We start from the raw sequence: 72,089 nt of genomic DNA, 5'->3' as shown, positions 1-72,089 counted from the left end.
TCTGTGAAAAATTAGGGAAGTGCAAGACAGATATATTCCAAATAAGAAGTAATTTTCAAAGGGAAGGGCACTTCTGTCGCTGACAAGTGAAGTCAGAGCCAAATTAAAAGCAAAAGTGAGGGCATATAAGGAAGCCAGAGCTAGTGGGAAGATAGAGGATTGGGGAGCTTTCAAAAACTTGCAGAAGGAAACTAAGAAGGTCATTCAGAGGGAAAAGATGAATTATGAGAAGAAATTGGCAACTAATGTCAAAGAAGACACTAAAAGATTTTTTAAGTACATAAAGGGTAAAAGAGAGTTGAGGGTAGATAAAGGACGAATAGAAAATGGCGCTGAAGATAGTATAATGAGAGTTGTAGAGATGGCAGAGGAATTGAATGCCTATTTTGCATCCGTCTTTACGGTGGAAGACGTCTGCAGTATACCAGACATTCAAGAGTGTCAGGGAAGTGAAGTTTGTGCAGTGAAAATTATGACTGAGAAGGTGCTCAGGAAGCTTAATGTTCTGAGGGCGAATAAATCTCCTGGACCTGATGGAATGCATCCTAGGCTTCTGAAGGAAGTAGATGGCGAGATTGCGAGACATTAACGATGATCTTTTAAGAATTGATAGATTCTGACATTGTACCGGATGACTGGAAAATTGCAAATGTTACTCAGCCTATAGACAGAAACTATAGACCTTTTAGGCTGACATCAGTGTTTGGGAAATTGTTGGAATCGATTGTTAGGGATGAGATTATGGAATACCTGGAGGCACATGACAAGATAGGTCAAAGCCAGCATGGTTTCCTGAAAGGAAAATCCTGCCTGACAAACCTACTGCAATTCTTTGAGGAAATTACAAGCAAGGTAGACAAAGGAGATGTAGTGGATGTGGCGTACTTGGATTTTCAGAAGGCCTTTGACAAGGTGGTGCACATGAGGCTGCTTAGCAAGATAAGAGTCGGTGCAATTACAGGGAAGTTACTAGCATGGGTGGAGCATTGCCTGCTCGGCAGAAAACAGAGAGTGGGAATAAAAGGATCATATTCTGGTTGGCTGCCGGTTACCAGAGGAGTTCCACGGGCGTCAGTGTTGAAACGGCTGCTTTTTACAAAGTATGTGGATGATTTGCACTACAGTATTAATGGATTTGTGGCTAAATTTGTCGATGATACAAAGATGGGTAGAGGAGCGGGCAGTGTTGAGGAAACAGAGCCTGCACAGAGACTTAGATTGTTTAGGGAAATGGGCAAATAAGTGAGAAATGAAATACATTGTTGGAAAGTGGAAGAAGTAAACGGGCAGACAATTACTTAGATGGGGAGAGAATTCGAAATGCAGAGGTGCAAAGGGACTTAGGAGTCCTTGTGCAAGATACCTTAAACGTGACCTGCAGTGTGAGTCGGACCCAGGAATGAAAGGGTTACCAAATGAGGAACGTCTGGCAGCTCTTGGGCTGTATTCCCTGGAGTTCAGGAGAATGAGGGGGGATCTCATAGAAACATTCCGAATGTTAAAAGGCCTGAACAGATTAGAAATGGCAAAGTTATTTCCCATGGTAGGGGATTATAGGATAAGAGGGCACGGCTTCAGGTTTGAAGGACGTCCTTTTAGAACTAAATGCGTAGAAATTACTTTAGTCAGAGGTTGGTAAATTTGTGGACTTTGCTGCCACAAGTGGCTGTGGAGGCTAGTCATTAGGTGTACTCATGGCAGAGATAGATGGGTTCTTGATAGCCAGGGCATCAAAGGGTATGGGGTGAAGGCAGGGGAGTGGGGATGACTGGAAGAATTGGATCTGTCCAGCAGAGCAGACTCGATGGGCCGAATGGCCTACTTCTGGCTCCTATATCTTATAGACTCATGGTCTTATAGAATAATGCAACAGAGTTTTCCTGGTGGAAACTCCCGTCATGATTTCCTTTTCGTGGGTGATAGTATTATAAACAGAACGGGCTTTTATATGTTAGTTAACGTGTACGCCCTGCGTGGTGTCGCTGAATCCGACGAACAGTAAAATCGGAATGGATGTAATGTCACTGTAAAAGTTCTTCTTGGTTCCTGCCTCACTTTGATCATCCTGACCAAATTTGCCCATCAACCGGTAGCAAGGGAAAGTGAAAGTACATCAAGAAAAGGATTTGGATTCCCGCAGGCAGAAGCACAGTCAACACTCCGGCGCAGATCACTGGGTTTATACAACGCCAAACATGGGAAGCCGTGAGTTTATATCTTCAATCCGTTACTGAGACCCCCCCCCCCCGCGAGATAAAAACAAAGATATTAATACTTTCACATTGTATTTCAGATTTTTCAAAGGACCGCTGTTTTCACTTCCCAGCCATGGACAAGCGGTAGGTTCGCATAATCAGGGTGTGTCATCCCAATCGGACAGAGGTAAATATGATGATTTCGTTAACCCGTTTCACCCAGACAGCTGATGCTCTGTCTCCCTGGTCTTTGGCAGGAATCTGGGCAATTTGAAGAACCTCTTGTTAAACTACAACCCCCCTGAGGGCTGTGGAGACTGTATAAATATCCTGCTCTTCGGCATGGTTGGGGTTGGGAAATCATTGACCATCAACACATTCCTCTCGGCTCTGGATCCACAAGGAACGACTATAACCTGTGTCCCGACAGGAGACAATCCCGGGTCTCTCACTCCAGAGGTACACACACTGCTGTCAACTTAATATAAACGCACAAGCGGTATATGTTGCTCTATTAACTGTGAATTCACCGTCCTTTATGTGTCTCCCTGATGTCCACATCAGAGGTAGTGAGAGGTCACCTCACTCCAATCTATTTGCTGGTAAGCACGTCGGGAGGTCCCGAGGCTGGGAAAGTAGGGAGGCCAGAACTCCGGCTTTAGGCCTCCGTCTGGCGCCATCTGGAGCCGGACGTTAATTTGCCTGCAACCTGATCGCATGAACATTGATTTCTCTCACTTCCATTAAAGCCCTCCTCCCCTTCTTACCCCAGCCCTTATTTATTTATTTATTTATCTATCTATCTATTTATTTATTTATTCTCTCTTCTCCCCCACCCCCCTCCATTTTTCCTCTCTTTGTTCTCTCTCTGTCCTTCTCACAATTTCTCCTTGCCTGCCCTTCATCTTCCTCTGGGCTCCCCTCCCCCTTTCTTTCTCCCTAGCCCTCCCGTCCCATGATCCGCCCCCTTCTGCTGTTCTGTATCCCTTTTGCCAATCAACTTTCCAGCTCTTAGCTTCATCCCAACTCCTGCTGTCTTCTTCTATCATTTCGGATCTCCTCATCCCCCTCCCACTTTCAAATCTCTTACTATCTCTTCTTTCAGCTAGTCCTGACGAAGGGTCTCGGCCCAAAATGTTGACTGTACTTCTTCCTATAGATGCTGTCTGGCCAGCATTTTGTGTGTGTTGCTTGAATTTCCAGCATCTGCAGATTTTCTCATGTTTGCACTAACTTGTCCTCCTTTTTGCGTCTGACTAAAAAACTTATATAAATTACCTCGGATATACTTAAAACAGTGGAAACTGAAAGCTATAACAACCGTTAACCCAAGACTGCAGTGGAGAGTGGTTGACTTTTTGTTCTTGTTTCAAGACCCTAAAGAATTGCTGAAAAGAAAAAACTATATTCAACCATGAATGGGCCAAAGAATTTGGATTTATTGCTAAAAGCAGAAAATATAATTTTCATGTTTTTTGTACACTATACCGTTGTGACGTGAAGATTGGCAGTAAGGGAAAAAGTGCAGGTGAACGACACGGTACCACAGATAAATATAAAGTTAACACTCGTACTGCTTGGAACACCATCATTATTATCATTTTTCTCCCCAGCTCAAGCAACTGAAGAAATGAAGTAAATTAATTTGGTTAGCATATCTGCTTCAGCAGGAGTAAAAATGAATATTCATTTCTTTCAGTTCTTTATTTAAACTGTATGAATGCATGTATGTAATATGCAGAATGATGAATAATTGAATAGGAATAAGGGCTCTGGCAGAAAATCACGGATTAATGATGAAATAGCTAGGTTTTTGCTGGATTTATATAGGCAAAAAAGTATCATGTTAGAATTTTTATTTAATAAAATAACTAAAGTGGTCATCTGTTTGCATTTATTGTTTTTGCAATATGGTTTAAATTTTATAATTTTTGTTTTGAAACGCACTGTATATATATGGTAATCCATGACCACATATGCAATGTCCTCCTTTTTGGAAATTTGGAAATGGTCACCCTATGGGAAATGTGAATTTAAATCCAAGTGCGTGATATCAATTAGCTGCGGAATTAAGAAGGGAGGGACAAAAAAGAAATTATAGGCCAATTAGCCCGATGTCAATGGTTGGGAAAATGCTAGACTCCATTGATTAGCATAAGGTTTCAATACACTTGGAGTCACATGACAAAATAGGCCAAAATCAGTACGTTTTCTTCAAGGGGAAATTTTACCTGTAAAATCTGTTGGAATTCTTTGAGGAAATAGCATTCCAGAGAGACAAAGCAGAGACAGTGGATGTTGTTTACTTGGATTTTCAGAAGGGCTTTGACAAGGAGCCACAGATGAAACTGCTGAAGTAGTTAATAGCCCATGGTATTACAATAAAGTTACTGGCATGGATAGAATTTTGGATGACTGACAGGATGCAAAATGTAGGAATAGATGGGGCTTTTCCTGGCTGTCTGCTGGTGACTAGTGGTATTCACAGAGATCGATATTGGGACTGTTTTTATTCACGTTATATGCAAAAGATTTGTAAGATGGAATTGATGGCTTTGTGGCCAGTTTTGTGGCTGATAGAAAAATAGGTGGAGGGTGGTTAGTTTTGAGGAAGCATAGAATCTGCAGAAGAACTGAGACAGATTGGGAGAATGGTTGTATAAAGTGGCATACGCAATTTTCAGTCCTTCAGAACCAATCTAGAACTAGTGTTTCTTCAAAGACAACTACTGATGCCTCCACAATCTCTTCAGGAACACTTTCCAGAGCCTGGGCTGCAGTTATTCAGGTTTCAGCAACTTACCCACATTCAAACTTTTCCACTTCCCATCACCTTCTCCTTACCAACAGCTGCTACACTCACACTTGGTCCCTGACTCTCTGGCATACAGCTGGTGTCTTCCACAGAAAAGGCTGATGTAAAATACAAATATTGTCACAATGGGTGGCGCTGGTAGTGGACCCAAATGCAAGACACAGACAATGAAGTACGGGGAACATGACTTGACTAGAGTAGGAACGTGACAGGTTACAGACAAGGAGCAGGGACAAGAATGCAGACTTGGGCTAGGACATGGACAAGACAGGGAACCCAGACAAAGAACTAGGCACTAGGAGCCTGGGCTTGGGCTCTGAGCCAGAGACTGGACAAGGACCCAGAACCTGGGTCTTCCCTCGGGCTCGGGCCCCAGAACCAGGCAAGGACATGATATGACTACAGGACAGGAAATGACTGGGGTCTAGAGGCTTGAGGCTTGAGGCTGGGTTCTTGGTCTTGAGCTTGGAGTCAGGCTGGGGTCTTGGTCTTGAGCTTGGAGACAGGCTGGGGTCTTGGTCTTGAGCTTGGAAAAAGCCTGGGGTCTTGGTCTTGAGCTTGGAAAAAGCCTGGGGTCTTGGTCTTGAGCTTGGAGACAGGCTGAGGTCTTGGTCTTGAGCTTGGAGACAGACTGGGGTCTTGGTCTTGAGCTTGAAGACAGGCTGGGGTCTTGGTCTTGAGCTTGGAGACAGGCTGAGGTCTTGGTCTTGAGCTTGGAGACAAGCTGGGGTCTTGGTCTTGAGCTTGGAGAACAGGCTGGGGTCTTGGTCTTGCGCTTGGAGACAGACTGGGGTCTTGGTCTTGAGCTTGGAGACAGGCTGGGGTCTTGGTCTTGAGCTTCGAGAAAGCCTGGAGTCTTGGTCCTGAGCTTGGAGACAGGCTGGTGTCTTGGCCTTGAGCTTGGAATACAGGCTGGGGGTCTTGGTCTTGAGCTTGGAGACAGGCTGGGGTCCTGGACTTGAGCTTGGAGACAGGCTAGGGTCTTGGTCTTGCGCTTGGAGACAGGCTGGGGTCTTGGTCTTGAGCTTGGAGGCAGGCTGGGGTCTTGGTCTTGCGCTTGGAGAACAGGCTGGGGTCTTGGTCTTGCGCTTGGAGACAGACTGGGGTCTTGGTCTTGAGCTTGGAGACAGACTGGGGTCTTGGTCTTGAGCTTGGAGACAGGCTGAGATCTTGGTCTTGAGCTTGGAGACAGGCTGGGGTCTTGGTCTTGAGCTTCGAGAAAGCCTGGAGTCTTCGTCCTGAGCTTGGAGACAGGCTGGTGTCTTGGCCTTGAGCTTGGAGACAGGCTGGGGACTTGGTCTTGAGCTTTGAGAAAGCCTGGGGTCTTGGTCCTGAGCTTGGAGACAGGCTGGTGTCTTGGTCTTGAGCTTGGAATACAGGCTGGGGTCTTGGTCTTGAGCTTGGAGACAGGCTGGTGTCTTGGTCTTGAGCTTGGAGACAGACTGGGGTCTTGGTCTTGAGCTTGAAGACAGACTGGGGTCTTGGTCTTGAGTTTGGAGACAGGCTGGGGTCCTGGACTTGAGCTTGGAGACAGCTGGGGTCTTGGTCTTGAGCTTGGAGACAGGCTGGGATCTTGGTCTTGAGCTTGGAGAACAGGCTGGGGACTTGGTCTTGAGCTTGGAGACAGACTGGGGTCTTGGTCTTGAGCTTGGAGACAGGCTGAGATCTTGGTCTTGAGCTTGGAGACAGGCTGGGGACTTGGTCTTGAGCTTCGAGAAAGCCTGGGGTCTTGGTCCTGAGCTTGGAGACAGGCTGGTGTCTTGGTCTTGAGCTTGGAATACAGGCTGGGGTCTTGGTCTTGAGCTTGGAGACAGGCTGGTGTCTTGGTCTTGAGCTTGGAGATAGACTGGGGTCTTGGTCTTGAGCTTGGAGACAGGCTGGGGTCCTGGACTTGAGCTTGGAGACAGGCTGGGGTCTTGGTCTTGAGCTTGGAGACAGGCTGGGATCTTGGTCTTGAGCTTGGAGAACAGGCTGGGGACTTGGTCTTTCGCTTGGAGACAGACTGGGGTCTTGGTCTTGAGCTTGGAGACAGGCTGAGATCTTGGTCTTGAGCTTGGAGACAGGCTGGGGACTTGGTCTTGAACTTGGAGATAGGCTGAGGTCTTGGTCTTGAGCTTGGAGACAGGCTGGGGTCTTGGTCTTGAGCTTCGAGAAAGCCTGGGGTCTTGGTCCTGAGCTTGGAGACAGGCTGGTGTCTTGGTCTTGAGCTTGGAGACAGACTGGGGTCTTGGTCTTGAGCTTGGAGACAGACTGGGGTCTTGGTCTTGAGCTTGGAGACAGGCTGGGGTCTTGGTCTTGAGCTTGGAGACAGGCTGGGGTCTTGGTCCTGAGCTTGGAGTCAGGCTGGGATCTTGGTCTTGAGCTTGGAGACAGGCTGGGCTCTTGGTCTTGGAATGTGGAGGCTGATAACTTGGAGGCTGGAGCTCGGAGACAGACTGGGAACTGTACATCAACAGAGAGCCGGGACTTATCCTTTGAGAAGCCGGGACTCATCTTTAACTCATTACTAACATGAGACTGGACAGTACATAGTCATAGAGCCTAGACCTATCCTTAGACAAGCCGGAACTCAACTTTATCTCCACACCAATGTGTGACAGGTCCATCCATTGGTTAAAGGCAGAATGGCCGGACTTTCCCAACGGAGGCAAACACAAAACAAGACAAGACAGGCCCCCCGCAGGGCAATGGCAGAACCGCTTGAGTTACCCCTTGGAGGTGAGGACAAGACAAGACAGATCCCCCACAAGGCAATGGCAGAACGGCCTGACTTACCCCACAGAGGCAAGGACAAGAAGAGGCAAACACCAAGGAATGACATACAGTTCCATCTCTGCATCGGGGTTGCTCCAAGTCACAGTTCGGCCAGCAACCTCAGCTGGCTATGGAAACAGCCGGATCCCCACCTAGCTCGAAGTGGCCAGCAGCCACTCAGCTGGCCCGGGAAACAGCCGAATCCATACCGAAAAGACGGCTCCAACTACCAACAGCAGGGCTTCATGAAGCGATGATTCTCCAACACAGCCTAAAGATGGCAAGTGGCCGCTGTAGCCTTCCACCGGCAGGTTGCTCCCAGGAAACCTTGACAAGACAAACCAGCAGCCACTAGTCGTCCCCAAGGCTACTAATATTCCAAGCCCCAAGATGGGAATCAAATGCCTATGATTAACTCAACCAAAACAAGGGACAGCAGGAAGACCCGGAGTCCTGAGTCCACAGACCAGAGCGTGAACCAGAATGCGGACATTTACGGACCGGACCAATACATTTAGGGACAAATACAGTTCATCAGCCATTTCTGTGTCCCCCATTATCTCCTGCATTATTTTCCAGCAGTCTGATATCCACTCTTACCTCTCTTTGACTCTATATATCTGAAAAAATCTGTTATTATAATTTTATAGTGTTGGATAGCTTATCCTCAAATTTCGTCTTTTCTCTTCTTGTGGCTTTTTTCAGTTGCCTTCTACTGATTTTGAAATATTCCCAGTCTAACTTCCCACTAGTTTTTGTTACATTATATACTCTCTCTTTTGATTTTTTGCTTTTGACTTTCTTTGTCAGTCATGGTTACCTCCTTACACCCCCACCACCCCTCACCCCATCTTTAGATTATTCCTTCTACTTTGGGATGAATCTATTCTGCACCTTTTGAATTGCTCCCAGAAACTCCATCCATTGCTGTTCTGCTATCATCCCTGCCGGTGTCTCCTTCCAATCAACTTTGGCCGGATCCCCTCTCATCCCTCTATAATTCCCTTTATTCCACTATAACATCGATACATCATTTTCTTGCTCCCCCCCCCCACCAACCCTCAAGGTGACTTCAATCATATTATGAAACTTGCCTCCAAAGGTTTCTTTACCTTAAACTCCCAAATCAAATACAGTTTATTTCACAACACCTAATCCAGAATGACCTTTTCCCAAAAGAGCTTAACCACAAATCCCTTCTTTGAGAACAGTCTCTGTTCCTTTTTCCATGGATGCTGCCTGATATGCCGAGTATTCTCCACATTTTTGCTCTTTTACCCCAAGACTGTCCTTTTAATTTGATTTTCTTGGTGAACTGGAACGTTTTAGTTAGAAAGGGGAAGCCAGAGATTCAGGATAACATTTCTGCAGTCAGAGTGTCTCTGGGTCTGTATACCAGGGATTCACCTGCCCTCTCAGGGAACGTAAACAGTCCCAGGGCAGCAAGGGAAGAGGAGTTTTCTTGTGTCATGAGACATCATGTGACTGAGAGAAGATCAGGGAGATGTCCCACAGTCTGGGATGTCCTGTCAATGAGGGAAGAGGTAGGAGTTCTCCCGCAGATTGGATTGTCCCATCACTGAGGGAAAAGCAGGGTGTTCTCCCATGTCCCGATACATAATCTTAGCCAGCAGTTAACAACACAAAGCAGATCTTCAGTTGATCACCATTCCACTGTTTATGGGATCTTGTTGCGTAAATACCATCTACCCTGTGTTCTACATTACCTGGAACTTTACTCTCCATGAAAGGTGCCATACAAATGTACATCTTTTTAAAAATTTACAGCTCAGGTCCTACAGAGCAGGGAGTTTAAACTTTTGGGATTCGGCTGGATGGAATGCTATGAAGAACCGTGGTCAGACAAAGAAAGTGTTACAGATGATCCTGGAAGGGAGAGTTCCCAAAGGAACAAACGTGAGTTTCCTCCTTTACTTCATACTCCTGATTTCCACAAGCCATTAAACACTGAACAACCTCAGAGAGAGAAGGGAGAAATGGTCCCAAGCAAAGTTTCAGACAAAACAGCCATGGTTCTGAAGACTAGGCCCATGTTCCGATTGGAATTAAACTATAGCCTAGGCCGAGGGAGGTGGCACTCTGTAAAAGAAGTTACACAGAAATACCAAACAAAGAGTAACACTCGAGAACATAGTGACAGCGATTAGTCCCGGAGTAACACACAGGGATGCAGTGGCAGAGATTAGTCCTGGAGTAACACACAGCAACACAATGACAGGGATTAGTCCTGGAGTAACACACGAGAACACAGTTACAGAAATTAGTCCCAGAGTAACACACTGGGATACAGGGACAGAGATTAGTCCTGGAGCAACACACCGGGACACAGTGACAGAGATTAGTCCTGGAGTGACACGCTGGGACACAGTGAAAGAGATTAATCCTGCTGCAACATGCAGGGATACAGTGACAGATATTAGTCCTGGAGTAACACATGGGGACACGGTGACAGAGGTTAGTCCTGGAGTAATACACAGGGACACATTGACAGAGATTAGTCCTGGAGTAACACACAGGGACACAGGACAGAGATTAGTCCTGGAGTTACACATGGGGATACAATGAAAGATGTTTGTACTGGAGTAACACACAGGGTCACAGTGACAGATATTATTCCTGGAGTAACACAGTGGTACACAGTGACAGACATTAGTTCTGGAGTTACCCACGAGGAGATATTGACAGAGATTCATCAGGGGGTTACACACCACTCTCCTTGGTGTCTCACTGCCAGCTGTCTCCACCTCGACACATTGCTGGGACACTTAGAGCTCTTTTCCAAGTGAGGGGGGACTGAGTGTTGTGCTGACATCCTCCACATGGTACAGGTCAGGAGACAGAGCAGTGATGGGGAAATGGATCAATCCCAGCAACACATGACCCCAGAATCCGCTCCACTGCTAGTGAAGGTCACAGGCTCATCAGCCTCTATCTTGGTCAGACCCTCTGCTCAAACTCACCTAGAGCAGCACCTCCTTGTCTCCCACCAGTTGTCTTCTGCTGGCATCCATTATCAGCCAACAACTCCACCGTGTGGGGTTTGATGTTGGAATTCTGTGTGTGGCCATGAAATCTTGTCTTACTTCCAAACTGAGGTGAGAACAGACACTCAGGAGTCAATGGCCATGGGCCAACAAAAGAAGGGTGTTGAGGTCCAGACTAGATCAGTTCTGCTTACTGAATTGGGGGAGAAGGCTGGGGTTAGTGGAGGGATGACAGGGGAGGGGGGTGGTTTGTGGTGTGTTTGCCCTTGTAGGATTTTGTGAGTAAAACAATTGAGAGTCACCTTATGCGTTTAACAAGATTTGCAGTCCTTTACTTCCATTGCAGAAGAACAAGTCACCTTATACTCATGTCATTGTATCAGACACTGTTTCTTAAAATGAACTCAACAACTCAATGATGGAGTTTATGAATCATGTAAAACAGTTTATATGATGAACAATATGTACCATCTGTCACCTATTACATTCCCCTACACTCCGGATCAGTCTGGTCAGCCATTGCTGCAATCCTTCCTTGGGTAAGGAATCCTGAACTGTGCACAAGCCTCACCAGGACCCAATAGAATTGGAGCAAGTCGTCTGTACTACTGTGTGACACAGTGATGGAGCAGTTAGTAGTGCTGCTTCGCAGATCCAGTGATTCCGATTCCATCCCAGCCTCTGGTGCTGTCTATATATACTTTGCAGGCTCTTGCTGTCATGATGTGGGTTTCCCCCTGATGATCCTGGTTTCTGGCTCCCACATCCCAATAGCATGTAGGTCATTGGGTCAGTCTGCTGCTGTCGTTTCCGGTGGGTTGTCAGAATGGCAGAGAGTGGATGGGGAGATGAGTAATTGGTGAACTGACAGAGAACTAGCATAGGCTAGCCTGGCTGAATAGCCTCAGGAAACAAACATGAACAAAAGCTGCTGAACTCACCATTTGCCTTCCTATCACCCAGTAACCTGGACACAATACACACGATTGTCTCCCCCACATTACTGATGGAGACTCAACAACTCACACTCCTCAGGATTCAATTTGCCATCAGTTTACATACTGACCAACCATTTGTATCATCCTGTGGTGTGAAGGACCAAACAGTTTCTGAATCATCTGAAAACTTTGTTATCAAGTCCCGACATTTAGTAAAAAATGTTGATTCATTAAACAGTGCAAGGGTGTGAGTATTGAAGAGCTCAGAACAAATTCTCAAGCAGCTCGTGGGGACAGAGTGGACCCACAATGAAAGGAATTGAAAAGTAACAGTGAACTGGGGAAAGCAGCCGGAGACTGACAGGGACAGATGGACTCCACTGGTTTTGGGGCCCATCTGTGTCTCAGTAGATCAGTAGATGAGTGACCATGACAACTGGACTTTGTCTAAGGGGACTGGTCCCCCCTCCATTGTTCACCTCAGTGCTGTGTGATTGTGATCATCAGTATTCCTGCTGCTTCCTCTGTAACCAGTTCTTCATTTTCTCACTTAGTTACAGAATTTCAATCCTGACTCAGATGCTTCCACCTACCCTGCTACTCCGAAAAATGTAATTCATGGAGTCGCACTCATACTTGACATCAGCACCATAGACTTGGTCAGTGACGATAAAATGGAAGAGTTTCAGGAGCTACAGACAATCGTGGCACAGAAATGTAAGTGCTTTCTTTTGTTCTGTGTAACTTTGTCACCTCAGCATTGCAGCTTCATATTGATATCTGGATCATCTCTCTTTTCCAGATGTTCACAGGGTTGTGATTGGGACCAAGTTTGAATTATTAGGGATACCAGAGAAACACAATGCATGGATTTATGAATACAAGCCACTGCAGCAGAAGGTAATAATCTGTAGAATCTGAGAACTGACATTGATGTGGGAAACATAGCACCCAATCTGTGAATAGCATGTTTGCACTGACAGCAGAGAGGTAAACACAGGAGATATTTGCTTTGTGGCTCCCGGTAAGCAGACAAATCTCAAGGTTCTATAATTTATGCATACATTGATAATACTTTGATATACTTTGTATCCTTTGACTGCCCTAAGCTCATCTGCCTTTCCTACAATATTCCCTGCATTGAAGTAGACAAAACTCAGAACATTAGTCCCACCATGGTCAAACTTTTGATTTCTGACCTTGTGTGTAGGCTCAGCAACATCTTTCCCCACAACCACTCCACGATCTGTTCAGGCGCTCTGGTTCCCATCCTGTGCAGTTCTAGATTAACCACCACCCCCACCGACAACTCCCCCCCCCCCCGCCCTTGCAGCACTAGAAAACCTTCCTGCTAGGATATTCATTCCCCTCCAGTTCAGGTGCAAATCATTCCGTCTGTACAGGTCCCACCTTCCCTGGAAGAGAGCCCAATGATCCAATAACCTGAAGCCCTTCCCCTCTTGCACCATCTCCTTAGCCACGTGTTAAACTCTATTACTCAGGCTTTACTTTGTGCTGCCTTATTTTATTGATATTTTCTGCCCCCTCCTGCCACACTTTGTTTGTCAAATCCACCCCCCCCCCACCCTCAACTCCTCTGAGCCACCGGTCTCTCACCTCCTCTTCAGTTATTAAGCATTCTGCCCTTGGAACCCTCCCCTCCCTGTCTCGTCTGAAGCCTGGTCTACACAGTATTCACGTGATTCCCCAGGACACTGGTCACAACACAGTTCAGCTGAAGCCCATCCCAATGGAACAGCCCTCTCCGTCTCCGTTACTGCTACCATTGCCCGTGAATCTGAAGCTTGTGGAGTTTATAATTCCATTAATACCCTCTCTCTCCTTCCTTTCCCTCAGTTTGACCAGCTGGCAAAATGCACTGGGATGGAGAGGCGTTCCATGTTTGTGGTTTCGAATCAGTGGAGAGGTGAACAGATCGAGATGATAAAATGCATCCTGGCCCTGTATGTTCTGGATAATATGGTCAGAAATATTGACCGATTTCTCAATGCAGTGTAATTATCACAGCTGACCTTGTCCAGCGGTTTGAATTCATTCTAGTTTCAGCAGCACGGACACTGCTGTGGGATTGATGTTTTTATTGTTTTCCCCATAGGTTTAGCATTCTTTATGCTTGTTTATATATTTGTACAATCACCTGTTTGTCTGTAGACTTCTAGCAACTTGCTGTATTAGTAGTTCCATTCTTCTGTAGTTTCTATCCTTGAAAAGTTGAAGGGGGAATAAGTTAGTATCTGCTGAAAGGGTTTCTCAAATAAACTGGCTCAGCCCACTTGGCAGAATAAAAGCACACCATGTTTTCATCTACCTTTGTTACAGTCAGTCACAGTTACTGGTTCAGAGGTGACTTGTACAACCGGTTACTGGGACAGCCAGTCAATGTTACAGTCAATGACTGTTTCATCCTGTCACAGTTACAGATGGTTACTCTTACAGTAGGGGACTGTTACAGCCAGTCACAGTCACAACCATTCACTGTCACAGCCGGTCATAGTCACAGTGAGTTACTGTTACTGCAGGGGACTGTTACAGTCAGTCACAGTTAGAGATGGTGACAGTTACAGCCAGTCACTGTTACGGATGGTCACAATTACAGCCAGTCACTATTACAGCAGAGGACTGTTACAGCCAGTCACAGTTACAGCCGGTCACAGTCACAGTTACAGACAGTCACTGTTACAGCAGGGGACTGTTGCAGACAGTCACAGTTATTGCCAATCACTGCTTTTCAGCTGGCCACTGGTACAGCCGTTCACTGTTACTGTCAGTCACGGCTGTTACTGCTGCTGTTCTCTTGTTCCTTCTCCGCCTTACCTGCTGAGATTGACTGACCCTATCTGACCTGTACCACTATAAACATCTAACGAAACTGTGGTAAACATAAGATTTGGGCCTCATTCTTGATTTCTGAAGAAGCTACTGGACATCAGCCCCAGATCTAACTATCATGGTCCGGTCCGTGAAGTCCGCATTCTGGATCACTGTGTGGTCCGTGGACTCAAGACTCCAGGTCTTCCAGCTGTCCTTTGTTTGGTTGAGTTAATCAGAGGCACCTGATTCCCATCTTTGGGCTTGGAATATAAGTAACCTTGGGGTTGAGTGTCGGCTGCTGGTTTGTCTTGTCAGTTCCCCTTGGAGCAACCTGCTGATGGAAGGCTAGTGAAACTATTCGTGATCTCTAGGCCTGGTTGGAGGACCACCGCTTCATGGAGCCTTGATGCCACTTGTCGGAGCAGTTATTGTGGTATGGATTTGGCTGTTTCTGTAGCCAGCCAAGATTGCTGGCTGCCCTGAGACTGAGAGCCACCCTGGATTGAGCTCCTTTCCTGTTCTTGCCTCCGTTGGGTAAGCCAGGCCGTAATTGCCTTTATCCTGCGGTTGGTTCTGTCCCTTCCTGTTCCTTGCCTCCGTTGGGTAAGCCAGGCTGATTGCTGTTGCCCTGCGGTTGGTTCTGTCTCTTGCCTCTGTCGGGTAAGCAGGCCGTTTGCCGTTACCCTGCGGTTGGGTCCCTCCCTCCCTCCCTGTCCTTGCCTCCGTGGGGTGAAGTTCTGCGTCCTGTGCAGGAGTTCTGCATTCTGCGTCCTGCACAGGAGATCCACGTCCTGCCCAGGAGAAGCTCCAAGAACCCAAGCCTCGAGAATCCCGCAGCCAAGCTCCGAGAACCCAAGCCTCGAGGATCCCGCAGCCAAGCTCCAAGAACCGAAGCCTCGAGTATCCTACAGCCAAGTTCAAGACCCAAGGCCCCAGCCTGTCTCTGAGCTCAGGCCTCTAGACCCCAGCCACGTCCTGTCCTGAAGCCATTTCTTGTCCTTGCCTGGTTCTGGGGTTCGAGCCTGAGGTAAGACCCAGGTTCTGAATCCTTTTCCAGTCTCAGGCTCGGAATCGAGCCTTGTCTCCTAGTCCATGGTTTCTAGTCCTGGTCCAGTTTTCCCTAGCCCAAATCTGCATTCTTGGCCCTGCTCCTTGGCTGAATCCTGTCACGTCCCTACTCTAGTCAAGTCCTGTTCCTTGTACTTCAGTGTCTGTGTCTTGCATTTGGATCCGTTCCCAACGCCCCATTGCAACAGAACGAACTTGTCATGGTGAACCTAGCGGACACGGATCCTGTACAACAGGCCCTGTCCAGCCAGGGCTCTCTATTGGTCGACTCTTGTATGAGTAGCCTCGTTCCATGGTTCTTAGGACTATCAGTTCTAAGTCTAGCATTGTTCCTGAATTCTCTACTAAAACCAAGACTTCAGCTAAAGACTCTCTCTGGACACCAATTCCACGCACGCTACGACCATAGCGCCTCCCGACTCAGCATCTGCGCCTGTGTTCAGCACTTGGGTTCGTACCACCGCCACATCCTTGCAACACTAACAGAATAGACAGTAACACAGTAAGGGAGGGAGAGGCCACAGCTTGAAGCTGTGGTTATTTCAGTGCAATAAGAACATAAGAACATAAGAAATAGGAGCAGGAGTAGGCCATCCGGCCCATCGAGCCTGCCCCACCATTCAATAAGATCATGGCTGATCTGTCCGTAAACTCAGCTCCATCTACCTGCCTTTTTCCCATGACCTTTAATTCCCTTACTATGTAAAATCCTAACTAACTGTTTCTTAAATATACGTGTTTAGTGGGGAAGCCTCAACTGCTTCCCTGGGCAGAGAATTCCACAGATTTACCATTCTCTCAGAAAAACTGTTCCTCCTCATCTTCATCCTAAATCTTCTCCCCTGAATCTTGAGGCAATGTTCTAGTCTCACCTACCAATGCAAATAACTTTCCTACTTTTGTGTTATCAATCCCTTTCAAAATTTTGTATGTTTGTATAAGATGCTCTCTCATTCTTCTGAACTCCAGAGAGCATAGTCCCAAGCAATTCAATCTCTACTCATAGGTTAACCCCTTTATCCCTGGAATCAACCTGGTGAACTTCCTCTGCACTGCCTCCAAAGCCAGTATATCCTTCCTCAAGAATGGAGACCGGAACTGCACACAGTACTCCAGCTGCCGCCTCACCAGTACCCTATATAGTTGCAGCATGACCTCCCTGCTCTTGGATTCAATCCCTCCAGCAATGAAGGCCAACATCCTGTTTGCCTTCTTAATAGCCTGCTGTGCCTGCTGTACCTGCAAGCCAACTTTTTGCGATTCATGCACAAGCACTCCCAAGTACCTCTGTACAACAGCATGCTGCAATCTTTCACCATTTAAATAATAATCTGTTCTTCTACTATTTCTTCTAAAGTTCCATTTACCAACATTGTATTCCATCTGCCAGACCTTGGCTCACTCTATTAACCTATCTGTATCCCTCTGCAGACTCTCCTCATCTTCTGTACAATTTGCTATTCCACTCAGTTTAGTGTCAACAACAAATTTTGCTACGCTACACTCAGTCCCCTCTTCCAAATCATCAATATAAATGGTAAACAGCTGCTGGCCCTGCACTGACCCCTGTAGCACCCCACTCACCACTGACTGCCAACCGGATAAACACCTATTTATACCAACTCTCTGCTTTCTATTGGTTAAAAAATTCACTATCCATACCAATACACTTCCTCCGACTCCATGCATCCGTATCTTATTTATAAGTTTCTTGTGCGGCACCTTATCGAATGCCTTCTGGAAATCCAAGTATACAACATCCACCTGTACCCCTCTATCCACTGCACTCATTATGTCCTCAAAGAACTCCAGTAAGTTTGTCAAACAGGACCTGCCCTTTCTGAATCCTTGCCTGCATCTGTCTAATGGAACCACTCCTTCCTAAATGTTCCGCTATTTCTTCCTTAATGACAGCTTCAAGCATTTTCCCAACTACAGACATTAAGCTAACTGGCCAATAGTTGCCTATCTTTTGCCTACATCCTTTTTTAATAAGTAGCGTGACATTTGCTGTCTTCCAATCCACTGGAACCCGCCCAGTGTCTAGAGAGTTTTGATAAATGATTACCAACGCCTCTACAATAACCTCCACCAATTCCTTCAGCACCCTGGGATGCATCCCATTAGGGCAAAGGGACTTATCTACCTTCAGGCCCTCTAGTTTGCTCATCACTATCTCTTTAGTGACAGTGATTTTATTGAGGTCCTCACCTCCCATTTTGTCCATAACATCCTTCTTTGGCATATTAGATGTGTCCTCCACCATGAAAACCCAGACAAAATAGTCATTCAGTGCCTCAGCCATTTCCTTATCAATTTCCCCTTCTTGTCTTCCAAGGGACCTACTTTGACTTTAGCCACCCTCTTCCACTTATATATTTATAAAAACTTTGGCTGTTTTTATATGTTGTACTAATTTACTTTCATACTCTATCTTCCCTTTCCTTATTTCTTGTTTATTTGTTCTCTGTTGTTTTTTAAGATTTTCCCAATCTTCCAGTCTCCCACCACTCTTCACGACTTTGTACACATGAACTTTTAATTTGATACTATCTTTTATTTCCTTCGTTATCCAATGCTGGCTCTCCCCACACTTACTGTCCTTACTTTTGACTGGAATATATTTTTGTTCAGCACTGTGAAAAATCTCTTTGAAAGTATTCCACTGTTCCTCAACTGTCCAAAACTGTCGGATGGACTCAGGATATGGACTGGCACTGAGAACTGGGATATCACAACCAACAACAGAAACATAGCTGAGGAAAGGGTAGAGTGGGCAGCTCAATGCTCCAGGTACAGATGCTACAGGTGTGATTGAGGTACAGGTAAGAGAGGAGGCGGGGGAGTGGCCTTTTTGGGGAAAGAGAACATAAGATTGGTGTTGCTTGGGAGATCGTCCAGTGAGACTGTTAGAAGTTTTCAAGAAGGATTCAATTGGTTCAGAGCAGCAGCTGTAAAAATGATCCAGCTTCAGACCACACTCTCTGCCTTAGCCTGGCTCAATAGCTCAAACCCTTCAACCCTCCATCTGCTGAGGTGCAACATGTAGGGGATTGGAAGCTGAGGATTTATTGATTACATAGAAATAGTCAGTAAATTTCCTGAAGCCTATTTAGCCAAAAAGAGGACAGTTCAGAATGCTGGCAAACTTGGAAATTACTTCAGCAAGAAAACTTCACAATGTTGACTGTAGAGAAGAAATGAAGGCGGAGAAGTTAAAGATGCTACAATGTGGAATTATTCCTGACTCAGGGATTCAACCATAAAATATAGGATCAGAATTATGCCATTTGGCCCATCAGGTCTGCTCTATTCATTTCATCATGTCTGTTCCATTTTCCTCTCAGCTCTAATCTCCTTCCTTCTCCCCGTATTCCTTCATGTCCTGTCCAATCAAGAATCTATCAACAGCTCTGCCTTAAATATGCTCAATGACTTGGCCACCACAGATACCTGTGCAATGAATACAACAGACTCACCACCCTCTGGCTAAAGGAATTCCTCCTGCTCTTCATTATAAATGGATATCTCTCTATGTATTCTCAGGCTGCATCTTCTAGTCTTTGCCTTCCCCAACATGGGAAACTTCCTCTCCACAACCAGTCTACTAAATGTTGAAAGGCCAGAAGACATCAAAGGCTCCTCATATGACAAACCTTTCAATCTCGGAATCCTTTTCATGAACCTCCTTTGAACCATTTCCAATGTCAGCACATCCTTTCTTAGACAAGGGCCCAAAACTGCACTCAATCTCCAAGTGAGCCTACATCATTACCTTATGAAACATCAACATTATATCCTTGCTTTTATATACCAGTCCTCTCAAAATGAATGCTAACATTGCACTGCCTTCCTCACCACAGACTCATTTTGCAAATTAACCTTTAGGGAATCCTGCACTACCACTCCCAAATCCCTTTGCACTTCAGATATTTGAATTTTCTCTCCATTTCGAAAATAGTCTTCACATTCATTTCTTCTTCCAAAGTGTGTGACCATACACTCCCAACACTGCATTCCACCTGCCAATTCTTTGTCCATTTTCTGAATCTCAGTCCTTTTATAGCTTCTCTGTTTCCTCAAAACTATCTTTATACTGGCCACAAACCTGGCACAAATCTATCAATTCCATCATCCAAATCATTGACATCTATCATAAAAAGTTGTCCCAACACAGATCCCGGTGGAATACCACAAAACACCGGCAACCAGCCAGAAAAAGCTCCCTGTATTCCCATTCTTTGCCTCTTTCTAATCAGCCAATGCTCTATCCATGCTAGTAGCTTGCCATGGGGTCTTGTTAAGCAGACTCATGTGTGGCACCACTTCAAACACCTTCTCAAAATTGAAGTACACAACATCCATTGAATCTCCTTTGTCTATCCTGCTTGTGATTCTTTAAAGAATTCCAACAGATTTTCCAGGCAAGATCTTCCCTGAAGGAAACTGTGCTGACTATGGCCTATTTTATCATGCACCCCCAAGTACACCAAAACCACATCCTTAACAATCAAATCCAAACCACTGAGGTCAGATTAAATTGCACATAATTTCTTTTCTTCTGCCTCCCTCCCTTCTTGAATAGTGGAGTGACATTTGCAAATTTCCAGTCCTCCAGGACCATGTCAGAATCTATTGATTCTTAAAAGATCAATACTAATGCCTCCACAATCTCTTCAGCCACCTCTTTTAGAACAGTGGAATAGATCCATTTGGTCCTTGTGATTCATCTATTCTTAGACCTGTCAGTTTCTCAGACTTTTCTCCCTTCTGGTAACTTCACACACTCCTGTCCCATGGCACTCTCAAACTTTTGGCATACTGTCAGTGTCTTCAGCAGTGAAGACTGATAAAATAAACGTTTTCGGATCTCCCATTACAACTACTACAGCAGCATTTTGTAGCGATCTGATATCTGTTCTGGCCTCTCTTTTTCACTTCATATATCTAAAGGAACTTTTGGTATCTCCTTTAATAATGTTGGTTAATATTTTATCTTTTCCTTTTTCATGACTAATTTAGTTTCCTTCTGTTGGTATTTAAAAGCTTTCCAATCTTCTAACTTCCCATTCAGTTTTGCTCTATTATATGCCCTCTCATTGGCTTTTATGTTGGCTTTGACTTGTCAGCCACAGTTGTGGCATCTTGCCTTTAGAATACATCTTCCTGTTTGGGAGGTATATAACCTGTGCCTCCCAAATTGCTTTCAGAAATCCCAGCCATTGCTGCTTTGCCATCATCCCTGCCAGTGATCTTTTCCAATCAATTTTGGCCAGCTCCTCTCTCATACCACTGTAATTCTCTTTACTCCAGTGTAACACTGATAGATTTGACTTTAGCTTCTGCTTCTCAAATTGCAGGGTGAATAATATCATAATATGACCACTGTTTCATCAGGGTTCCTGTACCTTAAGCTCTCTAATCAATTCCAGTTCATTGCATAACACCCAATCCAGAATAGCTGATCTTCTTGTGGAGTCAACCATGAGCTGCTCTAAAAAGCCAACTCATAGACATTCTGCAAAATTCCCCTCTTGGAATCCAGCACCAACCTGATTTTCCCAGTCTATCTGCATACTGAAATCCCCCATGACTATCATAACATTGCTCTTTTGACACACATTTTCTACCTCCCATTGTAACTTGTAGACCACATCATTACTACTGTTCAGAGGTATGTATACAACTCTCATCAGGGTCTTTTCACCTTTGCTGTTTCTTCACCCTACCAACAACGATTCTACACATTCTGAACCTATGTCACCTCTTTTTTTATGATTTGATTTCATTTTTTACAAACAGAACAACCTTATAATCCACCTGTCCTTTCAATTCAAAGTGTAACCTTGGATGTTACACTTCCAGCTATAATCTTCTTTCAGCCATGATTCATTGATGCCCACAACGTCACATATGACAATCTGAAACTGATGAAAGTAATTGACCGTATTCTGTATACTGCATACATTCATATATAACATCTTCACTGTGCATTCATCACTTGTTTATTTTGTCCCCCTTTTACATTGCAACTCATCTTGCTGACTGCAATTTGGCCCCGTCATCAGACTCTCCTTGTTAACGGTCTCACTCCACACTGCTTCTGCTTGTAAACCAACTGACCCATCCTCAGTCCTATCACCCTGGTACCCATCCCCCTGCCAATTAGTTTAAAACCTCTGAAATAGCTCTCTCAAACTTCCCTGCAATGATATTGGTGCCCTTGGGTTCAGGTGTAACTTGTCCCTTTTGTACAAATCGTACCTTCCCTCGATGAGATCCTAATGATCCAGAAATCTGCACCCCTGCCCTCTGCACCAGTTTCTTAGCTATTCATTCACATGCCAAATCATCCTATTTTTACCCTTTCTGTGCATGGCACCAGCAACAATCCAGAGATTACTACCCCAGAGGTCCTATTTTTCAGCTTTGTATCTCACTCTCTTAAATCTCTCTCCAAGGATCTCTGCACCTTTCCTACCTATGTCATGTGTGCCAATATGTACCAGGAGTTCTGGCTGCTCACCCTCCCCCTTTGGAATGTCGTGGATCTGATCTGAGACATCCTGACCCAGGCACCAGTGAGGCAACATACCATCTGGGTGTCCCTGTCGTGCCCAGAGAATCTAGTCTCTATTCCTCTGTTGATGGAATCTCCTATCACCACTGCAGTCCTCTACACTTCTCTTCTGAGCCACAGTGCCAATTCCTTTCTGTTCAAATGCTGCCTGAGCCAGATCAGCCAGCACTGATCAAATCATTGAATGTGTTCAGCTGACTGAAGCTCCATGAGCCAGTGGACTTCACTCAAAGGCCACAAGAACATCACTAACCAATGGAGATGCATTGGGTCAGGGGTCACTGATTTGAACCCCAGTGTTGTTCCACCGTTGTTTAACAAGATACGTGACCACTCTCAGGGTGGAGGAGCAACTCTTCGTATTCTGTCCAACCTCCAACCTGATGGCGTGAACATCGATTTCTCCTTCCCCTTCCCTTTTTTTCTAGTCCCCACTCTAGCCTCTTACCTCTTCTCCTCACCTGCTATGACCTCCCCCGGTACCCCTCCTATCAGTTTCTTTCTTTTCCAGACCTTTACCTTTCCCACCCACCTGGTTTCACCTCTCACCTTCCAGCTATCCTCCTTCCCCTCCCTCCACATTTATATTCCAGCAGCCTTTAGATTTCTTTCCAGTCTTGAAGGAAGGTCTCGGTCTGAAACGTTGAGTTTACAGAATTCATTTCCAAAGACATTGTTTGACCTACTCAATTCCTCCAGCAATTTGTGTGTGTGGCTCTCAATTCCCAGAATCCGCAAAATTTCGTGTGTGTGTGTCTCTGACCATCAGTTCAAATGAATATTAAAGTTAAGTAAGTTTCCATGCAATATATCAACATTCAGTCCTTGCTCAACGCATGAAATGTTGCTGAAAAACAGTCATTTCCAGGGGCTGGATAGTTTCTCAATAATGAAAGTAACTCCAAGTTTCCCCAACCATTCCCATTAAAGAAAAAAGCAGAAAGCTGGAAGAACTCAGTGGGTCAGGCAGAATCTGTGGAGACAGAATATCTGTAAGAGTCATTGGGTTGTACAGTTATCAAGCATTTTGTTTGATGTGTGTCTTCTCCGTAGCGATGAAGGAAGAGAAGCGACGAGGCAACGTGGGAGGGGGAAGGAGCGGTAAACTCAGAAGCAACTGAGAAGGGGTGAGGGGTCCAGAGTAATGAGGAAAAGTAAAGGCAGGAAAAGGAAAACAGGGAAGTGTGACATAAATGAGATGGTTCAAGTTGAAGTTTAATGATCATTCAGACTGGGTATATGAACACTCATGAATACAGAAGTGTTACTCCAGGGTCAAAGTGCAAAATGCATTAGCAACAGTCACACACAGCACAAGGCACATACAGCACATATAAGATAGCAGTAAAATATAGTCACACCAAAAATACACGACAGTTCCAGAGTCCGTGAGTGTTGTAGCAGTCTGTAGTCGAACACAATACAGGCTCATCTTCTGCCGAGCACTGACTCCAGCATAGATGCCGTGCCAGGCTATCTCCGGCACTTCAGTGATGCGCTCGACTCTGACACCTGCCCCGGGGCAGTGACAACAATCACGGATCGAGGTCTCGTTATCACTACGACCGAGGCCATGCAGCTCCCCTGCTGTTGGCGAATAAACAAATGAATTGGACTTGCAATATTCCACACCACCAACATCGTCTTGCGATCACAGGAGGACACAGATCGATGTCAGGGTGAAGGCTAACCCTGTGGAACATGAGGAGTCACTCCTCCAACCTGCACATGCCTCAATATCAGTAGAGGAGACCATGGACAGACTTATTGAAATGGGAGCGGGTAATGGAATTAAAACCTGACCACCGGGAGATTCCCGTTGTTATCATTGACAGAATAAAGGTCAATGAAAAGGACCCCTATCAATCTCGAGCCTCATCGCTGAAGAGGTCACACGGTATCCAATGAAATACCCTGAGAGACTTGCAGCTGAAGTACTTCCTGAACTGGAATGAGTAACTGGGGTTCTGTATGCCAGTGAGGGAGAAAGTGTAGGGGGAAGTTTAACAGTTGGCACAGTTACAGGGATAAGTGCTAGTGGGGGGGGGATCAATGGTGGGGAAAGGGTACGCAATGGAGTGACAGCGGGGGGGGCAGAGAGGGAGAGAGAGAGAGAGAGCGCGCGCGAGCAATCCTGTGGAAAGGGATCAAGATTGGGTGAGAAGCTGTGTCTGGAGTTGGAGTCCTTTTGTGAATGGTAGAAACATAGAAACAAAGGAAAGGAAACCTACAGCACAATACGGGCCCTTCAGCCTATGATGCTGTGCCGAACATGTACTTACTTTAGAAATTACGGAGGACTACCCATACCCCTCTATTTTTCTAAGCTCCGTATACCTATCCAAGGGTCTATTGTATCCGCCTCCACCTCTGTTGCTGGCAGCCCATTTAACAAACTCACCACTCTCTGCTTAAAAAAACGTACCCCTGACATCTCATCTGTACCTGCTTCAAACACCTTAAAACTGCGCCCTCTCGTGCTAGCCATCTCAGCCCTGGGAAAAAGCCTCTGACTATCCACACGATCAATGCCTTTCATCATCTTATACACCTATATCAGTCACTTCTCATCTTTCATCGCCCCAAGGAGAAAAGGTTGAGCTCACTCAACCTATTCTCATAAGGCATGCTCCCCAATCCAGGCAGCGTCCTTGGAAATCTCCTCTGCACTCTTTCTATAGTTTCCATATCCTTCCTGTAGTGAGGTGACCAGAACTCAGCACAGTACTCCAAGTGTGGTCCGACCAGGGTCCTATATAGCCGTAACATTACCTCTCAACTCTTAAACTCAATCCCACTGTTGATGAAGGCCAATGCACCATAGGCCTCAAACTCCACCCCTAAAAGCCCACCCCTCAAACTCCATGCCCCAATCTCCACACCTCAAAAGATGTGTTGGATGAGGTGCTCATGGGTGGTATCCGAGAATCCTGTTGTGATCCTGATCCTGTTTTGTTGGGTGTCTTAGAGTGAGGGCTGATGTGTGAGAAATGGAGGAGATGTGGGTGATAAAATTAGAAGGGAAACCCCATGTTTAGGTAGGAGAACATTGTTTAATTCTTAGATTAGACTCGGATAATTGTTTTTTCTTTGCAATTTAACCATTGAGAAGATTTAATGTTCCTCCGAGCTCAGGGATGGACATGCATCAGCATAGGAATGGGCTCTGTTTCACTGTCAATCTGTCAGCAAATGTCAGTTCTCAAGGGGTGTGAAAGCAGCAGGTTAAGTGGGGTAGTTTACAGAGGCGGCGAGGAGTGTTGCTGACAGTGGAGACCGCAGAGATGACAAGGAGTGTAGGTTCCAGAGTGGGTCAGAGAGATGGGGAGGGGTCACAGATACTGGAGTGTTGTAAGTGTTGCTGAGGGTCACAGAGAATGGAACTGCTGTAGGGTCCATTTGGGTTCAGAGAGTGGGATGTGTGTAGGGAACGGAGGGGAAGGGAAAACAGACACACCGACAGGGTGAGGTATTGACCTGGGTGAGACAGTCAGCACTCTGACTCTCACAACATACAGAATACCATCCCTGGAAGCATCGGGTTCACAGATACAGAGCCACATCCAATCTACAGGGATCTGTCACCGGGAGACTGCAGGATGTGCCCTGTGGAGGCCCTTCAGCCCATCGAGACATCGGACAATACAGCAGCATACAGGCCCTTTGGCCCAACCACTCCTCAATGGCCATGGTGCCCATCCAGATTGTCCACATTGTCTGCATTACAACTGTATCTCTCCAAGTCCCACCCCCCTCCATGTACCTATCCCAGTGCTTCTGAAAGGACACTCCTGTACTTGCCTCAACCACTTCCCCTGTGAAAAAGATCAAAGCCCAAAGCATAGTTATTATCAAAATACATATATATCACCATATACACCCCTGAGATTCATTTCCTTGCTGGAATACTCAATAAATCCATATTAGAATAATAACTATAATAGTTTCACATACTCTCCACTGTCCCTTTTAACTCTCTCCCCCTCACCCTGAACCCAGGGACTCTAATTGTGGACTCCTCTGTCCTGGGGAAAAGACTGTTATCATGCACCTTATCTTGCCCCAGTGATTTTATTTACTTCTTCATTCTGTATTCCACAACACCCTTCTTCACTATAATTAGTACCATTTAATTCTGTGTCAACCACAGATACACTGATCAAGCCTTGTGCACTGGCATTCGAATCATTTCTCAAAATAGTAATGAAAGAAACCCAACACTGATCCCTGCAGAACACAGCTCATCAGCAGCCTCCATTCCGAAACACAACCTTCAACCACCTCCCTCTGCTTTCGTCCTCCAAACCAATTTTGAATCCACCAATCTTGACTGGATTCCTAACCATCCAGATGACCCAACCTTACAAGACCTTGTCGAAGACCTCACTGAACTACAAATAGGCAAAGTCCACTGCCCTGCCCTCATCTGCATTTTCAGTCATCTCTTCAGTTAGCTTGAATACTGTTCACTAAGCAGAGCTTTTCTTGAACAAAGCCGTGCTGACTCTATTTAATCTGACTCCGTCCACTCAAATGCTGGTACACCCTGTCCCTCAGAACTCCCGTAGGTAACTTCCCCACTACTGATTTCACACTGACTGGTGTGTCATTCCCTGGCATGACCTTCCTGCTCTTCTCAAACAACCAAACATGAGCTCCCTTCCAGTCTTCTGCAACTTTTCTGGTGGCAAATGATGAGACAATAATCTCAGCAACAGACTCCACAATTCCTCCTCTCACCTCTCACAAGTTTCAAGGAAGCACTCACTCTGGCCCAGAGGATTTATCCGCCAATACACTGCAAGGTTGCAAATATCATCCTTTCTGGAAATATGACCAGTCTCCAAAACATCTCGACTTAATTCCCTTGAGTAATTGTGATTATCTCCTCAATGAAAAACGAGAAATACTCTTTAACAATCTCACCCCTATCCTGCAGGTCAAGGCAAAGGTAACCCTGCTAATGTCTAAAGGGATCTACTCATCTAGTAACCACCCTTTGACTCTTGATATAGCTGCTAATAGGGTTGACTTCAAGTGCCTGTGGAAACGTTCCACCAGGCCGTTGGACTGCGGGTGGTAAGCAGTCGTTCGATGGAGCTGGGTTCCAAGGAGTTGTGCTAGTGCAGACTACAAAGCCGATGCAAACTGCACACCCCTGTCTGAAGTGACGTGGGCTGGGAGTCCGAACCTTGCCACCCAGGTGGTAATCAGGGCTCTGGCGCATGTCTCCGTGGCCATGTCAGCGAGTGGAACAGCTTCCAGCCACCTCGTGAATCTGTCCAACATGGTGAACAGGTATCTCGTTCCTTTCGAAACCGGCAGTGGGCCGACGATGTCCACGTGGACATGATCAAACCTCCTATGTGTCAGCTGGAAAGGTTGCAGTGGGGCCCTCACGTGCCTCTGGATTTTGGAGGTTTGACAGTGCGTGCATGTCCTGGCCCAATGCCCGACCTGCTTGCATAGGCCGTGCCACACAAACCTGTCTGCGATCAGCCAGATGGTCGCCTGGATGGAAGGATGGGCTAAACCGCGGAAGGCGTCGAAAACGCGGTGCCTCCAAGTGGTCGGGACAATGGGCTGAGGTTGCCTGGTGGACACATCGCAAAGGAGCATCTTACCTTTGGGGCCCAATGGGTATGTCTACGAGGTGGAGTCCTGAGACTGCGGTTCGGTACGCCAGCATCTTGCTGTCCAGTCGTTGCGCCTTAGCTAACACCGCATAATCCAGCCCCAGAGACAGAGAGTGCACTGATTGGACAGAGGTACATGTCAGCACGTCGGCTGCCACTTTGTTCTTCCAGCGGATGTGCTTGATCGTGGTGGTAAACTCTGCGATGTATGACAGGTGGCATTGCTGGCCACGAGTCCTACACTTATGGCATGCCTCCAAGGGCCAGACTGGGTTGACGAACTCCCCTGGGTACTGCTTGGCATCTGCACAGCACCCAAGGAGGACCTGGCCACGTCATCAGCCAAACTTGTTTACGGTGCCCCGCTCACAGTTCCCAGTGAATTGGTGCCAGCACCCCGTGGCCCGGAGGACACAACTACGGCGGTCCTAACTAAACTCCAGGAGCGGCTTGGAACACTTGCCCAGTCCCGACGTCCCATCACGGAACAACACCCCCTTTCGTGCCCAAGGACCTACAACAGAGCTAGTATGTTTTCACCCCTGCAGCGACCATACGAAGGATCCTACAAGGTGTTGCGCCATAATGGGACGACCTGCGTTCTCGACATCGACGGTCATGAAGAGACTTTTACCATTGACGTTGAACGGCCGGTTGCGGTACCACCCCCTTGACGACGAGGACGGCCACCTAAAAGAACTGCCAGTGTGCAGGCTGAGGACTCTGCACTTCCTAGCACTCGTCCAGGGGGCGGGGGGGGGGGGTCATGTGGCAGCCCGCCCATGCGGCAAGTGAACCGGCTCCAGCAGTCACAGGCGAGACCGCAGCCAGTGGCTACCGAGAGGGCTGAGTGCGGGACAGACCTCGGCCCGGAAGCCGACGTCACTTCTGCCCCGCAAAGAGCGGAGAGCGGAGGATGCTGGCAGTGGGGACTCAAGCGTGCGCAGATTGAAACAGTGAACGGTTCAACCAGACCCTGCTCGACTCAGTGTGTTGCTTTCACTCGTTGCGTATCAGCGCAACTACAACCCTTTAATTTTGCGTCAACCACAGATATACTGATCAAGCCTTGTGCACTGGCATTTGAGTCATTTCTCAAAATAGCAATTGAAAGAAACCCAACACTGATCCCTGCAGAACACCCCTCATCAACAGCCTCCATTCCAAAACACAACCTTCAACCACCTCCCTCTGCTTTCATCGTCCATACCAATTGTGAATCCACCAATCTTCACTAGATTCCTAACCATCCAGGTTACCCTACCTTGCAAGACCTTGTTGAAGGACTCGCTGAACTACAAATAGACAACGTCCACTGCCCTGCCCTCATCTGCCTTTTCAGTCATCTCTTCAAATAGCTTTAATACTGTTCAATAGGCAGAGCATTTCATGCACAAAGCCACGCCTACACTATTTAATCTGACTCCATCCACTCAAATGTTGGGACACCCTGTCCCTCAGAACTCCCGTAGGTAACTTTCCCACTATTGATTTCACACTAACTGTCATCATGATCATCTCCTCAGTTAAAAAGGGGAAATATTCTTTAAGAATCTCACCCATGTCCTGCAGGTCATGCTAGACCTGCTAATGTCTGAAGTGGACCTACTCACTTAGTAACCACCCTTTGACTCTTGATATGGCTGCAAAAATCGCTTGGGATTTCCCTTCACCTTTTCTGCCAGATCCATCTCACACCCTCTCTGCTTGCCCTCATGATTTCACTCTTGATTGTTTTCTTAGTCATTTGGCATCAGAGGACCCACTGCCACATGACCTGACTGAACTATGACCTTCCATATTTTTCCTGACCAAAGCTTGTATATCTTTCATATTTATGTATCCACCGAACTGTCTCTCCATGATTTCATGGAACATTTCTTACTAGACCATCCAACCACACTTGGTCTTATTGTAGGTTCTGCTAAATGGACAGCATGCTCAGCCTGAACCTCATTTACAATTTTGGTCATTCTACAAACAGCTCCAAAGAGGTTCAACTGCACAGCTTTCCAGTCACAACACCATGCAAACTCCTCCTAATGAGTCCCTGTCTATCCAAATACTGAGATATCCTATCCCTCCAATTGCCCATCACTAACCTCCCCACAATTGGCGTCAGTCACTGGTCTGCCACTCCTTGGCTTATCCCTTCTATCGTTCTCAAACTATGGAACAACATTGACCTCATTCCATTTTTCAGTGGCATTGTTTCCTAGCGACGAACGATGAAGCAAATATCTCCCTAAAGGTCTCCGCTGTTTCCTCTCTAGCCTCCCATTGAGTCCCAGGAAGCACTTAGTAAGGCCCTGGGGATTTATCCACGAAAATACACTGTAAGGCTGCAAATACCTGCTCCCTGGGAATGTGTATGTCCCTCAATCTGTCTTCTCCTGAATCCCTCATCTCTTGAGCAATTGTGATACTAAGTAAATCAGTTCAGCAATCATTGAAAAGAAATATTTCTTATAATGTCAACCTATCTGGCCCCTCAAGTTATAGACAGCCTGCTGATCCCCAACAGGAACTCCTCTCTGACTAACCATCCTTTTTAATCTTTACTGAGCTATCGAAACTCCTAGAACTTTTCTTAATCTTATCTGTCAGATCCATCTCATACTGTCACTCTGCCCTCCAGATTTACCTCAAGTGCATCCTTTATATTTTTGTAATCACCAAGAGATGAACTTGTCCCTAAGTTAAACACAATGTATGATGTAAAAATTGATGGAGGAACTCAGCAGGCCCGGCAGCATCAATGGAAAAGAGTACAGCCGATGCTTCAGACTGAGACCCTTCTTCTGGACTCCTGTTTGTGAATGTATGCTTGCCTCTCCTCTTGACTGGAACTTCAAACACTCTCGTCAGCCAGGGTCCCTAAACCATCCAGGCTCTGTACACAAGAGAAACGTAATACGTCTACACCCTTGATATGCCATGAGTCGTGCCCCAATCCTTGCTTCTCACCGTTACACTGAAACTTCTCTGAGCTCCTTTTGCTCTTCTCCTGTGTGCAGGTTGAAGGTGTCAAATGATCTGGTTGCTCACTGCACATCCAGGTGGGCGCACTGCACAATGAGAGAGTCTCACTGCCCTGCCGATCCTCGCTCGACCCTAGTGCACAACACACACATCAATCAGAAACCTGTAACCTGGGAGTTGGTGTTGAGTTTACCTTAGAACCCGATGGGGATTTTCTGTTCTGACCCTCCCTCCCACCGACTGACTGGGGGACAGTTCTGACAGTTTCCCATCACGTCCACCCCAGACACACATATAATTGGAAACAGGGGGATGTACAGAATGAGGCTATTCAGCTTATCGTTTAATACACCAAGAATGAGATTATTTGCCCAATGGTTCTGTGATGACCACTATGCCCAGCTGGATAATAGGACCCAGGCTGTAAAAATAGGGGACAAGCTCTCCTCTACAATCACTCTGAGCATCGGTGCCCCACAAGGCTGTGTACTCAGCCCCCTGCTGTACTCACTGTACACCCATGATTGTGTAGCCAAGTTTCCATCAAACTCAATATATAAGTTTGCTGATGACACAACAATTGTAGGCCATATCTCGGGTAATGATGAGTTTGAGTACAGAGGGGAAATTAAGAACCTGGTGCCATGCTGCGAAGACAATAACCTATCCCTCAACGTCAGCAAGACGAAGGAATTGGTTGTTGACTTCAGAAGGATCAGCGGACCGCACAACCCAAGTTACATCGGTGATGCGCAAGTGGAACAGGTCAAAAGCTTCAAGTTCCTCAGGGTCAATATCACAAATGATTTGAATTGGTCCAACCAAGCAGAGTCCACTGCCAAGAAGGCCCACCAGCGCCTTTACCTCCTGAGAAAACTAAAGAAATTTGGCCTGTCTCCTAAAACCCTCACTAATTTTTCTGGATACACCGTAGAAAGCATTCTTCTCGGGTGCATCACGACCTGGTATGGAAGTTGTCCAGGACAAAACCGGAAGAAACTGCAGAAGATCGTGAACACGGTGCAGCACATCACACAAACCAATCTTCCGTCCGTGGACTCACTTTACACCGCACGCTGTCGGAGCAGTGCTGCCAGGATAATCAAGGACACGACCCACCCAATCAACACACTTTTCATTCCTCTTCCCTCCAGAAGGCTCAGGAGCTTGAAGACTCGTACGGACAGATTTGGGAACAGCTTCTTTCCAATTGTGATAAGACTGCTGAACGGATCCTGACCCAGATCTGGGCCGTATCTTCCAAATATCCGGACCTGCATCACGTTTTTTTTTGTACTACCTTACTTTCCATTTTTCTAATTTTTCTATTTATGATTTGTAATTTAAATTTTTAATATTTACAATCGATTTGTAATCCAGGGAGCGGGAAGTGCAGAATCAAATATCGATATGATGATTGTACATTCTAGTATCATTTGTTTGGCGACAATAAAGTATAAAATAATCCCAATTGCCTGCAGTAAACTTTATCCGTTCTAACCCTGCCTTTCCATGCATCTGTCCAGGTGCCACTTCAATGATACGATTGTCCCTGCTGCACCCACTTTCTCAGGCAGCTCAGCATATATACTCACCACCCTACAGGTGAAAGAATTGCCCCTGATCCTACTTAGGCTTTTCCTCTTCATCCCAAGCATATGCCCCAAGCTTTGGACTCTCCTGACGTGTGGGAAAGACTGTTGCCATCCACCTTATCTTTGCCACACCGTGATGTTATACATTTCTATATCGTCACCATCTCCTGTGTTACAAGGAATAATAACCTTGAATGGAAAACCCTCCCTATTAATCACACTTGCAACAGTCTTGTAATTCTCTGCCCAATTTCCAGTTCAGCCACATCTTGCCTATTAAAGGGTGACCAAAACTCTACATCATGTTCCAATTGCAGCCTCACCAATAACATAATCAACGGTAATATAATGCCCTACTTACATAGAGAAAATAGGTGCAGGAGAAGGCCATTCGGCCCTTCGAGCCTGCACCGCCATTTATTATGATCATGGCTGATCATCCAACTCAGAACACTGCCCCAGCCTTCCCTCCATACCCCCTGACCCCCGTAGCCACAAGGGCCATATCTAACTCCCTCTTAAATATAGCCAATAAACTGGCCTCAACTGTTTCCTGTGGCAGAGAATTCCACAGATTCACCACTCTCTGTGTGAAGAAGTTTTTCCTAATCTCGGTCGTAAAAGGCTTCCCCTCTATCCTCAAACTGTGACCCCTCGTTCTGGACTTCCCCAACATCGGGAACAATCTTCCTGCATCTAGCCTGTCCAATCCCTTTAGGATCTTATACGTTTCAATCAGATCCCCCCTCAATCTTCTAAATTCCAATGAGTACAAGCCCAGTTCGTCCAGTCTTTCTTCATATGAAAGTCCTGCCATCCCAGGAATCAATCTGGTGAACCTTCTCTGTACTCCCTCTATGGCAAGGATGTCTTTCCTCAGATTAGGGGACCAAAACTGCACACAATACTCCAGGTGTGGTCTCACCAAGGCCTTGTACAACTGCAGTAGTACCTCCCTGCTCCTGTACCCAAATCCTCGTGCTATAAATGCCAGCATACCATTCGCCTTTTTCACCGCCTGCTGTACCTGCATGCCCACTTTCAATGACTGGTGTACAATGACACCCAGGTCACGTTGCACCTCCCCTTTTCCTAATCGGCCACCATTCAGATAATAATCTGTTTTCCTATTTTTGCCACCAAAGGGGATAACTTCACATTTATCCACATTAAATTGCATCTGCCATGAATTTGCCCACTCACCCAACCTATCCAAGTCACCCTGCATCCTCTTAGCATCCTCCTCACAGCTAACACTGCCACCCAGCTTCGTGTCATCCGCAAACTTGGAGATGCTGCATTTAATTCCCTCATCCAAGTCATTAATATATATTGTAAACAACTGAGGTCCCAGCACTGTGCCTTGCGGTACCCCACTAGTCACCGCCTGCCATTCTGAAAAGGTCCTGTTTATTCCCACTCTTTGCTTCCTGTCTGCTAACCAACTCTCCACCCACACCAATACCTTATCCCCAATACCGTGTGCTTTAAGTTTGCACACTAATCTCCTGTGTGGGACCTTGTCAAAAGCCTTCTGAAAATCCAAATATACCACATCCACTGGTTCTCCCCTATCCACTCTACTAGTTACATCCTCAAAAAATTCTATGAGATTCGTCAGACATGATTTTCCTTTCACAAATCCATGCTGACTTTGTCCGATCATTTCACCACTTTCCAAATGTGCTGTTATCACATCCTTGATAACTGACTCCAGCAGTTTCCCCACCACCGACATTAGGCTAACCGGTCTATAATTCCCCGGTTTCTCTCTCCCTCCTTTTTTAAAAAGTGGAGTTACATTAGCCACCCTCCAATCCTCAGGAACTAGTCCAGAATCTAATGAGTTTTGAAAAATTATCACTAATGCATCCACTATTTCTTGGGCTACTTCCTTAAGCACCCTGGGATGCAGACCATCTGGCCCTGGGGATTTATCTGCCTTCAATCCCTTCAATTTTCCTAACACCACTTCCCTACTAACATGTATTTCGCTCAGTTCCTCCATCTCACTGGACCCTCTGTCCCCTACTATTTCTGGAAGATTATTTATGTACTCCTTAGTGAGGACAGAACCAAGTAATTATTCAATTGGTCTGCCATGTCCTTGCTCCCCATAATCAATTCAGCTGTTTCTGCCTGCAGAGGACCTACATTTGTCTTTACCAGTCTTTTCCTTTTTACATATCTATAAAAGCTTTTACAGTCTGTTTTTATGTTGCCTGCAAGTTTTCTCTCATAATCTTTTTTCCCCTTCCTAATTAAGCCCTTTGTCCTCTTCTACTGAACTCTGAATTTCTCCCAGTCCTCAGGTGAGCCACTTTCTCTGGCTAATTTGTATGCTGCTTCTTTGGAATTGATACTATCCCTAATTTCTCTTGTCAGCCACGGGTGCACTACCTTCCTTGATTTATTCTTTTGCCAAACTGTGATGAACATTTGTTGCAGTTCATCCATGCAACCTTTAAATGCTTGCCATTGCATATCCACCGTCAATCCTTTAAGTGTCATTTGCCAGTCTATCTTAGCTAATTCACGTCTCATACCTTCAAAGTTACCCCTCTTTAAGTTCAGAACCTTTGTTTCTGAATTAACTATGTCACTCTCCATCTTAATGAAGAATTCCACCATATTATGGTCACTCTTACCCAAGGGGCCTCTCACGACAAGATTGCTAATTAACCTTTCCTCATTGCTCAAAACCCAGTCCAGAATAGCCTGCTCTCTAGTCGGTTCCTCGACATGTTGGTTCAAAAAACCATCCCGCATACATTCCAAGAAATCCTCTTCCTCAGCACCTTTACCAATTTGGTTCACCCAATCTACATGTAGATTGAAGTCACCCATTATAACTGCTGTTCCTTTATTGCACACATTTCTAATTTTCTGTTTAATACCATCTCCGACCTCACTACTACTGTTAGGTGGCCTGTACACAACTCCCACCAGCGTCTTCTGCCCCTTAGTGTTACGCAGCTCTACCCATATCGATTCCACATCTTCCCGGCTTATGTCCTTCCTTTCTATTGCGTTAATCTCTTCTTTAACCAGCAACACCACCCCACCTCCCCTTCCTTCATATCTATCCCTCCTGAATATTGAATATCCCTGAACGTTGAGCTCCCATCCCTGGTCACCCTGGAGCCATGTCTCTGTGATCCCAACTATATCATAATCATTAATAACAATCTCCACTTTCAATTCATCCACCTTATTACGAATGCTCCTTGCATTGACACACAAAGCCTTCAGGCGCTCTTTTACAACTCTCTTAGCCCTTATACAATTATGCTGAAAAGTGGCCCTTTTTAATGCTTGCCCTGGATTTGTCGGCCTGCCGCTTTTACTTATCTCCATAGAACTTTTTGTTTCTACCCTCACTTTACACCCCTCTGCCTCTCTGCACTGGTTCCCATCCCCCTGTAGTGAACTAACCTCCTCACGCCTAGCCTCTTTAATTTGATTCCCACCCCCCAACCATTCTAGTTTACGTACTCAATGCCCAACTAATGAATGTCAGCATGCTAAATGTTAATTTCTCCCAACATATTCCTACAGCTCAGGACATAAGCAGACCTTCTGAGCTTCTAAAGTGAGCTATTTCTCCTTACTTATCTTTTTAATCTTAAAATAGTGACAGATCAGATTAAAGATCTGTTTTTCTGTTACATCTACATTGAATGATTGAAACATTCAGCGAAATGCTTGTTTGCGTCAATGAACAACACAGTACAAGGATGAACTGGGGGGAGCCCGTGCGTGTCACTATGATTCCACTGCCAACGTAGCATGCCCTCAACTTACCAACACTAGCCCTTTGCAAAATGGCAGGAAACTGAATACTCAGTGGAAACCTACTGCAGACACGGGGAGAAAGTACAAACTCCTTAAAGGCAGTGGTGGCAATTAGACGCACATGGCTGCCACTGTAAAGTTTATGCTAATCACTATACAACTTCTTGGGATTTTCCTTAACTTTAACTTCTAGATTCATCTCACATCCTCTCTCTTTGCTCTCCTGATAGTATTCTGAGTCATTTGATGTTAAGGGATTCACTGGGAAATAACCTAATTGAACCTTGTTCTTCCATATTTTTCTTGAGCAAAGCTTGAATATCTCTCATCTTGACAGGTTTACCTCCACTTCGACAGGGACATACTGCCTCTGCAGTCTTGATATTTCTCAACTCCTGCCCCAATCACTCAGGGCAAGCCCCAATTTTGCATTCTCACTGTTACACTTCTCCGAATTCCTGCTTCTCTTCCGTTGGTTCCATCCTGAAGAAATCGAACAATCCAATTGTTCATTCTCCACTGAAGTCAAGTTGCCCGGCGGATTGTCATCCCGCCCTACTGGAAACCATACACATCAGTCAGAAGCCTGTAATCTTGGAATTGTTGCTAAATTGATCTCCAGACCCAAAGACATTTTGGACTGCGAACCTCCCACCCTCACTCCCTCCCGCAGCAGTCACTGACTGACAACCATAGTTCGTTCCATCATTTTCCCACCCAAGACACATATCAATCACATTCCTCATATTCCATATGGGAAGCTTACAGTGATGCATGAGGCGTGACAGGGTGAGACAGGTTTTACCCACCGGGGGAGGAATGTTCTCTGGATCTGGTTCTGTCAATGAGACTCTGTCTCATTTCATTTTTAAAGTCTTTTTGTTGATACATAATCTTCTACAGCTTTAAAATGATACAAGACTTCAACAAACTGATATATGTACAGTTAATAAAACTGAAGAAAAAACTTATCAAAAAAGAATGATATGATAATGAAAAAAGAAGTTATTTTTATAAAGAAAATAAAGAAAAAAGAGTACCCCAACTAACTGAAAGAAAAAACCTACAAACTACAAGAGAAAGGAAAAGAAAACAAATTAAAAGAGAGAAAAAAACCATTAGGAACCAACTCCCGGAGCAATACACCTTACAATCGCCTATATATATATAAAGGAGAAAAATCATCAACTGCCAGCTCACATTTATATATGACTGTAAGGAAACCATACAAATTAATTCAAATTAAATGATAATATTTGGCAAAAGAGCCCCATCTTCTCTCAAAATCGAATTGAGGATCAAAAGTTCTACTTCTAATTTTTTCCAAGCTAAGACATAACATTACTTGAGAAAACCATTGAATTAATGTAGGGACAGAGGTATCTTCCCATTTCAATAAAATACAGTAGCCCTTCTTGCCAACAATGTAACAAATGCAATTATATGTTGGTCTGAAGATGAAATACCCTGAATATGATGTAGAACGATTCCAAATAAGACAGTCAATGTATTAAGTTGTAAATTAATTTTCAGAGCTTTAGAAATTGTAGAAAATAAAGGTTTTTAAAAAGATTTTAATGAAGAACATGGCCAGAACATATGTGAAAAAGTGGCTACTTCAGTTTTACACCTATCACAATAGTTGTCAATGTTAGGAAATATTTTGGATAGTCTCTCTTTTGTTAAATAATAATGATGAACAATTTTAAATTGAATTAAACAGTGATTGGCACATAAGACCATAAGACCATCAGACAAAGGAGTAGAAGTCAGCCATTCGGCCCATCGAGTCTGCTCCGCCATTTTATCATGAGCTGATCTATTCTCCCATTTAGTCCCACTCCCCCACCTTCTCACCATAAACTTCGATGCCCTGGCTACTCAGATACCTATCTCTGCCTTAAATACACCCAATGACTTGGCCTCCACTGCCGCCCGTGGCAACAAATTCCATAGATTCACCACCCCCAGCTAAAAAAATTTCTTCGCATCTCTGTTCTGAATGGGCGCCCTTTAATCCCTCTCGTACTAGACTCCACATCGAAGAGGAATTGACCATTTTCAAAACTCGCAAACAATCTTCATTAACAAAGGTCATATTAAGTTCTCTCTCCCAATCTTGTTTAATCTTTAGTGAGAGGTTATCTTTTTGTAGTAAAAATAAATTATGAATTCTACCAGTGGAACCTCTCACTAAAGGATTCATATTCAAAATAGTATCCAACAAATCATATTCTTGCATATATGGAAATTTAGATACGTATTTTTGTAAAAAATATCTAACCTGAAAATATTGCAGGAAATGTGTCTGAGAGAGAGAATATTTGTTAATTAACTCTTCAAAAGTCATTAATCGACCATCACAAAATAAATCTGCAGAAGAACAGATCCCGTTATTTCTCCATAAGAGAAAAGTGGGATCGGTTATTGATGGTTTAACCAGAAAATTTCGATATAAAGAGCTAGACAAATTAAATTGTTTAAAATTAAAAGAGTTGTGAAACTGAAACTAAATTCGTAAGGACTGTTTAATAACAGGGTAGAGATTTAAATCTGGAATTTTAGCAAGTTTGTAAAGGTAATGGAGCTCCTAATAATGAGGTTAAATGAAATTGTTTGATAGCTTCTAATTCCAAATCAATCCAAGCTGGTTTCTGGCTCTTATCAAGCAAATATAGCCAAAACCATAATTGTCAAATATTAACAGCCCAGTAATACAATCTTAAATTAGGTAGTGAAAGTCCACCATCTTCTTAAGATTTTTGTAAATGATTATTAATTCTTGTTTTTTTATCATTCCAAATAAAGGATGAAATAATAGAATTTGATCAAAATTTTTTTTAGCTAAAAAGATAGGTATATTTTGAAAAATATATAAAAATCTAGGTAAAATCATCATTTTCACAGCATGAATATGACCTATTGAAGAAAGTGTAAGTGGGATCCATCTACAAAATAATTGTTTCATAGAGTCCATTAAAGGAACTACATTAGCTTTATAAAGATCTTTATATATTTTAGTAATGATAATACCTAAATATTTAAAAGAATTCACAACTCTGAATGGAATATTGTTATATATAAAAACAGGAGCATTAAAAGGGAACAATTCACTTTTATTTAAGTTTATATCCTGAAAATTTTCCAAAACCACTTAATATTTCCAAAAGATTATGAATAGATTCTTCAGGGTTCCAAATATAAACCAAAAGATCATCTGTGTAAAGAAAACTCTTATGTGTGGTCCCATTTATAGAGATACCATGAATATTTTTAGCTTCACGGAGTATTATAGCCAAAGGCTCCAGTATAAGATTAAATAATAAAGGACTTAATGGACATCCCTGTCTCTTACCTCGTGAGAGTGAAAAAAAGGAGACCTGAAATTATTAGTAATAACAGTACCAATAGGATTATTAAAGTTATTACCAAAGCCAAATTTTTCTAATACATTAAACAGATATGTCCATTCAACTCCATAAAATGCCTTTTCTGCGTCAAGAGAAGTAACATATAGTGATGAGTATATAATGTTCATCATTCTCCAAACATTGGAGAAAGAGTAACGGCCTTTAATAAGGCCTGTTTGATCCATAGAGATGATTTTAGTTAAAATATTTCCCAAACGGTTAACCATTATCTGAAAAAGAATTTATGCATCCACATTTAATAGCGAAATAGGTCTATATGATGAACATTCAGCTAGGATCTTTATCTTTCTTAAGGATTAAGGAAACAGAAGCTTCATAAAAAGGAGGTAAATTACCCTTCTCAAAAGATTCATGAAATATTTCCAAAAGATATGATGAAAGTAATTTTTCAAATATTTTGTAAAATCCTACTGAATAACCATCAAGTCCTGGTGCTTTACCTGATTGCATTGACAACACAGCTTTCTGAATTTCATGTTCAGTAACTGGAGCATCAAGGATCTGTTGATCTTCAACAGTAATTTGAGGAAATTTAATCTTATTTAAAAAAGCCTTCATTTTGGAGGAATCTGCAGGAAAGTGAGATTTATAAGGATCAGAATAAAAATCTTGAAAAATGCTACTAATCTCATGTCTTCATGATTACTTACTATTTCCCCATTATCTTTACGAATCTTTAAAATTTGTCTTTTAGCTCTAGCTGCCCTTAATTGGGAAGCTAAGAGCCTATTATTTTTATCCCCAAAAAATACAAAACTGACTTTTCAATTTTAGCAAATATCCTTCAATAGAATAAGTTAATAATAAATTATATTGTGATTGTAATTCCACTCTTCTTTTAAACAAATCAACATTTGGAGAGGTTCCATTGATGTTACCTAAATCTTTAATTTGTTCAGAAATTTTATCTAATTCCATTCTTGTCTGTTTCTTCAGTTTAGCTAAATACAAAATAATCTGACCACGTAAATAAGCTTTTAATGTATCCCAAATTACTAACTTTGAGACATTTCCTGTATTATTAAAGAGAAAAAAACTCTTTTATCTGAGTTTCAATAAACTCAATAAATTCTGAGCTTTGTAACATATGTTCTGGAAAACGCCAAGGTAGTCTTGTAGAAGCAACATCTTTCAAATCAAATATTAGGTTTAAGGGAGCGTGATCAGAAATAACAATTGCATCATATTCACATTTCTGAATATTAAATAGAAGTCAATTCTCGAATATTTATTATGAACGTGTGAGAAAAAGGAATATGCTCTATCACTAGGATACATATGTTTCCAAATTTCAATTAAGTCATAATCAATTAACAAGGAATTAATAAGTGATGTAGAGCGATTAGGAAGTTGATGTTTGGATGATGACTTATCTATTGAAGGATTTAAACAAATACTAAAATCACCACCCATTAATAACATATATTCATTTAGATCAGGTAATAGAGCAAAAACATCTTTAAAGAATGAGGGGTCATCAGCATTTGGTCCATATATATTAACCAAAACTACTTTCCTGTTGTAAATTGTTCCCTTAACAATCACAAATCTACCATTGATATCAGATATAATATCCCCCTGATTAAAAGGAATATTGGAATCAATAAAAATGGAAACAAATCTAATTTTACTTTGAGAATTTGCATGAAACTGAGGACCCTTCCAAAATTTAAAAAAGCGATTTTTTATCACATAACCTGATTTGCGTCTCTTGTGCAAAAATTATATCAAGTTGGAATCGATTAATAGTTTTAAATGGTTTCTTACGCTTAATAGAATGATTCCAACCACGGACATTCCAACTTAAAACATTTAACTGTTTAAATATCATCATGAGACTTTATATCTAAAGAAAGTAGTTTGACGCATGTCAGGATAAGGTAGTCGAGAATGGTGGAGATAAACAATATTAATAATTTGCATACGTTCCGGAATTCCATAATGTGGATAAAAAATAAGAAAAGAAAAAAGAAAAAAGACACCCAATCTACAAAGCCCGGAAGTAAGTCGATATCAATCGATGCAAGCCCCAAAGAATGCATAAGAAGCAATTATAAACTCCACCTGCCTAAATAAAAGGTAAAAATGGAAAGAGTGATCTCTGTCTCCCTCTTCCGGATACACAACTCATTACAGTCGACATACAGCTCATTACAATTGCGTTGAAAAGAACAATTATTAGAAACGACCTACAGTTTTGAAGATAGCCATCATAATATTAGGTAAGGAAAGAAAACAACATGTCCAAAAAAAATTCTTGAAATATTTGCTCAGGATAAAAATAATCACCATCTTTCAATTATTACATCTATCTTTAAAACATAAAGAAACCCGAATAATTACTTACAAGTTCTTAGCAAAAGCATACAAAGCAAAAAAGCAATTAGTTCATTTAAATGCTGCAAATAGAAAGAAATTCTAGATGGTTCAAAGTTATCTAGTCTTCCGACAGTTCCTGCGTTATGTCTTCTGAAGTTAAAACCATCCAAACCAGTCTATTTCAGAGACAAAAGTAAATTTTAAGGCAAAGACTTTCTATACCCATCAAATCTTCTGACCTCATCACTCCTTACGTCGGGAGACAATCATACAATTGTAAATCATCTAAACTTCAGACTCGTCAGGGAGAGAATTAATAAAACACAATGTATCAGCTGATCCTCAAAAATACAAACCCCAGAATTTTTGACGAAAAGCCTTAATTTAGCTGAGTATTGAAGAGATGGATGCAACTGTCTTTGATAAGCTGTATGCATTACAGCAACGAATCCAAAACTTTTCTGAACAATTTCACGTGGAAAATCTTGGATGAAATGAATCTCAGAGCTTTGAAATTTGAACAACCTTTGTTTTCTTGCAAGCTTAATAATACGGTCTTTGTCTCTAAAACGAAGAAAGCGCACAACGACATGCCTACTTGTACTTTGAGCCGGGGATTTTAAAGCACCAACTCTATGTGCCATTTTGTTCCAACAAGAGCGAGCCTCCAAATCCACGATCCGTTGTTGAGCCTTTTCCAGACAAGAAAAAGTATCAGCCGCATTTCGACTCACCTCTTTAAAATCAAGGCTCAAAGAGTCAATTTTTTTCCTCCAAAGGGAGAAATCTTTTAGTTAATTCAGCAACGATATAGCTGATTTGAGACTCTAATCTATTTACCCAGGGTGGCTCCTCTGAAGTCTCGACAGCTTTTTTAGGCTTATCAATGCCTGCTTCAGGATTTCTTTTGGTGCTTCTTAAGTTAGACAGCATTTTAACTGTCACTCTACAAAATCCAACTGAATAAAGTTAAAATTTCAAACTTTGAATTGGGAAAGGGAGAAATTAAAGTCAGACAGAAAGAAACTGTGTCTTTCACGTCCACAGGTGGAAGGCAGAGTCCTGAGACTCCGTCTGATGGCCCAAATCGTATTTGGATACTGACAGTCAGATTTCCACCTTTTAAGAATTTTACTGGTTTCTCTCCAAAGTACTCGATGAACTGCTGTTCCTTCATGGAATAACCCTGGACAGGTCCTTATCTTCCCCTCTCCCACATCCAGGGATTTCTGCAACAGAATCATGGCACAAATGTCTTCCTTTCACGCTCTTCCGCCTCCTGCAACACAGAGTAACGGGGTGTCTGGGTGCTGCTGTGGGATGCGTCGTGTCCCACCCACTGGGCACATCAGTTTTGAGCTTAACACCTTCCACCTGGGGCTGTGCACACCTTCCTGCCCTGTGTGTGTCCAGTTGATGCTGTGACGAGAATACACATAGATGTTAGCTGTCCTGTGAGATCAGCAGTTGGTCTGCCACCTGTCCTCAGGGGAAGGAGAGATAAGGAACAATGAAGCAGCATCTGGAGATGTGTAATGAAGGGACGGAAGAGAGAGCTGTCTAGAACGGCTCCCCCCTTTGAACCCTGAACTGTTTGAAGTGATGGACAGGCGATCAGGAGATGTGTAATGAAGGGATGGGAGAGAGAGCTGTCTGGAGCGGCTCCCCCTTTGAACCCTGAACTGTTTGAAGTGAAGGACAGGCGATACCCCAGCAGAGGGATAAAAAGGGACAGGTTCGCTAAGGCAGCACACACACACACGACACCCGAGGTAACAAGACCCTGGAAGCGGTGCGCCTCTCACAAGTCGGTGGGAAGCTCTTGGAAGGCTGATCGGGGGATCAGCCTTAAACGCATAGGGTGGAAAGGTACGATCAGCGGAAACCCGGTGTGTATCCACCCTCGCTTGGGTGCCGGGTTCACTGCAGAGGATCAACCGCATCTGGAGGAGGGGTCACAGTCGGTGTCCTCAGGTGACATCACAAAGGACCCGCCCGAAAACTGCCTGTGAGCAATATCGCTGGTCTGTGAGTGGAAGCCGTTTCTGAATGATCAGTCGCTCTTGTTCTCTCTCTCCTTCCCCCCACATTGTCCATCGCCCTGGCAACGATTACTGCGAACTGAACTATTAAATCGAACTGGACTTTTGTGTCACTTTGAAATTGGTCATTTACCCCTAGACAACGATAGAGCTTGATTGATGCTGTTATCTTAATTCTGTGCACATGTGTGTTTATCATTGCTGAACTGTTGCATTTATTATCCTTTCGATTACTGTGTTGCTTGTTTCTTTAATAAAACTTTCTTAGTTCCAGTAATCCAGACTCCAACCGAGTGATCCATTTCTGCTGGTTTGGCAACCCAGTTACGGGGTACGTAACAATGCTGACTATGTACAATTCAGCCCTCCCATCCCAGAACTGGCACTCACCTCCCCAAAGGAGGTACAGCACTGACAGTAGCATCATTTTTCCACTGGGACTTTCATCCCAGGAATGCTCTCCCCAATCGGGCACAGAAGGTTCCAAACACCATTACACGAAGGGGAAGGGAACCGACCCATACCCTGGACAATGTTACATCGGGATCCACAGTCCATTACCTCACAGCTGTTTGTGAGAGCTTGCTGTGCACCATTATACATCCCCATTACAATGATAACTACTGTGAGCTTTGGTGGCAGGGCAGCACAGGACATGACAAGGATAAGGAAAGTGCGACATCAATGCAGTGCCACTCTCCTACTGTGAACCAAATTCCAGGATGACACACAGTCATAATTATTGTACCTCAGAGGAAGGGAAGAGCCAGTAGTCAGCAGAAGTCTCTAAGGGGAACGGGATACAAGGGAAGCAAACTGACTTCATGACATTCACCTGTGGAGAGGACGAGAGTATCTACCTGTGACCCACTGCAAATCAGTTTGAAAATCCTGAATTTCACGAGACACTTTGTAGACAAACAGGACACAGGGAATCCTTGGCCCTTCACACTGGTTGATATTCAGCTTCTTCACAATCTTCTCATGGACGTCACCTCGACCGTAACATTGCACTGTAAAACACAGAACCTGTGCTCACTCAGTCTGCCTCACATCAGCACATTTCACTCAAGGTGATTCCTAGTAACAAAAGGGAAGGGGGTAGATTTAATGTTCCTCCGAGCTCAGAGACGGGCACCCATCAGCGTGGGAATGGGCTCTGTTTCATTGTCAATCTGTCAGCAAATGTGAGTTCTCAAGGGATGTGAAAGCAGCAGGTTAAGTGGGGTAGTTTACAGAGGCGGGGAGGAGTGTTGGAGACAGTGGAGACCGCAGAGATGACAAGGAGTGTAGGTTTCAGAGTGGGTCAGAGAGATGGGGAGGGGTCACAGATACTGGAGTGTTGTAGGCGTTGCTGAGGGTCACAGAGAATGGAAGTGCTGTAGGGTCCATTTGGGCTCAGAGAGTGGGATGTGTGTAGGGAACGGAGGGGAAGGGGAAACAGACACACCGACAGGGTGAGGTATTGACCTGGGTGAGACAGTCAGCACTCTGACTCTCACAACATACAGAATACCATCCCTGGAAGCATCGGGTTCACAGATACAGAGCAAAGTCCAACCTACAGCGACCTGTCACTAGGAGACTGCAGGATGTGCCCTGTGGAGGCCCTTCAGCCCATCGAGACATCGGACAATACAGCAGGATACAGGCCCTTTGGCCCAACCACTCCTCACTGGCCATGGTGCCCATCCAGATTGTCCACATTGTCTGCATTACAGCTGTATCTCTCCAAGTCCCACTCCCTCCATGTACCTATCCCAGTGCTTCTGAACGGATACTCTTGTACCTGCCTCAACCACCTCCCCTGTGGAAAAGACCAAAGACCAAAGTACAGATATTAGCAAAGTACATATATATCACCATATACACCCCCGAGATTCATTTCCTTGCTGGCATACTCAATAAATACATATTAGAATAATAACTATAATAGTTTCACATACTCTCCACTGTCCCTTTAAACTCTTTCCCCCACACCCTGAACCCAGGGACTCTAATTGTGGACTCTTCTGTCCTGGAGAAAAGACTGTTACTATGCACCTTATCTTGCCCCGATAATTTTATTTACTTCTCTATTCTGTATTCCACAACATACTTCTTCATTATAAATAGCACCCTTTAATTTTTCGTCATCCACAGATACACTGATAAAGCCTTGTGCACTGGCATTCGAATCATTTCTCAAAATAGTAATGAAAGAAACCCAACACTGATCCCTGCAGAACACAGCTCATCAGCAGCCTCCATTCCGAAACACAACCTTCAACCACCTCCCTCTGCTTTCATCCTCCAAACCAATTGTGAATCCAGCAATCTTCACTAGATTCCTAACCATCCAGATTACCCTACCTTGCAGGACCTGGTTAAGGGCCTTGCTCAACTACAAGTAGACAACGTCCACTGCCCTGTCCATATCTGCCACTTCAGTCATCTCTTCAAATAGCTTCAGTACTGTTCAATAAGCAGGGCTTTTCATGCAGAAAGCCGTGCTGACTCTATTTAATCTGACTCCGTCCACTTCCCCTCTTCTGATTTCACACTGACTGGTGTGTCATTCCCTGGCATGAACTTCCTGCTCTTCTCAAACTACCAAACATGAGCTTCTTTTTAGTCTTCTGCAACTTCTCTGGTGGCAAACGATGAGTCAATAATCTCATCAAGAGACTCCACAATTCCTCCTCTCACCACCCACAAATTTCAAGGAAGCACTTGCTCTGTCAGTGGGGATTTATCCACCAATACACCGCAAGGTTGCAAATATCACCCGTTCTGGAAATACGACCAGTCTCCAAAACATCTTTACTTAATTCTCTTAAGTAATCAGGATTATCTCCTCAGTGAAAAAGGGGATATATTCATTAAGAATCTCACTCATGTCGTGCAGGTCAACACATAAGTAACCCTGCTAATGTCTGAAGTGATCTACTCACTTAGTAACCACCCTTTTACTCACGATATGACTGAAAGGGAGATGAGGCTGAGTACAGGGCTACGGTAGGAAACTTTGTCACATGATTTGAGCTGAATAATCTGCAGCTTAATGTGAAAAGGACTAAGGAGCTGGTGGTAGACCTGAGGAGAGCTAAGGCACCGGTGATCCCTGTTTCCATCCAGGGGGTCAGTGTGGACATGGTGGAGGATTACAAATACCTGGGGATACGAATTGACAATAAACTGGACTGGTCAAAGAACATTGAGGCTGTCTACAAGAAAGGTCAGAGCCGTCTCTATTTCCTGAGGAGACTGAGGTCATTTAACATCTGTCGGACGATGCTGAGGATGTTCTACGAGTCTGTGGTGGCCAGTGCTATCATGTTTGCTGTTTTGTGCTGGGGCAGCAGGCTGAGGGTAGCAGACACCAACAGAATCAACAAACTCATTCATAAGGCCAGTGTTGTTGTGGGGATGGAACTGGACTCTCTGACGGTGGTATCTGAAAAGAGGATGCTGTACAAGTTGCATGCCATCCTGGACAATGTCTCCCATCCACTACATAATGTATTGGTTGGGCACAGGAGTACATTCAGCCAGAGACTCAGTCCACTGAGATGCAACACAGAGCGTCATAGGAAGTCATTCCTGCCTGTGGCCATCAAACTTTACAACTCTTCCCTTGGAGGGTCAGACACCCTGAGCCAATAGGCCGGTCCTGGACTTACTTCCTGGCATAATTTACATATTACTATTTAATTATTTATGGTTTTATATTGCTATATTTATACTCTACTCTTGGTTGGGGCAACTGTAACGAAAATCAATTTCCCTCGGGATCAATATAGTATGACTATGTCTACGACTATGACTAAATTTCTTGGGATTTCCCTTTACCTTTTCTGCCAGATCCATCTCACACCCTCTTCCTTTGCCCTCATGATTTCACTCCCGATTGTTTTCTTAGTCATTTGGCATTAAAGCATTCACTGGCACATGACCTAATTCAGTGGTCCCCAACCACCGGGCCGTGAACCGGTACCGGGCCGCAAATCGTACACTACCAGGCCGCGAGGAAGCGATATGATTTGGCGATATGAGTCAGCTGCACCTTTCCTCACTCCCTGTCACGGCCACTGTTGAGCCATAACGCATGCGTGGTCATGACCCGCGCGTCATCCATTTCAGCGCAGGAAGGAGATCAACTCCTCGAGCTTGCAAATGACGGCGGGCTGGAAAGTATGTTTGACATAACATCTCTGCCGGCATTCTGGATCAAAGTCAAGGCTGAATATCCTGAGATAGCCACGGAAGCACTGAAAACGTTGCTTCCATTTCCAACACATCTCTGCAATGAATGCAACGAAAACTAAATTGCGGAGTAGAATAGACATAAGGAACCCCGTTCGACTATCACTGTCTCCCATCACTCCTCGATAGGACCGTCAAGGAAAACAAGCCCAGGGCTCCCACTGATTCAGTGATATTGGTGTGTTGCAATGATTTTATATGTTCATATGGGGAAAATATGTACTGCGTGTTTAATATCCAAACGTTCCTTAAAATGTTATGATGCTATTGACTTATATAACCATATAACAATTACAGCATGGAAACAGGCCATCTCTCCCCTTCTAGTCCGTGCCGAAAGCTACTCTCACCTAGTCCCACCGACCTGCACTCAGCCCATAACCCTGTATTTCATTCCTGTCCATATACCTATCCATTTTTTCTTTAAATGATAGTATCGAACCTGCCTCTACCACTTCTATTGGAAGTTCATTCAACACTTACTTCAAGCTTCCCTGTCCTCCCCTGATAATTGACTTATCACTATATTCATGCGAGGAAAATATGCGCTGTGTGTTTAATATTAAATTCGTTAGAAAAACCCTTTTAGAAAGGAAATTGAGTGCATTAGCCACTTATCACCAATATTGCGGTAGTGATTAACACCCCCCCACCCCCTCCTCCTCCGAAGAGAATCGCCAAAAACGATTGGGGGGGGATGGTGGGAATCGTACACGCATGCGCACTGGTGCCCGCGCACGGCTTCATGGTAATTGTAGTCTTTCTCGGGGTAAACCCAGTATATTTGACTGCACTGCTACTCTTGTCCATTGACAACCCTACCACCAGCCCCCCCCCCCCACCACCACCACCGGTCGGCCGGTCCGTAAGAATATTGTCAATATGAAACCGGTCCGCAGTGCGAAAAAGGTTGGGGACCCCTGACCTAATTGAACAATGTCCTTCCATATTTTTCTTGACCAAAGCTTGTATATCTCTCATATTTTTGCATCTGCCGAACTGTCTCTCCATGATTTCCTGGAACGTTTCCTACTAAACCATCCTACCATGCGAGGCCTTCTTGTAGGTTCTGCTAAATGGACAACATTTTCAGCCTGAAACTCATCTACAATTTTGGTCATTCTACAAACAGCTCCAAAGAGGTTCAACTCAACAAATTCCATTAACACCATGCAAACTCCTCCTAATCAGTCCCTGTCTTCCCAAATACTGGAACATCCTATCTCTCCAATTGCCCATCACTAACTTCCCCACAACTGAAGTCAAATTCACTGGTCTGTCATTCCTTGGTTTATCCTTTCCATCATTCTTAAAACTACGGAACAACAGTGACCTAATTCCATTCCTCTGTGGCATCATTTCCCAGTGACAAACGATGAAGCAAGTATCCCCCTAAGAGCCTCCACTGTTTCCTCTCTAGCCTCCCACGGAGTCCCAGGAAGCACTTAGTAAGGCCCTGGGGATTTATCCACTAGAAATCACTGTAAGGCTGCAAATACCTTCTCCCCCCAAACTGTCTTCACCTGTTGCCCTCACCTCTTGAGCAATTGTGACTTCCAGTAAATCAGTTCAGCAAACACTGAGGAGAAATATTTGTTATAGTTTCACCCTACTTGCTCCGTCTCAGAGTCCCAGGAAGCACTTAGGATTTATCCACTAGAAATGTACTGTAAAGCTGCAAATACCTTCTCCCTGGGAATATGTATGTCCCCCAATCTGTCTTCCCCTGATTCCCTCATCTCTTGAGCAATTGCGATTTTCAGTAAATCAGTTCAGCAACAATTAAGAAATATTTCTTATAATTTCAACCTATCTGTCCCCTCAAGTTACAGACAGCCTGCTGATCCCCAACAGGAACTCCTCTCTGACTAACCATGCTTTTAATCTTTACTGAGCTTTAGAAACTGAGCTATAGAATTTTTCTTAATCTTGTCTGTCAGATCCATTTCATACCCTCACTTTGCCCTCCAGATTTATCTCAAGTGCATCCTTTATATCTTTGTAATCATCAAGAGATGAACTTGTTCCCAAATTAAACACAATGTATCATATACAAAATGATGGAGGAACTCAGCAGGCCGGGCAGCATCAATGGAAAAGAGTACAGCCGATACTTCAGACTGAGACCCTTCATCGGGACTCCTGTTTGTGAACACAATGTATGTTTGCCTCTCCTCTTGACTGGAACTTCAATCTCTCTCATCAGCCCGGGTTCCCAAACCATCTAGGCTCTGTACACAAGAGGAACACAATACACCTACACCCTTGATACGCCACGAGCCGTGTCCCAATCCTTGCTTCTCACCGTTACACTGAAGCTTCTCTGAGCTCTTTTCGCTCTTCTCTTGCGTGCAGGTTGAAGACGTCAAAAGATCTGGTTGCTCACTGCACATCAAGGTAGGTGCACTGCACAATGAGAGAGTCTCACTGCCCTGCTGATCCTTGCTCGACCCTAGTGCACAACACACACATCAATCAGAAACCTGTAACCTGGGAGATGGCGTTGAGTTTACCCGAGAACTGATGGGGATTTTCTGTTCTGACACTCCCTCCCTCCCATGCCCCCATCCCGGTGTGTCACTGACTGACTGGGATATAGTTCTGACAGACTCCCGTCACTCCCACCCCAGACACACACGTTCCATATGGGAAGTTTACAGTGTAACTTGACATGTGGACGGGGAGAGGCAGGTTTTACCCACCGGGCCAGAACACTCCTCTGGATTTTGTCTTGTCGACGAGAGTCTGTCTGACGGTCTGAATCACTGCGTGGCAATCATCAGCACTTGTCCACGTGACACTCATTTCTGTCCAAAATATCTGAAAAACATTGGTTCCCTCATGGAATAACCCTGGATCAGTCATCATCTTGTTTACTCTGAAATCTCCGGATTTCTGCAACAGAATCACAGAGCAAATGTCTTCCTTCCGCACTGTCTCACCTCCTGAAACACAGAGTAACAGAGTGATTTAGGTACTGCTGTGGGAGGGGTGTGAGTAACAGAGTGATTTAGGTACTGCTGTGGGAGGGGTGTGTGTAACAGAGTGATTTAGGTACTGCTGTGGGAGGGGTGTGTGTAACAGAGTGATTTCGGTACTGCTGTGGGAGGGGTGTGAGTAACAGAGTGATTTAGGTACTGCTGTGGGAGGGGTGTGTGTCCCACCCACTGCAGGAACCCACAGGGTGCATCATCCCTGGGCTCAGCATCTTCCATCTGGGTTGTGCCCACCTTGAGTGTGAGTGTGAGTGTGTTTTTGTCTGGGTGGTGTAGCGGTGATGCTGTCTGTGTACAAGTCAGTCTTCCCACCCCCACTTCTGTCTCCTCTGGGACTTTCAGCCCAACAATCAGCTCTCCTCAGGGGTACAGAAAGATGAACAAACATCATTTTGGACAGAGACAAGTGAATCCAACCATGACCCACAGAATTTTGTAACAGGATTCCGAGTTCATTGTCTCTCTCCTGTTTGTGGGAGCTTGCTATGCACCAATCTCCCATCACAATGAAAACTTCTGTGTATTACAGAGCAGCGGTCCTCAACCACCGGGCCGCAAAGCATGCGCTACCGGGCCGCGAGGAAACGATATGATTTGGCGATAGGAGTCAGCTGCAACTTTCCTCATTCCTTGTCACGCCCACTGTTGAGCTTGAACACACGCGAGGTCATTACCCGCGCGTCATCCATGTCAGCGCGGGAAGGAGATCAACTCCTCGAGCTTGCAAATGACGGCAGGCTGAAAAGTAAGTTTGACATAACATCTCTGCCGGCATTCTGGATCAAAGTCAAGGCTAAATATCCTGAGATAGTCAGGAAAGCACTGAAAATGTTGCTTCCATTTCCAACATATCTCTGCAATGAATGCAACGAAAACTAAATTGCGGAATAGACTGGACAAAGAAACCCCCTTCGACTATCGCTGTCTCCCGTCACCCCTCCATAGGACTGTCTTGTTGCAGGGAAACAAGTCCAGGGCTCCCACTGATTCAGCGATATTGGTGCGTTGCAATGATTTTATATGTTCATAAGAGGAAAATATGCGCAGTGTGTTTGATATCCAAACATTACTTAAAATGTTATGATGCTATTATAAGTGACTTATATAACCATGTAACAATTACGGCATGGAAACAGGCGATCTCACTCCTTCTAGTCCGTGCCGAACGCTACTCTCACTTAGTCCCACCGACCTGCACTCAGCCCATAAGCCTCCATTCCTTTCCTGTCCATATACCCATCCAATTTTTCTTTAAATGATAATATCGAACCTGCCTCTACCACTTCTACTGGAAGTTCGTTCAACACTTCAAGCTCCCCTGTCCTCCCCCGATAATTGTCTTATTGCTATATTCATGCCAGGAAAATATGCGCTGTGTTTAATATTAAATCCGTTAGATAAACCCTTTCAGAAACAAAATTGAGTGTATTAGCCACTTATCACCTATATTCCGGTCGTGAATAACACCCCACCCGCCGAACAGAATCGGCAAAAACAATTTTTAAGAAATCGGAACGTAAACGCATGCGTAACGGTGCCCGCGCAAGGTTTCATGGTCACTGTAGTTTTTTCGGGATAAACCCAACGTATTTGACTGCTACTCTTGTACGTCGGCAACCCTACCGCCGCCGACCACCACCCCCCCCCCCCCCCCCCCGCCTCCACCGGTCAGCCGGTCCGCAAGAATATTGTCAATATGAAACCGGTCCGCAGTACGAAAAAGGTTGGGGACCCCTCTTGTAGAGGTAAGACCTGGTAAAACAATGCATGTGCCTTCCACTACAATGGAAACATGCACAGGGTCACGCACAATAATTATTGTGCCTTAGAGAGGCACAAGAGGCAGCGGTCCAGAAAAGGAAACAAAAGACAAGAGGACTCTAGGGTAAGGTTTCACTAGGTGGAATCACAGACTGACAGAAGACCAGTGTATTTACTTGTGACCCACTGCAGGGCATCTCGAAGATCCTGATTTTCATGAGACACTTTGTACACAAACAGAACACAGGGAACCCCTGGTCATGAGTCTGCTTAACAAGAGCCCATGGTATTACAGGCAAGATAGGAGCATGGATAGAGCATTGGCTTATTAGACAGAGACAGAGAATGGGAATACAGGGAGTTTTTTCTGGCTGGTTGCTGGTGTTTACTGGTATTCCACCGGGATCTGTGTTGGGACAACTTTTTATGTTATGTGTCAATGATTTGGATGATGGAATTGATGGATTTGTGCCTAGTTTGTGGCTGGTATGAAGATTGTTTTGAGGAAGCAGAGAGGCTATAAAAGGACTTAGATTCAGAAAATGGACAAAGAATTGGCAGTTGGAAGGCAGTGTTGGGAAATGTATGGTCACGCACTTTGGCCGAAGAAATAAAAGTGCGGACTATTTTCTAAGTGGAGAGAAAATTCAAATATCTGAGGTGCAAAGGGATTTGGGAGTACTTGTGCAGGATTCCCTAAAGGTTAATTTGCAGGTGGAGTCGGTGGTGAGGAAGGCAGTGTAATGTTAGCATTCATTTCGAGAGGACTAGAATATAAAAGCAAGGATATAATGTTGAAGTTTTATAAGGCACTGGTGTAGCCTCACTTGGAGATTGAGTACAGTTTTGGGCCCCTGTCTAAGAAAGGATGTCCTGACATTGGAAAGGGTTCAAAGGAGGTTCACAAAAATGATTCTGAGATTGAAAGGTTTGTCATACGAGGAGCCTTTGATGTCTTCTGGCCTTTCAACATTTGATAGACTGGTTGTGGAGAGGAAGTTTCCTATGATGGGGAAGTCTAAGGCTAGAGGATGCAGACTCAGAATAGAGGGATATCCATTTAGAATGAAGAGAAGGAGGAATAACTTTAGCCAGAGAGTGGTGAGTCTGTGGAATTCATTGTACAGGCAGCTGTGGTGGCCAAGTCATTGGGCATATTTAAGGCAGAGAGGTTGATAGATTCTTGATTGGACAGGGCATGAAGGAATACGGGGAGAAAGAAGGAGATTGGAGCTGAGAGGAAAATGGATCAGCCATGATGAAATGAATAGAGCAGACTTGATGGGCCAAATGGCCTAATTCTGATCCTATATTTTATGGTTTTATGAACATTTCAGGCTGAGTCCCTGAGTCAGGAATAGCTCCATATTCCAGCATCTTTAATTCCTCCGCCTTCATTTCTTCTCTGGAATCAACATTGTGAAGTTTTCCTGCTGAAGTAACTTCCAAAGACGGCCAGCATTCTGAACTGTCCTCATGGCTTCTGGAGATTTACTGGTTATTTCTATGTAATCGATAAATCCTCAGCTTCCAATCCCCTACATGTTGTGGCTCAGCAGATGGAGGGTTTACAGGTTGGAGCTGTTGAACCAGGCTAAGGCAGAGAGTGTGGTCTGAAACTGGATCATTGTCACAGATGAACTTCTAACAGTCTCACTGGACGATCTCCCAAGCAATGCCATTCTTATCTTTTCTTTCCCCAAATCATAGTCATAGTCATACTTTATTGATCCCGGGGGAAACTGGTTTTCGTTACAGTTGCACCAACCAAGAATAGAGTATAAATTTAGCAATATAAAACCATAAATAATTAAATAATATGTAAATTATGCCAGATAGAAATAAGTCCAGGACCAGCCTATTGGCTCAGGATGTCTGACTCTCCAAGGGAAGAGTTGTAAAGTTTGATGGCCACAGGCGGGAATGACTTCCTATGACGCTCAGTGTTGCATCTCGGTGGAATGAGTCTCTGGCTGAATGTACTCCTGTGCCCAACCAGTGGATGGGAGACATTGACCAAGATGGCATGCAACTTAGACAGCATCCTCTTTTCAGACACCACCGTGAGAGAGTCCAGTTCCATCCCCACAACAACACTGGTCTTCTGAATGAGTTTGTTGATTCTGTTGGTGTCTGTTACCCTCAGCCTGCTGCCTCAGCACACAACAGCAAACATGATAGCACTGGCCACCACGGACTCGTAGAACACCCTCAGCATCGTCTGACAGATGTTAAAGGATGTTAAATGTCATCTCCCCCTCCTCCTCTCTCACCTGTACCTCAGTCAAACCTGTAGCATCTGTACCCAGAGCATTGAGCTGCCCACCCTACCATTCCCTCAGCCACGTTTCTGTTGTTGGTTGTGATATGCCAGTTCCCAGTGCCAATCCATATCCTGAGTTCATCCGACTTGCCCGTTAAGCCGATTGCACTGAAATAACCGCAGCTTAAAGCTGTGACCTCTCTCTCCCTTACTGTGCTCCTGTCTATTCTGTTCGATCTGGGGGTGATGTCTTCAGAAATCAAGAATGATGCACAAATCTTATGTTCACCACAGTTTCATTAGATGTTCATCATGTTGCAGGTCAGACAGAGTCAGTCCACATCAGCGGGCAAGGCGGAGAAGGAACAAGAACAGCAACAGTAACAACCGGTCAAATGCGTATCTACGGAAAATAGCGCCTATGGCAAGCACTGAGATTGCGCCCCAGTCCAAACATCTGACACCCATCCTTTAGGTAACTTTACCATAATACCAGCTCAAAAATACATGTCAAGCCCGTTAATCATTTAATTAACAAATTATGGCACTACATGAAAATTATAACCGCACCTTCTCTGCTTTCACTGATGTAAATTGGTCTATGATGTGATCATAGTCAGTTTTTCCAGTTTCTTCTCTTTCTACACTCAGCAGAGCAAGATCACAGAACCTGCCTTGACCCATGGAGGCTCTCAAATACGAAAGTATTAGTTTTAACTCCCACAGCTGGTGATGGAAACTGCAATGGTTAGCATTATCTGAATAGCAATGCAAAGATTGAGGAAGACACTCTCATCTCCATACTGAACAATAAATTCAAGAAGCTCTTCAGGTCTTGATATTTTCATGTTGACCCGCCTTGATAGCAACGTTCTGCAATCCAAAATTTCTTCATATAGCTGCCGTCCATCAACATCAGAGCTGTAAAATTCACCCAAATATTCACACTTCTTCTTTAGGTCGTTACTGTCGGCGCCGTAACACTGTCCCTCGACATAGAGAAGGAACTAAAACTTGGCATCAGTGTCATGCAAACGAGTGAACCTTTCGTCTATTTCTCTGCGAAGATGGTCTAGTGTTCCCTTCATGACTCTTTCCACTTCCTCCTCAGCTGTTAACCCAGCGTCTCTCGAGTTCTCATCAGCCATTCGTTTCTTTCGTCTCTGACGTCTTTCAACTTCGATATTCCATTCTTGACAGAGACCGACTCCTTCTTCGAGTGATTCACTGACCAACACTTCTCTTTCATCATAAAAATGATTTCAGAGGGCTTTCAAATCCAGGGCAGCATCGTGGAAGTTCATGCTTGGATCCTGCAGCCCCTTTTGAATACGGTCAATGCGAATGTGTACTTTGTTCTAAATTCTAGCAAAATCAGAACATCCTAACTCAACATGCAGTTGTACAGCTGCCTTGCGCCACTTCTTGTTTCACTGGTCTCGTTTTCATTGTCTATCATGTCCTAGAGAACTTGAAATATCTCAACAAGGTACTCATTGATGGGCTTCACTGCTTCTGTCCTTGCACTCCACCTGGTATCGGACTCCGACTTAACAATCACAGGCCCTTGCATTTTTGAGTTTTTCCCAGCGCTGTGTTGAACAAGAGAAAAACACGTAGAGAGCTTCGATGGTTCCAAAATACGTGACCATCATTGTATCCTGCTTGGCTGCATGTCCACCCACCACGCTGAGTGAGTGATTGTCGCAATTCACAAACACTGCCAGGTTGCTTTTCTGTCATGGTCCGGTCCGTGAAATATGCTTTCCGGTTCACAGTCCGGTCCATGTTCCTTATTCCAGGTGGTCCGGTTTTCCCCAGTCTCTATTGAGGCAGCTGATTTTCGTCTGGGCTGGCTTCATAAATAGCTTCAGGATTCAGCCTCTGGTTGAGTGGTGCAGTGCCGCTGGTGGAATCAGTGGCAGTTGAGTTAGTTATCGGCTGATGGGCTGTGTTGGTTGGCCGAGGGCTGGCTGCATGCTTCTTGGTTGTGGCTGGGCTACCGGCTGGGAGTTGGGGTTGGGCCAACTGGGGCAATTGATGGAGTGGGTGGGGACTTTGGCATGGAGGAGCCTAATAGTTTGGAAAGGGTTAGTTTGTAGCCTATGGCTGCAAAAGGGAGAGGGGGGTTAAGATTGAAGAAGGAGGATGGGAGACTGTGGAATACTCCAGAAGCAAGGGTAACCAAAAAAGGGATGCATCAAGTGAAATACTTCAAGTAACGGGGGACAACAAATTTAGGAAAATGGGTGAATTGGAGGAATTTATAGTTCTGTATAAAATTAAAGGTCAAAAGGAAGGAGAAGGAGGATTTAGAGCCCTTAATCCTTTGAAAGTGGCAGCAGCATTAGAGAACGAAATAGGTAAAGGATTCCAGGCCAAGATTTTGTCTAATGGATTGCTGAAAATTTGTTGCAAAGATATTGACCAATATAACAATGCGAAAATGGTGGGAAAATTGGTTGTGAAAGTGGAGTGTATTACTCCGAAAGAAAGGAAGGGAGTTAAGGGGGTAGCGTATGGTATTTGGTCTGGCATGACTGAAAAGGAAATTTTGGACAATATTAAAGGTGGTCGAGTGATTGAAGCCAAACGATTAAAATCGAGAGAAGGTGGTAATTGGGATTCTCCTGTTCTTCTGGTTTTTGCAGGTGATGTTCTTCCAACTAGAGTCTATCTTGGGTGCATGTCTTATCAATTTAGAGAATACATTAGACCTCCCTTATTCTGTTATAATTGCCAGAGATTTGGACATGTTGCTGGTTCATGTCGAGGTAAAAGAAGATGTATGAAATGTGGAGAGGATCATGATATTAAAGCATGTAAGGCAGCGGTGCCTAAAAGCAGTAACTGTGGAGGGGACCATATAACGGCGTTCAGAGGATGTGAGTATTTTAGTAAGGCAAAGCAGATTCAGGATGTTAGTATCCACAAAAAATATCATATGCTGAGGCAGTAATGAAAGTTGATAGAGAGCAAAGAACAAGTAAAGAAAAGATTGGAATGATGGGGAGTCCGTTCATTCCGAGTTCTCCAACTCTGGTTCCTTCAGGCATGTTGTTGATGACTAAAGAGTCTTTTTTGGCATTTGTTGTTGATGTACTGGTCGGGGCTAAAACTACAGCCAAGAGGTCGGATATGATAAAAGTAGTTGTTGGAGCTGCAGAGAGATTCCTTGATATAAAACAGATTTCGCCGGAAAAATTACTTGAGTATATGACAGACAAACAATTACTGAATACTTCCCAGTTGTCGGGATCAGAGAGTACGGAGGAGCTTTATGTGGATGAAGAGGCCAATAATTAGTATTTGGATGTTTTTAGTATTGCAATGCAATGCAAGAAGTTTATCTGCAAATGGTCAAGAATTAAAAAAGATCTGTTGGAACTTTAAAAGACAAGCGTGATTTGTTCTGTATACAGGAGACATGGTTAAAGTCTTAATTAGATTTTGTGATCCCTGGATATGATAGTTTGAGAGCTGACAGAATGGGTAAATCTGGTGGAGGGTGTGCAACTTTCATAAAAACAGGACTCCCGATTAGAAGACTTGATTCTAAATCTAACCTTGAAATTGTGGCTGTGGAGTTTTGGTGCTCTTGTGGTCAAATAACTTTGATTAACTTTTATAATCCAGGTAATATGATGTTATCAGATTTGAATGAAATTATGAATAAGGTAAGGTCCCCAGTAATCTGGGTTGGAGATTTCAATGCCCATAATCCTATATGGGGTAGTGAAAGTAAAGATAGTAATGGAGTGGTAATAGAGGAGTTTCTAGATAAATACATGGTACTGCTAAATGACGGAAGGCCTACAAGATTTAATATTGTAAAGGATACTTGTAGTCACTTAGACTTATCTTTCACTTCCTCAAACTTAGCTAGTGTTGGGGAATGGGATGTTATGGACAGATACACACTAGGAAGTGATGACTATCCTATATTACGTAGATTTGGTAGAAATTTGATAGTAGAAGTTGAGGAGAGGTCTGCTAGGTATAATTTTTCTTTGGCCCATTGGGATGAGTACCAGGAGAAAGCTGTGGATATAATAGAAGAGATTAATAGTGAGGGCTCCATAGACGATTGGAATGAATCCCTCTGTTCTATAATTCATAAAGTTGCTCAGTTGACTATTCCGCTACAGAATATTCCTAAGGCTCGAGCACTAGTTCCATGGTGGAATAAAAATTGTGATATAGCAGTAAGAAACAGAAATGGAGCTTATAGGAAATTAAGAAAGTACCCAGTGTTACATAATGTTATGGAGTATAAAAAGGAAAGAGCAGTAGCAAGGAGAGTAATTAAAAATGCAAAGAGGGATAGTTGGAGAAGAATTTGTGGAAACCTGAGCCCTGAGACACCCATAAAGCAGCTATGGATGATAATTCACAGAATGTCAGGGATATATAGGAAACCATCTATCCCAGCTTTGCTGGAAGAAGGTATTGACCAATAAGGAAAAGGCTGATATGTTTGTAGAAGTTTTCCAAACGTTACACAGTTCTGGAGAGTTAGGTGATTTGAGAAAGGAAATTATGTTAAAGGAAAGTTGGAAATTGGACAGGAATTTGGATGATAATAGCTCCATAAATTTATTTTTCTCCCTTCAGGAACTGCAGGAAGCTATCCAATCAGCTTCAAACACTTCTCCTGGTAGGGATGGACTGTGTTATGAATTGCTTAAACATTTAGATGACTCTGTATTAACAGAAATTCTAGTGTTGTTTAATTCAGTGTGGAAAGAAGGGAAATTACCAGTAGAATGGAAGCATGTAGTGGTAGTTCCAGTTTTAAAGCCATGTATGGACGCGTCAAGTCCTAGTTCATATCGGCCTATAGCCTTAACATCAGTGCCTTGTAAAATTATGGAATGGATGGTCACCAACTAACTTGTTTATTTTTTGGAAAATAAGGGACATTTTGCTGCCTATCAAAATGGTTTTAGAACTGGAAGATCAACAATGAAATCTGTTGCCCTTTTAGATCATGATATTAATAAAGCATTTCAAAATAGAGAAGTAATGGTAAGTGTATTTCTAGATATTGAAAGAGCATATGACTCACTATGGAAGGATGGCTTATTAATTAAACTCTATGTGGGAATTAGAGGTAGAATGTTTAATTGGATCAAAGATTTCCTTAAGGAAAGGACAATTCAAGTAAGAATAGGTGGAACAAGCTCCAAGTCAGTTAAAATAGGTAATGGTACCCCTCAAGGAAGTGTCATTAGTCCAGTTCTTTTCAATGTCATGATAAATGATATATTTGATCAGGTAGGGACAGGATTTGGCAAATCATTGTTTGCAGACGATGGTGCAATCTGGAAAAGAGGAAGAAACATCAAGTATATATTAAGGCAGGTACAAAAGGTTTTGAGATCAGTTGAAAACTGGGCTAATAAATGGGGTTTCAGGATTTCTGCTTCTGAGTCCAAATATATGATTTTTGGCTTTAGAAGAAAGATTCCTGATTGTGAATTGTGTCTACATGATTCTCCACTAGAAAAAGTCAAGGTATTCAAGTTTTTAGGAGTCTGGTTTGATGAAAGGGAGGGTTCATACAGATAAAACAATTGGAAAGTGTGAGTAAGTTTTAATGTTATGAGAGGTATTGTTGGATGTGACTGGGGAGCAGGGTGGGAACTATGTACTTAATATATCTAGCTATGATTAGATCAGTTATAGATTATGGTTGTTTTGCTTATGGTTCCGCTGCTACGGCAGTGCTTGGAAAACTAGACACTGTGCAGTCCAAAGCACTTAGATTCTGTTGTGGAGCTTTTAGAACAACATCAGTCCCGGCATTATGTGTGGAGATGGGAGAAATGCCTCTACATTTAAGACGAATTCAGTTGGGCCTGCAGTATTGTGCAAAAGTAAATGGATTTAATCACAGCTGTCCACCAAAATGTCTTTTGCAGGGGAAGTTGGAGCGCCAAAGTAAAATTAAAAGATGCCCATTTTTAGATTTGGTTAATAACTGGGCTGTGAAATTGAAACTGACTGAGGAAGACATAGTTGACCAAATTTGCTTGCCACCCATCCCTTATTGGCTCTTTCCAGAACCAGAAGTAGACCTATTCCTCCTTTTTCAGCTTCAAGGAAGCAGTGCAATTTCAGCAGTGTTGATCACAAATGAATATTTAAATAATAAATGGGGATCTTAGCTGAAGATTTTTACTGATGGCTCAGTGGACCCAGAGAGCAGTAGGGCAGGATTTGGGATGTATGTGTCTCAACTTGGAGTTAAGATTGGTCACCGGGTTTCAGATGGTGTTTCTGTCTTTGCAACAGGATTATTAGCAATCCTCTGGGCCTTATGGTGGATAGAAGACTCTCGACCACGTAGAGTTATCATCTGCTCGGATTCTGCTGCTGCTTTAGAGGCTATAAAAGGGAATAAATCAAAAGCTCGTCCCGACATAGTTATGGAGATTCTCTTAGTGTTGTTTAGAGTCGGGAAGATGGGTTGTGCAGTTAGATTTTCATGGATACCTGGGCATGCTGGGGTGGAGGGAAATGAAATTGTGGATGGCATTGCAAAGTCTTCCTTACAGAGCAGGCAAGTAGAAATTAGAGTTCCCCTAGGCAGAGCAGAATTGAGAAGTAGGATTAAAAAAGGTATAAAGAAGAAGTGGCAGGAGGATTGGAAAAATGAATTAAGGGGCAGGCATTATCTTTCTAGTCAACCACTAGTTAAAAAGGTTTCAGACTGTTACCCTTTAAGTCGTAGAGATATGGTGAAATTAACAAGACTTAGGTTGGGGCATTGTGGGTTAAACAATTATTTAAAGTTAATAGGAAAACACCCTACTGGATTATGTGACTGTGGTAGTCCACAGACAGTCCAGCATGTTTTGCTGAGCTGTAATCGATACAATATTGAAAGAAGCATGTTGTTCAAGAGGCTGTCTGGCTTAAATTTATTTTGGTTTTCTATTAAATCTTTGTTTGGCCATCAAGAAAATCAACATCTGATTGAAGAGTTTATTATCCAGTTTATATGTGAGATTAGGTTGTATTCGAGAATTTGAGTTCCTTGAAGTTCTATAATTAATTATACATCCTGAGGAGGGAAGAAGAAGGAGGATGAGGAGGAGGAGGAGGAATAATAATTATCTATCCTTTTTAACTTTAAACAACAACATCGAACCTGCCTCAACCACTTCTGCTGGAAGCTCGTTCCACACAGCCACAACTCTCTGAGTAAAGAAGTAAAAAAGTTTGAATCTCCCCCACTCTGAATGGAAAAAGCCTATCCATGTCAACTCTATCAATCCCTCTCGTAATTTTAAACACCTCTATCAAGTCCCCTCTCAACCTTCTATGCTCCAAAGAATAAAGACCTAACTTGTTCAACCTTTCTCTGTAACTTAGGAGATGAAACCCAGGCAACATTTTAGTAAACCTCCTCTGTACCCTCTCAATTTTATTGACATCGTTCCTATAATTCAGTGACCGGAACTGTACACAATACTTCAAGTTTGGCCTCACCAATGCCTTATACAATTTTAACATTACATCCCAACTCCTATACTCAATGCTCTGATTTATAAAGGCCAGCATACCAAAAGCTTTCTTCACCACCCAATCCACATGAGATTCCACCTTCAGGGAACTATGCACCATTATTCCTAGATCCCTCTGTTCTACAGCATTCTTCAATGCCCTACCATTTATCATGTATGTCCTATTTTGATTAGTCCTACCAAAATGTAACACCTCACATTTTTCAGCATTAATCTCCATCTGCCATCTTTCAGCCCACTCTTCTAACTGGCTTAAATCTCTCTGCAAGCTTTGAAAACCTACTTCATTATCCACAACTCTACCTATCTTAGTATCATCTGCATTTGTACATTTGTACTTGATCCACCTTCGGATTCTAACAAACTTGTAGCAGGTGCAGGCGACTCCATGTGTCGAACTACTTGTTCCGGGCTTTCCAAAGAAGGGCATGAAGAACTTGCTTGACTTCTTGGCTTCCTCCGCCTCCAACTTTTGTCTCTTCTGTCCTTCGGCTCCACTTTTCTTCTTCCTTGTGAAGGAACGTTTCATGGTCTTACACAATGCTCTGAAATAAGGCCATCCTAATGCTTCTCACCCATGATAATCAAAGACAGATCATATACCTGAAGAAAATTCATTTTTCACTACCCGAGGATGGCCTGTCTGACTTTAATAGAAACTGCTCAGTGGCGCCCCCCCCCTTCAAGTGGTGCCCAGGGCACGAGCCAACCTGCCATACCTTAGATACGCCACTGCAAACGGTGATTGACTGTAACAGTGAATGGCTGTACCAGTGCCCAGCTGAAGCAGTGATTGGCAATAACTGTGAGCAATTGTAACTGTGACTGCCTGTAACTGTCCCCGGCTGTGACTGTGACTGGCTGTAACAGTGACCATCTGTCACTGTGACCGGTTCTAACTCTGGCTGGATATAACAGTGACCAGCTGTAACTGACTGGCTGTAACAATGAATGGCTATGCTCTGCCCCCTGTAACTGTAACCATCTGTAACAGTGACCGGCTGTAACAGTGATTGATTGTAACACTGACCAGCTGTACAAGTGACCGGCTGCACCAGTGACCACCTGTAACTGTGACCGACTGTAACAAAGGAACATGAGCACATTGTGTGCTTTTATTCTGCCAAGTGGGCTGAGCCAGTTTATTTGAGAAACCCTTTCAGCAGGTACTCACTGACTCCCCCTTCAACTTTGCAAGGATAGAAACTAAACTGCTAATACAACAAGTCACTAAAAGTCTACAGACAAGCAGGTGATTGTACAAATATATAAACAAGCATAAAGAATTCTAAACCTATGGGGAAAACAATAAAAACATCAATCCCACAGCAGTGTCTGTGCTCCTGAGACTGGAATGGATTCAAACCGCTGGACAAGGTCAGCTGTGATAATTACACTGCTTTGAGAAATTGGTTAATGTTTCTGACCATATTATTCAGAACGTACAGGGCCAGGATGCATTTTATCATCTCGATCTGTTCACCTCTCCACTGATTCGAAACCACAAACATGGAACATCCCTCCATCCCAGTGCATTTTGCCAACTGGTCAAACTGAGGGAAAGGAAGCAGAGAGAGGGTATTAATGGAATTATAAAATCCACAGGCTTCAGATTCACGGGCAATGGTAGCAGTAACGGAGACGGAGAGAGCTGTTCCATTGGGATGGGCTTCAGCTGAACTGTGTTGTGACCAGTGTCCTGGGGAATCACGTGAATACTGTGTAGACCAGGCTTCAGACTGGACAGAAAGGGGAGGGGTCCAAGGGCAGAATGCTCAGTAACTGAAGAGGAAGTGAGAGACCGGTGGCTCAGAGGAGTGAGGGGAGATTTGACAAACAAAGTGTGGCAGGAGGGGGCAGAAAATATCAGTAAAATGAGGCAGCACAAAGTAAAGCCTGAGTAATAGAGTTTAACACGTGGCTAAGGAGATGATGCAGGAGGAGGAGGGCTTCAGATTATCAGATCATTGGGCTCTCTTCCAGGGAAGGTGGGACCTGTACAGACGGGATGGTTTACACCTGAAGTAGGGGAGCGAATATCCTAGCAGGAAGGTTTGCTCGTGCTGCAAGGGGGGTGGGGGTGATGTTAATCTAGAACTACACAGGATGGGAACCAGAGCGCCTGAACAGGTAGTGGAGTGGTTGTGGGGAATGATGTTCCTGAGCCTACACACAAGGTCAGGAATCAAAATGTTGACCATGGTGGGACTAATGTTCTGAGTTTTGTATATTTCAATGCAGGGAGTATTGTAGGAAAGGTGGATGAGTTTAGCACATTCAAAGGATTCAAAGTATATTTATTATCAAAGTATGCATAAGTTATAGAACCTTGAGATTTGACTGCTTACTGGGAACCACAAAGCAAATTCCTCCTGTGTTTACCTCTCTGCTGTCATTGGGATCATGCTATTGACAGATTGGGTGCTATGTTTCCCACATCAATGTCACTTCTCCGATTCTACAGACTATTACTTTCTGCTGCAGTGGCTTGTATTCATAAATCCATGCATTGTGTTCCTCTGGTATCCCTAATAATTCAAACTTGGTCCCAATCACAACCCTGTGAACATCTGGAAAAGAGAGATGATCCAGATATCAATATGAAGCTGCAATGCTGAGGTGACAAAGTTACACAGACCAAAAGAAAGCACTTACATTTCTGTGCCACGATCATCTGTAACTCCTGAAACTCTTTCATTTTATCATCACTGATCAAGTCTATGATGCTGATGTCAAATATGAGTGCGACTCCATGAATTACATTTTCTGGAATAACGGGATAGTTGGAAACAACCGAGTCAGGGTTGAAATGCTGTAACTAAGTGAGACAATGAAGAACTGGTTTCAGAGGAAGCAGCAAGAACACTGATGATCACAATCACTCCGCACTGAGGTGAACACTGACTGGAGGGACCAGCCCCATCAGACAAAGTCCAGTGGTCACGGTCACTGATCTACTGAGATCCAGATGGGCTCTGACCTCACTCTTGCTTCAGGGATCAGTGGGATCTCTCTGTCCCTGTCAATCTCCAGCTGGGAATGTTGCTCTGTCCCGTCACTGTTACTTCTCAGTTCCTTTCATTGTGGGTCCACTCTGTCCCCACAAACTGTTTAGAATTTGTTCTGAGCTCTTCAATACTCACACCCTTGCACTGTTTAATGTATCAACATTTTTACCTCAATGTTGGGACATGATAACAAAGTTTTCAGATGATTCAGAAACTGTTTGGTCCTTCACACTGCTGGATAATACAGATGGTTGGTCAGTGTGTAAACTGATGGCAAATTTAATCCTGAGGAGTGTGAGCTGTTCAGTCTCCATCAGTAATGTGGGAGAGACAATTGTGTGTATTGTATGCAGGTTACTGGGTGATAGGAAGGTCAATGGTGAGTTCAGCAGCTTTTGTTCATGTTTGTTTCCTGAGGCCATTCAGCCAGTCTAGTCTATGCTAACTCTCTGACAGTTCACACTTCTCTCATCCGCCTATGAACTCCCCACCATTCTGACAACCCACTAGAAATGACAGCAGCAGACTGACCCAATGACCAGCACGTCATTGGGATGTGGGAGCCGGAAACCAGGGTCATCGGGGGAAACCCACATCATCCCAGGAAGAACATGCAAACACCACACAGACAGCTCCAGAGGCTGGGATGGAATCGGAATCACTGGATCTGTGAGGCAGCACTACTGACTGCTCCATCACTGTGTCACACAGTAGTACAGACGACTCGCTCCAATTCTATCGGGTCCTGGTGAGGCTTGTGCACAGTTCAGGATTCCTTACCCAAGGAAGGATTGCAGCAATGGCTGACCAGACTGATCCGGGGATGGTAGCTTTGACGAATGAAGAGAGATAAGAACAGGAACAGGAACAGAGTGTAGGGGAATGTAATGGGTGACAGATGGCACATATTGTTCATCATAGAAACTGTTCTACATCATTCACAAACACCATCATTGAGTTGTTGAGTTCACTGTAAGAGACGCTGTCTGATATAATGAGAGCAACACACATCAAAGTTGCTGGTGAATGCAGCAGGCCAGGCAGCATCTCTAGGAAGAGGTACAGTCGACGTTTCAGGCCGAGACCCTTCGTCAGGACTAACTGAAGGAAGTGTGAGTAAGAGATTTGAAAGTTGGAGGGGGAGGGGGAGATTCAAAATGATAGGAGAAGACAGGAGGGGGAGGGATGGAGCCAAGAGCTGGACAGGTGATTGGCAAAGGGGATATGAGAGGATCATGGGACAGGAGTTCTGGGGAGAAAGACAAGGTGGGGGGGGGGGGAAACCAGAGGATGGGCAAAGGGTATAGTCAGAGGGACAGAGGGAGAAAAAGGAGAGTGAGAGAAAGAATGTGTGTATATAAATAAATAACGGATGGGGTACGAGGGGGAGGTGGGGCATTAGTGGAAGTTAGAGAAGTCACACACATTCTTTCTCTCATTCTCCTTTTTCTCCCTCTGTCCCTCTCACTATACCCCTTGCCCATCCTCTGGGTTCCCCACTCCGCCTTGTCTTTCTCCCCGGACCTCCTATCCCATGATCCTGTCATATCCCCTTTGCCAATCACCTGTCCAGCTCTTGGCTCCATCCTTTCCCCTCCTGTCTTCTCCTATCATTTTGGATCTCCCCCTCCCCCTCCCACTTTCAAATCTCTTACTAACTCTTCCTTCAGTTAGTCCTGACAAAGGGTCTCGGCCTGAAACGTCGACTGTACCTCTTCCTAGAGATGCTGCCTGGCCTGCTGCGTTCACCAGCAACTTTGATGTGTGTTGCTTGAATTTCCAGCATCTGCAGAATTCCTGTGTTTGCGTCTGATATAATGATATCAGTTTAACGTGACCGCTTTGTGTTTTTCTGTAATGGAAGTAAAGGTCACAAAATCCTACAGAAGCAAACACACCACACCCGTCCCTCCACTAACCCCAGCCTTCTCCTCCAATTCAGTAAGCAGAACTGATCTAGTCTGGACCTCAACACCCTTCTTCTGTTGGCCCATGGCCATTGACTCCTGAGTGTCTGTTCTCACATCAGTTTGGAAGTAAGACATAATCTCATGGCCACACACAGAATTCCAACATCAAACCCCACATGCTGGAGAGGTTGGTCCATAATGGATGCCAGAAGAAGGCAATGTGGGAGACAAGGAGGAGCTGCTCCAGGTGAGTTGGAGCAGGGGTCGGACCATCATTGGGGCAGGTGACCCTGTGACCTTCACTAGCAGTGGAGTGGATGCTGGGATCATGTGTTGCTGGGATTGGTCCATTTCCCCATCACCGCTCCGTCTCCTGACCTGTATCATGTGGAGGATGTCAGCACAACACTCAGTCCTCCCTCACTTGGACAAGAGCTCAACGTGTCCCAACAATGTGTAGAGGGCAGGTGAGGTGGGGACAGCCAACATTGAGATGCCAGGGAGAGTGGTGTGGAATTCTCTGAATAATCTCTGTCAACATGTCCCTGTGGGTTACTCCAGGACTAACCTCTGTCAATTTGTCCCCTTTTGTTATTCCAGGACTAACCTCCGTCACTGTGTCCCCGTGTGTTACTCCAGAACTAATCTCTGTCACCGTACCCAGTAAATTACTCCAGGACTAATCTCTGTCACTATGTTTGTTTGGTATTTCTGTATAACTTCTTTTACAGAGTGCCACCTCCCTCAGCCTAGGTTGTAGTTTAATCCCAATCGGAACATGGACCCAGTCTTCAGAACAATAGCTGTTTTGTGGGAAACTTTCCTTGGGGCCATTTCTCCCTTCTCTCTCTAAGGTTGCTCAGTGTTTAATGGGTTGTAGAAGTCAGGTGTATGAAGTAACAGAGAAAACTTACGTTTGTTCCTTTGGGAACTCTTTCTTCCAGGATCAACTGTAACACTCTCTTTGTCCGATTAGGGTTCTTCAGAGTATTCCATCCAGCTGAATCCCAAAACTTTAACCTCACTGCTCTGTAGGACCTGAGCTGTAAATTTTCAAAAAATTATGCATTTCTATAGCACCTTTCATGGAGAGTGAAGTTCTGTGTAATGTAGAACACAGGGCAGAGTGTTTACACAGCAAGATTCCATAAACAGTGGACTGGTGATCAACTGAAGATCTGGTGAGTGTCATTGGCTGATGGATAAAACTGTGCACAGGGACACGGGAGAACTCTCTGCTTTTCCCTCAGTGATGGGAAATTCCAATCTGCGGGAGAACTCCTTCCCCTTCCCTCAGTGACAGGACATCCCAGTCTGTGGGAGATCTCCCTGATCTTCTCTTGGTCACATGATGTCTCATGACACAAGGAAACTCCGCTTCCCTTGCTGCCCTGGGACTGTTTACGTTCCCCTGAGAGGGCAGGTGAATCCCTGGTATACAGACCCAGAGACACTCTGACTGCAGCAATGTTATCCTGAATCTCTGGATTCCTCTTTCAAACTGCAACATTCCAGTTCACCGAGAAAATCAAATTAATAAGTCTTGGAGTGAGAGAGCAGAAATGTGGAGAATACTTGGCATATCAGGCAGCATCCATGGAGAAAGGAACAGGGAATGTTCTCAAGAGAAGGAATTTGTGGTTACGCCCTTTTGGGAAAAGGTCATTCTGGATTACATGTTGTGAAATAAACTGGATTTGATTTGGAAGTTTAAGGTAAAGAAACCTTTGGAGGCAGGGTTCATATTATGATTGAATTTATAGTGGAGTAAAGGGAATTACAGAGGGATGAGAGAGGAGCTGGCCAAAGTTGATTGGAAGGAGACACCAGCAGGGATGACAGCAGATCAGCAATGGATGGAGTTTCTGGGGCAATTCCAAAGGTGCAGAATAGATTCATCCCAAAGTGGAAGAAACATTCTAAGGGTGGGGGTGTAATGAGGTAACAATGACTCACATGGAAAGTCAAAAACAGCAGAAAAGCAAACGAGAGGGTATATAATGTTTGCAAAAACTATTGGGAAGTTAGAGGATTAGGAATATTTCAAATACCAATAGAAGGCAACTGTACAAGCCAAAAGGAGAGAAAAGATAAAATTTGAGGATAAGCTATCCAAGAATATACAAATGATAGCAAAAGATTTTTCACATATAAAAGTCAAAGAGCTGAGAATGGATATCAGACCTCTGGCAAATAATGCTGGAGCAATAGTAATGGGGGACACAGAAATGGCTGATGAACTCAGTAAGTATTCTGTGTCAGTTTTCACTGTGGAAGACACCAGCTGTATGCCAGAGAGTCAGGCACTAGGAGTGAGTGTAGCTGCTGTTAGTAAGGATAAGGTGATGGGAAGTGGAAAGGTTTGAATGTAGATAAGTCACTGAAACCTGATGAATTGCAGCCCAGGCTCTGAAAGGGGGTTCCTGAAGAGACCGAGGAGGCAGCAGTAGTCATCTTTGAATAAACACTAGATTTCTAGATTGATTCTGAAGGACTGGAAATTGCAAATGCCACTTCATACACACATACTCCCAAATTGTCTCAGTTCTTCTGCAGATTCCCTGCTTCCTCAAAACTACGTACCTTCCTCCTATCTTCATATCATCCACAAAATTAGCCACAAAGCCATCAATTCCATCTTCTGAATCTTTGGCATATAAGGTGAATAAAAACAGTTCCAATATCGATCCCTGTGTAACACCATCAGTCCCCCACAGACAGGCAGGAAAAGCCCTATCTATTCCTACTCTTTGCCTTCTGACAGTCAGCCAATCTTCTATCTGTGCCAGTCACTTTACCGTTATACCATGGGCTCTTAACTTGCTTAACAGTTTCATGTGTGGCCCCTTGTCAAAGGCCTTCTGAAAATCCAAGTAAACAACATCCTATGACTCTGCTTTGTCTATCCTGCCTGCTACATCCTCAAAGAATTCCAACAGATTTTTCAGGTAAAATTTCCCCTTCAGGAAACCATGCTGACTTTGGCCCATTTTGTCATGTGACTCCAAGTGTATGGAAATCTCATCCTAATCATTGGAGTCTAGCATTTTCTCAACCACTGACCTCTGGCTAATTGGCTGAAAGTTCCTTTTGCCACCCTCCCTGCTCAATTCCTCAGCAAATTGTTCACTGACATCAGGGACTTGGATTTAAATACACCTTTCCCAGCCTCGGAAGCTCCCAAGGTGCTTTCCAGCAAATAGATTGGAGTGAGATGACCTTTCGTTGCCTCTGATGTAGACATCAGGGAGACACATGAGGTGCGGTGAATTCACAATTAATAGAGCAACATATACCGCCTGTGCGTTGATATTAAATTGACAACAGTGTGTGTACCTCTGGAGTGAGAGACCCAGGATTGTCTCCTGTCGGACACAGGTTATGGTTGCTCCTTGTGGATCCAGAGCCGAGAGGAATGTGTTGATGATGGGTGATTTCCCAGCCCCACCATGCCGACCAGCAGGATGTTTATACAGTCTCCACAGCCCTCAGGGGGGTTGTAGTTACACAAGTAGTTCCTCAGAGTGTCCAGATTCCTGACAAAGACCAGGGAGACAGAGCATCAGCTGTCTGGGCAAAACGGGTTAATGAAATCATCACATTAACCTCAGGATGACACACCCTGATTATGCGAACCTACCGCTCGTCCATGGTTGGGAAGTGAAAGCAGCCATCCTCTGAAAAATCTGAATTGCAACGTGACAGTATTAATGTCTTTGTTTTTACCTCGGGGGGAGTGGTGGTCTCTGTAACGGATTGAAGTTATAAACTCACTGCTTCCCATGTCTGTTGTTGTGTAAACCCAGTGATCAGCGCCGAAGTGTTGACTGTGCTTCTGCCTGCGGGATCCAAGTCTATTTCCCGTTTGCACTTTCACTTTCGCTCGCGACTGGTCCATGAGCGAACTTGGTCAGGATGATCAAAGAGAGGCAGGAACCAATAAGGAATTTCAGTGACATTACATCCATTCTGATTTTACTATTCGTTTACTATTCAGCGACTCCACTCAGGGTGTGCATGTTAAACCCTTTCTGTTTATAATACTATCATCCACAAAAAGGAAAAATGATGGGATTTTCCACTGGGAAAATTCTGTTGCATTATTCCATCAGGAAAATTCTGTCACATTATTCCATCAGGGAATGTTGCTGACCTCCAGACCCTACAGTACCACTGGGGGAATTCCCATTCCTTCACCTTCCCTGTGAGTCTGTGGACATTGTGCTCAGTCTCCTCGCGTCCCCTCCCCTGTCCAACACAACGGCTTCAACTTTGCTCCTTCATCAGCTGATGTTGTCATCGTTTCCCATATCACTCAATCCCCGATGGAGGTCCTGCCTTCCCATGGGAACAATGATTTCCTAGGGTCATAAGCATCTTGCTTGGG

The 72,089-nt window shown here is 44.3% G+C and overlaps 2 protein-coding genes across 2 annotated transcripts; one reads left to right on the top strand and one right to left on the bottom strand.

Moving 5' to 3' along the window:
• The first annotated feature begins 1,989 nt into the window (after positions 1-1,989).
• Positions 1,990-14,015, top strand: LOC140202295 (interferon-induced protein 44-like). The gene is made up of 7 exons (XM_072267191.1): positions 1,990-2,205; positions 2,294-2,339; positions 2,453-2,654; positions 9,553-9,681; positions 12,262-12,424; positions 12,510-12,607; positions 13,565-14,015. Exons 1-7 carry the CDS (start codon positions 2,196-2,198, stop codon positions 13,724-13,726), a joined length of 810 nt encoding a protein of 269 aa, XP_072123292.1. The 5' UTR covers positions 1,990-2,195; the 3' UTR covers positions 13,727-14,015.
• Positions 14,016-23,281: 9,266 nt separating this feature from the next.
• LOC140202294 (uncharacterized) lies at positions 23,282-53,226 on the bottom strand. Its single transcript, XM_072267190.1, has 8 exons — positions 53,166-53,226; positions 50,935-51,177; positions 50,538-50,684; positions 44,848-45,000; positions 40,067-40,195; positions 36,634-36,753; positions 30,791-30,937; positions 23,282-23,774 (listed from the first exon to the last, which is right to left on the bottom strand). The coding sequence occupies exons 2-8, from the start codon at positions 51,098-51,100 to the stop codon at positions 23,452-23,454; spliced, it is 1,185 nt and encodes a 394-aa protein (XP_072123291.1). The 5' UTR covers positions 51,101-51,177; positions 53,166-53,226; the 3' UTR covers positions 23,282-23,451.
• Positions 53,227-72,089: the final 18,863 nt, after the last annotated feature.

Source organism: Mobula birostris, chromosome 8 (genome assembly GCF_030028105.1).
Source record: "Mobula birostris isolate sMobBir1 chromosome 8, sMobBir1.hap1, whole genome shotgun sequence".
NCBI lineage: Eukaryota > Metazoa > Chordata > Chondrichthyes > Myliobatiformes > Myliobatidae > Mobula > Mobula birostris.
Note: the sequence above shows the minus strand (reverse complement) of the source record. Positions and strands in the feature narration are given on the sequence as shown.

What these genes read in the sequence shown, in the direction of transcription:
- LOC140202294 (XM_072267190.1), bottom strand. Translation starts at nt 51,100, where the DNA reads ATGATGACTGATCCAGGGTTATTCCATGAGGGAACCAATGTTTTTCAG. An exon ending in CAGAGGAGTGTTCTGGCCCG is followed by an intron (nt 50,685 to 50,934) that starts GTGGGTAAAACC and finishes GTTGTGCACTAG; the next exon opens with GGTCGAGCAAGGATCAGCAG. An exon ending in TGTGTTGTCAATGCAATCAG is followed by an intron (nt 36,754 to 40,066) that starts GTAAAGCACCAG and finishes TATGGTTTCCAG; the next exon opens with TAGGGCGGGATGACAATCCG.
- LOC140202295 (XM_072267191.1), top strand. An exon ending in TTCCCAGCCATGGACAAGCG is followed by an intron (nt 2,340 to 2,452) that starts GTAGGTTCGCAT and finishes GGTCTTTGGCAG; the next exon opens with GAATCTGGGCAATTTGAAGA. An exon ending in ACAAGCCACTGCAGCAGAAG is followed by an intron (nt 12,608 to 13,564) that starts GTAATAATCTGT and finishes CCTTTCCCTCAG; the next exon opens with TTTGACCAGCTGGCAAAATG.